The sequence below is a fragment of the Juglans regia genome, chromosome 10, assembly GCF_001411555.2.
Source record: "Juglans regia cultivar Chandler chromosome 10, Walnut 2.0, whole genome shotgun sequence".
Taxonomy (NCBI): domain Eukaryota; kingdom Viridiplantae; phylum Streptophyta; class Magnoliopsida; order Fagales; family Juglandaceae; genus Juglans; species Juglans regia.
This window is the reverse complement of record NC_049910.1, coordinates 31,126,914-31,199,002: the sequence shown is the minus strand read 5'-3', so window position 1 is coordinate 31,199,002 and position 72,089 is coordinate 31,126,914. Positions and strand designations below refer to the sequence as shown.

The window sequence follows — 72,089 nt, the reverse complement described above, 5'->3', positions numbered from 1 at the left end:
TGCATGATCTCGTGCCCTTGAAGGGGGTAAGCCCCTTGGTTCGTCAAACACATCAGCAAAGGGCTCGAGTAAGAGTTGTATTTCAAGTGATGGTTCCTCTTTGCCATTCATTTCATTTAGTTCTACCCCTAGTAATAGTTATAGTAGTATGCCCATTTTTTCCAACTTATTCCCTTAATGCAATGAGCCTTCTTCAATGAGCTGAGTAGCGGCTAGTCCTTTTAGCTCCATAGGCCTTCCTTCAAAGGTAAACTTCATTGAAAACACCTTGAAGTTCCACAGTATTGGTCCTAGGTCCCTTAGCCATTAAACCCCCATGACCATATCACAACCTGCAAGGGTCAGCACATGTACATCCAACGAGAACTTCATGCTCTATATCCAGAGCTCCAGTTCTTCAATTTTGCCCTTACTAGGCAACAATGCTCCATTGGGCACCTTCACTTTGACAGTTTCATCTATGTTCACAGGTAATTGATTTCTTTTGGCTATTGCTGGATCTAGAAAGTTATGGGTTGACCTCGTGTCAATCAAGATGGTAATCCAGGTATTTCTTATTTTTCCTTTAACTCTCATGATTTTGGGGCTTTGTGAACCTATGAGAGCATTTAGTGAAATTTCTAGATTGTCTTGTGTGATGTCTATCTGCAGCACCTTCATGTCCCCCTCCTTCTCGAGTGGACCCATGTTCTGACCCGTATCAATCTCAAGCTCTTGCAAAGCCTTTTCGAGGATGTACAACTTAGGGTTCAACCTATGGCTTGGGCTCCACTTAGCATCATAGTGGTAGCATAGTCCCCCCCTCCCTCCTCTTTTTCATTTGGTTCTGGTTTATTTTGTGGATGGGTTATGATGACTTATGTTGGGTTGAGGTCTTTTCTGGTGGTGGACGGCTGGTATGTGGGTTAGGATTGACTTATTGGGTTTTTTTGGACAGATTGAGGTTTTATTCTTGTAACTTGGATAAGCTATAGGCAGTAGTTAGGTTTGAGGGATTGAACATTCTCACTGGAAGCCTGATTTCATCTTTTAATCACTGGAAACTTAGTTAAAGCTTCCATTGGGTCGTCATACACATTAGGGCCGCATCTGACTAATAATACTCTCACAAAAACATCACAATCTGTTAATTGGCCAGATTCTTCCAACCCTTGAAACCAGACCAAGGCTTGCCCCTCCATATGAAAAGAGACCAATATAATATGATGGTGGGGGTAGTGTGTTGTGGAAAGCAAAAAATTGGTTTACCTTATATAAGCATCCAGCTGGGTCCTCGCCGTAAAAGGTGGGAAAATCCAAGCAGACAAATCTGGTTTGCACTTTACCTAGTGAGTTGTTGTTATCGTCTCGGTGGTGGAGCCCCGATGAGTACTCTCCTTGATATAGGCTATGATTTTTTTTTTATTTTTTTTTGCATTTCTAGGGTTAAAGTTGCTAACTGTTTCATGATAGTGTCTCATTGCCTTTTCAGGGTTATCATTTCACTTTCTAAATGGTGATACTAAGTCTCCAACCCGTGATACTGGTTTTCCACCTTGTTGTATTGCACATCTGGGGATTTCTTTGAAGCTGCCAAGCCTTCCTGTAACTCTTTCAGCCTTGTCCCATCCGCCATTGTAGAAGAAAAGATTTGTATTTGCACAGAGATCATATCTCTCTGATACCAAATTTGTAACAGATATGATAAATAAATTAGTAGAAATTGAAAATCTCACTTCGAGGGTGAGTACCTCTAGAAGAAAATGAGAGGGAAAAACAAAAGTTTTTAGTCTTTTTCAAAGATCTGATAATTGAGCAACATTGCTCTTACATACTGAGGTTCCCAAATTGGGCCTAACTAAAGTCTGAATTAAATAAGGGCTAAAATAAATAACAGGTTATGGCCCAATATTCATTATAGACGTAAACACTAAAGAAGACACTACATGCAAAGGAAATTAAAAAGGTCGATCCCATCAGGAGCCCATTGGTCAAAGCCCTCAACTAGCAGAACTCCCTTTCGTAAAACACCTTCCAATAGCAAGTATAGCCTCTCACGATCTAAGTACTTCCTTCCCAGAATCTCTTTCTTCATTCTCCATGCACGAACCCTTCTTAGATCTGCTCTTGGTCTTCGCTGGTCAACTGGTTACACATTGATAAAGTATTAAAAGAAAAAGCATTGGGAAAGAAACGTGGTAGCCTGGATTTCTTCATAGTCATTTGTCTGACAACGATGGCTTCACTTTTCCATACCATCACCACAAATTTTCACATTGAGAATGCACTCACGCAGACATATTTATGTAAGCTAAAGACAAACATATAGGCATATGTGTATCTCTTGTGCATATATATGTATAAAGAAGAAAATTTAAAATGCACAGCGCTCGCAATTCCTACTACGATAAAGAATAGTAGAAAACAATTAAATTTCAACTTGAGAAACCCCAAATCCAATTTGAAAGTGATTCACGTAAATGCAGTGCGAAAATGCAGGGAATATTTTTTGGGCTCCGAATACAAAACGAAGCGCACATAAGTTTTACCACAAGATGCAAGAGAAAAAGATGGCGAGAGGGATAGTGGGAGTAAAGAGGAAAGCGCAGAGGAGGCAGTTTTAGGGACAAAATAGAAAGCCGAGTTGTGGATGCCATGAGAATTGTTATGGACGTGTTTAACAGCTCTACACACGCAATCATCTGCAACCAAAGAGAGATAGGGCTTGGAGGGTTTGTGAGAATGCCTCTGGTGCCTAAGTCAATAAAATAATAGAGATTTCTTAGGGAGTAGAAGATGACCCTCGTTGTCATACATGGGTGGTCTAAATAGAACCCTTAGTGTCTTCTGTTTGATGTGATAACTGTCTAACCCATCATTTGAAATTCAAGTTACGGGATAGTTATACGAGCTTCACTTGCTTTTGATAAACTAATCACCACTCTCCCTAGATTCTTGACTAGCTATCACTATATCCTTTCGATGGGCCAAGTCCTCGACTCAGGGCTTATTGAGTTAAGCTTGGGCTTAGGCCCATGATATAGTTCAGTAGGCCCTTGAAAGGGGAAAGGATTAAACCCCTTCTAGTTATCCTGCAAAGTCTCATCACGCGTAGATGAATTTGTGAACCAAGAGTTTCCCATCAGGACTTCAAAGAGCCTGGTTCCCGATAAGCGTGGCTTCGAGATCATCATTTTTGATCAGGAAGAGGCGCACATTTGTTTGGTACAAACTTGGATAGATAAGAACAACAATTCTACCTGGTCACATACTATACTAACCCCCTCCAATATTGAGAGATTTGTGATGATGCCTAGTAGGGCACATGTTTTTGGTTGCCAATTTCTGGGTGCTCTGTCATTGGCCTGTGGTCTAAAAAGAGGTTTGTCGCCAGTGGCGAGAGGTAAAAAGAAGAAGGCTTTCTTAGGAGCATCATCCTCCACAAAAACCACAGCAAAACCTTCGGATGAATCTAGCTGCCCTTGGCGAGTGGTAGAAAAGACTCTAGCTGCCCCCAAGTGCTTGTGACCAACTATTTTGATGAATTATGGCCTAGGCTAAGGCCGATCTAGAATTGGTGATAGAGGTTGAATATGCCCTATTGCCTAGTGCTACCCCCGAGATTGCTCCGCAGACTTTCCCTCACACAACAACCCAGGAGGATGACGTTAATTTGGACAAGGATAAGGTCATTGCGACCTTAAACCCATATTTCCTAGGAGCCCCACCTGCTACATTGAGCGGCTTCCCCTGTTCTTTTGATGCCTATGGGGAGTATTTTCTAATTGAAGACACTAAGGGCTTGTCGGCGGGGACCACTCTTGTTGCATCTGGCTCAACAGTCACCTCGACAGTTTTAGGCAGGATCTCCCTTGAGATACCTTGCATCTTTCCTCCTCCTTCTCCCGTAGGATCCTTGGGGGTCGATGCGAGTGGAAGTAGGGTGTGAATTCCTTCCTCGCCTTTTAGCATTTCCCCTATTGGAGGTGGCGGTCTCTCTCCAACTTTCCCAGTTGACCATCCTCTTGCCGAGTCTCCTCGAGCATCACCCAACCGAGAAGATACATTGGTCTCTCCTGGTCACCCACCATCCCTCGATGATAGGGGTGGGCAGCGGGGGCCTGCACCCCGCTGCCCTGCCCCCCGCATGGCGGGGCAGGCAACCTCGCTTCACCCATGCAAGTGCGGGGCCCCCTCGCCCAACCCAGGGGGCGGGTGGAGGGGAGGGCCCAACCCCACCCAACATTTCCCCCGCCCCGCCCCTACTTACATTTATATATATATATATATTATATAAACATAAATATATTTATATTATATATAAACATAAATATATATTATAATTTGTTAGACTTGTTCACAAAATATGCTCTAACAAATTTAAAAACTACATAGTTTTTAATTATAGTCATATTTACAAAATTTAAATTTATAATTTGGGTCTAAAAATGTATTTTTAATTAGTTTTAGATTTAAAAATAATTTTTAAATCAAGTAAAATGTAGTATTTTTTTTAAGTAGACAAAGACGGGATGGATTGGGAATCCGGCCCGCACCCCGCCCACTAGGGCGGGGGAGTGGGGTGAAAACCCCACCCCCTGCCCCATGGGGGCCGAGGTGTTGGGAAGGGGTGGCCCCACCCCGTAGGGGCGGGTAGCACCCCTACTTGATGAGGCGGGGAGGTATGCTCAGGGCCCCTCGCCTCCAGAAAGCTTTGTTGGTGTGTCCTTCAGGTCCCTTGATTTTCACGATTAGTCAAGCTCTCGGCCAGATGACTCCTCTCGGCCTTTGAACGCTTGTCGGGAAGAGGCCTTACGTGCTACTATTTGCAACCTTCGCAACATCCTTTCTTAGGTAAGTTCCTCTTGCCTTGTGTTTGAGTTCTCTATTGTCTTTACCCTGTTGCTCCTGATCTGGTTGGGTTTTTAGGGGTGGATCGTTTGGTGGTAACATTGGTTGAGAACCGTTTGGACTTTAGAGGAAGAAAACCAGTCCATGTGCGCTTTTATCGGTTGTGCTCACAATGTCATTCTCTTGCACGGGCCGAGAAAGAAGAGATGGCCAAGGGATTATATTAAATGGAGTCCTACTCTCATTAGCTTGACAATCATGTTGCATCCTTGCATGGGCAGGTTGATTTGCTAAATCAAAAATGGCGAGCTCCCTAGAAGAAGCCAGCTAGTGCCGAAGCAAAGCAAAGTCCAGGGGAGCAGAATGGGACAATCTATTCGCTCGTCTTAACCAAATGGAAAAATAGGCTGAGGAGATTAGGGCTTGTTTGGATTCGCAAGTCATCTCAGCTCATTTCAACTCATCTTAACTCATCTCAACTCATCTCACTACTATTCATTACTATTCAGCAACTTTAACTCACAAATCTCATTACTATTCACAACTCATCTCATTACTATTCACAATCCATCTCAACTCATCTCAAGTCATCTCAAGAAGAGACATCCGGAGGCAAATATTCGACTATGTGTGGCTGAGGGCGAGAAGGTTAAGGTGGACTAAGATCTGGCGGCGACGAAGAAAGAGCTCAAGGAACATGATCGCCATTATTTGTAGCTGAGTGAGATTCTGGAGTCACAAAAAGCAGTTGTTAGAGTCAGAGTCAAAGAGTTGAACATCAAGTTAGCTTGCTCTCAAGGTGAGATTGCTCACATTCTTCCTCAACTGACAGCTGCCTACTTCGTTCAGGGCTGAGCCTCAGGTCTTGGATTCAAGCTTGGAATCAAACAACTGAGGGAATTCCGGCTCGCCCATTCGGAGATAGATCTTTGCACCCAGAACTGAAAGTTGATTTGAGCCAGTTCCTCTGCTTATCACATTTTTTATTCCCTTGGGTGAGATATGATGCCAGACTCCTTTCCTCCTCCTCACCATTCCTGAAAACCCTTTTTACTTTTTATATTTAGATTAGGAATGGAATATTGCGAATGTACATGATGATGTGTTTATGTTTCAAGGACTATTTTCATCATAATGAAACGATGTTGTGGCTATTACGATGTTGTTACTTGTGTGTGGATTGTGCCAATGTGATGCGTTTGTGATTTTTCCTTTACATTGTTCCCACGCAACTTAAGCGAGTGAAACTCTTGGCAACGAGAGTATAGCGAGAGGGTGCTTCGTTCGCGTAACTCTAGCAATAAAAGTGTAGCGGGAGGATGTCTTGACCGCATAACCCTAGTGATAAGAGTGTAGCGGGAGGATCCCTCAACTACGTAACTCTGGTAATGAGAGTGTAGCGGGAGGATGCCTCGACCACATAACTCTAGTTATAAGAGTGGAGTGGGAGGATGCATTGACTACGTAACTCTGGCAAAACTCTAGTGAAACTCTAGCAATAAGTGTTAAACAATGAGACGAGAATTTTCGCAATAAAAGGCAAGTTTATTTATTGTATCGATATCAATACAGCATGAACTAAGTAAAATATTTTCTTAAATGCTCAGCATTCGAAGGATGGGGTAGCTTGCACCCTACGGTGTTCTTGAGATGATAACTTCCAGGCAATGACTAGCCACCACGACGTATGGTCCTTCCCATCGTGGTCTAAGCTTTCATTCCTCTATTGTGGTTACTTCGGTCTCCTTAAAGACTAGGTCGCCCACCTTGAAGGACCTTGGTCTTACCCTCTTATTGAAGTATTGCTCCATCTTCCTTTTGTAGGTTGTTACCCTGGCTTCAGCGTTTGTTCTTACCTCCTCCAACAGATTTAGACTTTCTTCCAGCTTCTTGTTGTTTGCCTTGACTTCGATATTTCTCCTTATGTGGCTCAGCAACCTGATCTCGACTGGTGTCACAGCTTCACTTCCATATGCTAAGGCGACGGGTGTTTTGCCAGTTGAAGTTTTTATTGTCGTTCTGTATGCCCACAATATCCTAGGGAGTTCGTCTGCCTAGTTCCCATTTTTCTTGCCCACATTCTTCTTCAATATTCCCACAATAGTCTTGTTTGTTGCTTCGACATGTCCATTCACCTGTGGGTGCCTTGGGGATGTATATTTTACCTTGATCCTGAGTTCGGTGCACCACCCGTGATAGTGTTCGAAACCAATTTGTTTGTTGTTGTCATAGATAATGCTTTGTGGTCTCCTGGACCTGCATATTATTGCATTCCACAGGTATTTAGTAACACTTTGGGTGGTCACAGTTGCCATTGCTTTGGCTTCTGCCCACTTCATGAAACAGTCGATGGTGATGATGATGAATTTAGTCCCTCCCTTGCTTGGAGGCATTGGGTTGACCAGGTCTATGCCCCAATGAGCAAACGGCTAAGGGGAGGTTATAGACTTCAGCTCTTCGGGCAAACTACTAGGGATTGGCGTATGCAGTTGGCACTGGACGCATCTTTTGACCTTTGTGGCCAATAATACCCCACTCTCATGAGATTTGGGATGAGGTCTCTCCTCTTGAGTGGTTTCCACATATTCCTTCATGCACTTCTTCCATAACGTAGTTAGCCTCTTCTTTGAGATGCACCTTAATAGTGGTGATGAGAACACTCGTTTGTATAATATCTTGTCCATCATGGTGAAACGGGTGGCCTTGTTCCTGATCTTCCTCACCTCTTCTTAGTGGTGGGGTGGATCCCAATCTCTATGTATTTGACTATGTCATCCGCCCACTCCGGTGTACCTATTACCTACCTCTAGCATCTCAACCCCTATAGTTGGTGTGTCGACGACCTGGGTGTTGACTTCCCACGGTAGAGTTTCTACTTGCTTTGCTGAGGCTGCTCGTGCTAACCAATCAGCTTTCCAGTTTGCAGATCGAGGGATACGTTCAATTCGAAAATACCGAAGGCAGCTACGATCCTTATGCACTTGATGGAGATATTTTATTAATTTTTCATCCTTTGTCAAATACTTCCCTGTTACCTGGCCAATGATGACTTGTGAGTTTGTCTTCATTTTGATTTCTTTTCCTCCCAAGGTCTCTGTTATGGCTAGCCCGGCGAGCACTTCTTCATATTCAGCCTCGTTATTTGCTACCTTGGAGTTTAGCCGTATTGCACGGTGTGTTTCAACCCCATCGCCTATTACCATGTGCACTCCTATTCCTCCTCCTATTCGACAAGACCTTGTCCACGTACATTTGCCATGGTTTCCCAATAGGATTTTTTGGTGTCTCTTCTTGAAAGTTCGTGAATTCTGCAATAAAATCAGCCAGGATTTGTCCCTTTACAGCAGTTCTAGGAATATAACTAATGTCATACTCGCTCAATTCGATGAACCACTTAACCAATCGGCCTGAGGTGTCGGGCCTTTGCAACACCCTCTACAAGGGCTCTGATGTAACGACTTTTAGGGGGTGTGCCTAAAAGTAGGGTCACAACCGACGTGCGGCTGTCACAACTGTGAAGATGATCAATTCTATCTTTGGGTATTGTGTTTCAACTCCCCTTAAGGCTCTGCTTACGTAATACACAGGCTTCTGCCCCCTTCCTTCCTCCCTTACCAATGCGGCATACACGACGTCTGGGGTCACAGCTAGATACAACAGCAAATGCTCATCTTGCTTGGCCTGGCTGAGTAACGGAGAATGGCCAAGTACTCCTTCAATTGTGCAAAGGCTTCCTTACATTTGGAGACCCAGTCACAGGCTTTCTTCAAGACCTGGAAAAAGGGGAGATACTTGTCCGTTGATCGGGACACAAACCTATTGAGTGCCGCTATCTTTCTCACCAGCTTCTGTACCTCATTCAGATTTGTGGGTGACTTTATTTCAATGATCGCCCGTAGCTTTTTAGGGTTTGTCTCGATACCCTTTTCTGACACCATGAATCCCATAAATTTTCCTAACTACACCTTGAATGCACATTTTGTCGAGTTAAGCTTTATCCCGTATTGGCATAATACTTTGAAAGCTTCCCTCAAGTTATTCACATGTTGCTCGAACTTCATGCTTTTCACTAGCAGATCTTCCACGTAAACTTCAATGTCTCAGTCTATTTGATGTTTAAACATCCTGTTCACCAGTATTTGGTATGTTGCTCAAACGTTTTTCAAGCTAAAAGGCATGATTTGTAGCAGTATAATCCTCGATCGGTTATAGAAGTCGTCTTCTCCTGGTCAGTCTGGCCCATCCAGATTTGATTGTATCCAGAGTAGATGTCTATGAAACTTAACATCCTGTGTCCTGTAGGAACATCAATGATCAAGCATATTCGTGGAAGGCGAAATCTATCCTTCGGGCAAGCCTTATTAAGATTTGTAAAGTCTACACACATGTGCCACTTCCCGTTGGATTTCTTTATCAATACCACATTCGACAACCACTCAAGATATTGAATTTTTCTGATGAATCCAGCCGCCAGCACTCGGTCTACCTCCTATGCAATCGCCTTATACTTCTTAGAGCTAAAACTCTTTTTCTTTTGCTTGATTGGTTGCGCGCTTGGGCTAACGTTCAACCAATGCTCTATAACCTCCTCGCCAATCCTGGAAATGTCTCCATGACTCCATGCACAGACATCCTTATGCTTGGTGAGGAGCTGTTTCAGCTGTTGCCTTTCTTAGCTCGCCATCTTGGTCCCATTCTTCACAGTGTTCTCCGGTTTGGCTAGTCGAGAAAGATGAGCTCCAAAGGCTCATCAACTTCTCCCTGCTTCAGAGCAATCTCATCCCTCATCTACTCATAAGTGCTTTTGCCAGCGGCCGAGGGTGGGGGGGGGGGGGGCGGATTATCGCACTGCTTCTCTCGAATGGGGCTTAACATTCTTCACCTATCTTTTTCCTTATCTGAGTTCTTGTACATAACACTCTCGAGCGAGTATCTACTCACCACGAACTTCTTGTATCCCTATTTTTTATAAGGAAGGTGGAGGTGATCGCCCTCATGGCTTTTCGTGTAGGCCGACCAATGATAGCATTGAAAGCTGATCGTGTTCTCACAATGAGAAACTCCGTCATGGTGGTGGTAATGTGAGGGTTTGCCCCTACCGATACTGGCAATGTGATAGACCCCATAGGCTGCACTGCCTCCCTAGTGAACCCTTTCAAGGTAGTCGGCGCTGGACGCTGTTGATCTAAACTTATTCATACGAACTTCTATTGTTAATTAGTATCCTCTGTGTAGTATAATTTGCTACTAACATTGTCACGACCAATACATCGTCATGTGGGTAGACTACCCCTGTAGTCGTCTTCATCAAAGGTGATAGCGGGTGAAACCTGTATCTATGGTTGTTTGATTGGTCTCCCTACAATGTAGACTTCTTCCTTCCTTGCCCACCTGGCGTACGATTTTCATCCTGAGGAAGTGGGACCACCCTTGTGATCGTGTGTATCTCGCCTAAAGGCAAGTTCCATCGGTCTGCGTCCCACCTAGGGGGTTGGTCTCATGATTCTTGGGACCTCTTCCCATTTCTCGGTGAGCCTTTTCTTTTTGGGCTTTCACTTTGTTGGCGTCTGCACTCTTGCCTCCTGTCGCCTAGACGCCGTGGTGGAGTAGCATTCGAGGCGACAATGCGCTCAAGCTCGTCATTGCCCCTTATTTCTTCACTTTTTTTTTTTTTTTATGGAAATCCTCAGTCCTGTGGCCGTTTGCATTGTGATATGTACAGAACTTCGAGGATTGGCGGCCCTACTTTTCACCACATTGGGCTTCTTTGGCTTTGTCTTGGACATGCACACTGGAGTAGTGCACATGAGGGCCATTGTGGCGCCTTGTGTGAGTCGAAGCTTTTCACCTTCCTTCGTGTTGGCCTCTCCTCGCTTTCGGGCGTCCCTCTCGATCTCACTTTGACCCCCCTTTTACTGCCCGTTCCTCCTTCCATTCTTGTCGTTAGGGCTAGCAGTGTATCTTCAGCATTGACAAAATTGTCTAATGAACTCTCGCCCGAGCAAAGCTGCCATCATGATTTTCTCATCTTGGTCGTTAGCTGTTATCCTTTCCCTATTGAATTGCACCAAATACGCTTTCAAACTTTCGTCTTCCCTTTGTTTCATGGTCAGTAGGTAGGCTGTATACCTCTTTCGCCTGCGGCTTGTCATAAATTGAGTTAGGAATTGTCGACCTAATTCCTCAAAACTGTCAATGGAACTCAACTGCAGCGCTCCAAACCATCCTCGGGCCATTCCCTTCAAGGTCAAAGGGAAAGCCCTACATGAGCTTTATAGGTCTCCAGATGTTCCACGGGGTCATTGGACCCGTCATACATGTCTTGTGACGCCCCGTACCCGGAAGGGTCGGAGAATTACTACCTGTCACTTACAAACCTGTCTCTCCAAGCACCTAAAACTCCAAAGACTTCATAAATAATACAATCTCATATTTCCAAATAACCATAATACAAACTCCATAACTCATCATTACAAAATAACATAAACCAAAGGGGTCCACAATTTTTCAAACATCTCAACAAAATAAAATGATACATCTTTAAATCTCAATAGGTCCAAACAACTCAAAGTACTTCAAATACTCAAGTTATACCCTTCTACTAACAATGGGACTCGACCTTCTATCTATGTCTAGTCAAGCTCCAATTTCTAATCCAGACCCCCAATTGGAAAATCAATGTCATATGAAAATATATGAAGATAAGGAGGTGAGTTATCCACAACTCAGTAAGTAGATAACATATACTAGTATGTAAACATTAGCAATTTTTAGAAAGTTTGGTATGCAGAAATAAAACATTTCATTTTCATATGCACATCTCAAAACGTGTTATCAGAAAAATTAGAGCGACTATTAAATCTTTTTATACTCATAAACCATTTTCATATTCAAAAACCACTTTGGCATAACATAACTGAACATCTTCATCTTATCATATCATATTATATCATATACCATGTTTAACCCTCATGGTAGGGTTGTGCTATCCCCGGTGGCCAAACCAGACAGTGTCATATGGTGAACTTCTCATTTTTCAATCTCGGAGCCCCGAGTGTGCACACAGGAAAGAACACGTAAAAAGACTACTTTGTTTCCAAAGTGGGTGCACTCATATCATATCATATTATGTTGGTACCAACCATATCACGTGAACCAGTATCATCATATCAGAACCATATTCAGAATCAGATTCAGAACAGATAAGTATGCCAAAGTTTTATCATATCCATATCATATCAAAACACGTGTGAAACATATTCATATCATTTCTATTTGATAAAAAAAAACAGATCCAAATCATTTCATATCACATGCATAAAAATCTCAATGATATCATATTCACTCTTTTGCATATTTTTGAAACATGTCAAATATTGCTCGTCTACACTATTCATATCAAAAAAATTTATTTTCTCTTTCATACATATCTCATGAGTGAATGCAAAACATATACTGAGATTGTTTTTCACATTTTCTTTTTAAAACAACATGCACATTTTTTTTTTACAAACCAACCTTAGCTCATTTCTTTTTATGCAAATCTAGCATAGGAACCCCGCTTACCTGGACTCTTAGCTTTTCGAAAATTTCCTCAACAATGTCGAACCAGATTAATCGTCACCTATAAGGTAATCACGTAAATTTCCAATCAATCTTGTATTTCGATATTCAAGCCTAAACTTCTAAAATAATCTATTTTTAATTCCTCAAAATTTGAAATTCACATTATTCCTAAAATACCAACATCACTTTCTAAACTCAGTAATATCCAACTTACTAACTCCAATTAAAACATTAAATTCTAACTTATTTACGATTGAAGTCTTACTGTAATTTATAAAACCAAATAACATAACTATATTGAAATCTTCATAAATAGAAAATCATACTTTTGTTTAAATCAAAAATATTCTTTTAAAATGATTCAAAATGGGATTCGTACTTACCGATCACTTCAAGAATTCATCAGTATTTCCGTAAAAATATTCCGCTAAAAAAAATATCAGTCTCTTACAAAAACTAACTTAACAATATATATACACACGCCTACATTCAAATAAATAAATAAAAACATACTCTGTCACCCACGTAATAAACTCATGATTTCAAACCCAAAGTACATAATATAAACTCTTTAAACTAAATACCCAAAACAAATAAATCTGGAGCCATACTTTAAGGGGTAAAAAGGTAAAAATCGAAACACCCTCTTCATCCTACTGGGTTCACCGATACATATATATATATATATATATATATATATATATATACCATCTGTTTTCTATTTAAACCACTAACAACAACTAACAAAAATAAACACACAGAGGCTCAATGGGAGTGGCGACAAAAACTCACCCATGAAGGATCGACGCAGTGGCACCGTGGAAGTGCGACGGAAGCTGGGCTGAGGTGGTGGTGATGTCTTCGATGGCGTCGCACAGAGAGAGAGAGAGAGAGAGAGAGAGAGACGGTGAGTGAATGAGAGAGAGACCGAAAGGAAAGGACCATCAACCTGAAGTGGCGTGAGCTTACCGTGGGAAAACTGAGGCAGCGTGCGGCTGACCGGGGTGATGGGAAGTCCTCGTCGGTAGTTTCTGTGGAGGCACAGCGCGGTGAAGCTCTCTGTAACGCCCCAAACCCGGGTGGCTTGGAGAATTATTACTAAAACTCAAAGAGATTAAAACTAAGAACACCAGAAGTCCTTCTTCTACCAACATCTCCTCAGCTTAAACACAAACAGCAATCTAATCCAGGTCCTCATTTGGACTCTCCACATCATCTGAAAAATATTATAATGATAGGGGGTGAGTTATCAACAACTCAGTAAGCAGAAATCATATGCTAGCGTGCAAACATGAGCATTTACAAAGTAGAACATGCAGAACAAAATATTTTCCAGAGTTAACATGCAGAACATAACATATTTTCAAAAGTAACAGAGCGATGGTTTTAAGACAAGTAAAACCCTTAGTGCTTTGGCATAACATAAACTGAGTATCATCATCAGATCAAAACAGAGCATCAAACAGAGCAGAGACCATGTTTCACCCCCGTGGTAGGGTTGTGCTAACCCCGGTGGCCAAACCAGGCAGAGACAGAGGTGAAATCTTTCCTTTATTCTTCTCGGAGCCCCGAGTGTGCACACAGGAAAGACCACAATAAAACCACTTTGTTTCCAAAGTGGGTGCACTCAGAGACAGAGAAGTTGGTACCAACCCAAACAGAGCAGAGCATAACAGAGCAGAGCAGAGCAAAGCAGAGACAGAGTCAGATACCAAAACCAGTACACCATGCCAAAGGTTTTCAGATATTATATCAAAAATTTACAGAGTACCAAAACAGAATCAGAACAGTTTACACACGCTGAACACAAAAGTCAGAACAAATAAATGCACAACTTTTCATATTCCCAATATCGCTCTTTTTCCAGATTTCAGAAACCACATGACAAAATTTAGCTCATGTCTACACAATGCATGTCAGAATATAATTTTCCTTTTTCACACGGATTTCATGAATAATGCAGATAAGTGACCGAGGTTGATCTTTGTTTTCATAAGTTCCCAACACAACACAAATTATGCAAGTTTTCATAAAATCAACCTCAGTCTTATTAGCTTGTATAAAACCCAGCATAGGAACCCCGCTTACCTGACTCCTGCAGCGCATTATCTATGACTTGAATACAGTCTCTATCCATCTCGTTACCTATTCATAAAAATAATATAAACTAAATATTAAAGTCCAACAACACAAAATTGATCTTAGATAACTCAAGACCCAAACTCTAGATAATAATTCAGCAAGTTTAATCAAACTCCAACAGCCAAATAACAATCCAGACAGCCCTCACTTCGACCCAAAATATTCTATACCAATCTCAGTATTGTCCAATACAAGCATCAAGACCAATGCCAATTCAAATTCCAATAACTCACACTTATTCCAACAGTTCGCAGTCCCAAACAATTACTAACAATTTAACCAACACTAAACAAAGCACACTTCTTCCCATTCACAACTCCATAACAGAAAATATAAACTAATACCTCCAAAAATTAAACTGCACTCGACAAAGAAAATTAATTCCCCTCTAAATATTCTCTCAACCATCAATCCAATTGACCCCCCCTTACTCCTCAGACTCAGTCCGGCACAACCAAAAACTTCACAGTAAATATGAATTAGCGCAGAAATACATTTAAATCTCAAAAGTTCTTTGGAAAAAAAAATACTTACAATGCTATAATATAATTTTTGAAAGATCACGGAGGTGCTAGAAGCGGCAACGCAGCAACAAAACAGTGCCAAATGCACTGTGGCCGTGGGTCTCAAAAACCCACTTTTGAACGGGTGCAAACGAAGACCCGAGATTGATAGGGTAGGGCTAAGAGATGGCGGTGAGGCTAGTGGTGGTGGTGGTTGGCCGTGGGTGGCGGCGAAAAAGGCGGTTGAAGTGCAAAAACACCCAAAACGGAAATGTTGATGGTGGGGCTTCACCGGTGACAGATCGGAGGTGGGGTTGGGTCCATTGGGTTGCTAGGAGGTCGAGGATGATGTGGTGAGAAGATGGTGGCCGGAGGTGGCGCGACGGCGGCGCAGCGGTGCAAGGAATGCCGCGGCTTCGTGTGGTGCGTGGAGGCTAACAGTGGCGCGGCTGGGGCTGGAAATCGGAGGGGGAGGTCGCCGGTGGGTGGGGGTGCTGGGAAGCCGGGCGGTGACGACCACTGCCGGCGCACGGCGGCGCTAGGGGCGAAGGAAGAATCAGACGGAGAGAGGGAGGGGGTTTGCGGCGCGCGGGAACCAGCCAGGAGAAGGAAAAAAAAAAAAGAAAAAGGAAGAAAAAGAAAAGAGGAAAGAGAAAAATGTAGAGAAAGAAATGATATCCAATCTTCACATTTTGGGTCACAAAAATGATCCAACGGAAATGATTTTAAAACAGCAAGTGAAATAAAATAATTCAAACGCAGTGATTAAAATAAAAAAATAAATAATTAAACCCAACAACAAGTTAATTTAATTCGAGAAGAAATTTAAACACATAATAATAATTAATTTAAAGAAAGCACTTCAAAAATAATTTTTTTTTTTTTAAAAACAAGAGAATAAATTTTAAATTAATAACAAATAATCTTTCAATTAAAAAAAAATACACTAAAATACGGGGTGTTAAATTTCTTTTTTGAAGATTTGAGAAGATTTGAGATTGATTTCATTTAGACAGAGGTGAAATCTTTCCTTTATTCTTCTCGGAGCCCCGAGTGTGCACACAGGAAAGACCACAATAAAACCACTTTGTTTCCAAAGTGGGTGCACTCAGAGACAGAGAAGTTGGTACCAACCCAAACAGAGCAGAGCATAACAGAGCAGAGCAGAGCAAAGCAGAGACAGAGTCAGATACGAAAACCAGTACACCATGCCAAAGGTTTTCAGATGTTATATCAAAATAATACAGAGTATCAAAACATAATCAGACAGTTTACACACACTGAACACGAAAGCCAGAATATCTTTTCAAATAAATGCAAAACTTTTCATATTCTCAATATCGCTCATTTTTCAGATGATGTGGAGAGTCCAAATGAGGACCTGGATTAGATTGCTGTTTGTGTTTAAGCTGAGGAGATGTTGGTAGAAGAAGGACTTCTGGTGTTCTTAGTTTTAATCTCTTTGAGTTTTAGTAATATCTTGGGTTTCAGTGAGATTTATGAAATTATTGGTTGGGTTGTTATGACTACCGGGAGGTTATAGACCCCTTTGATTTATTATTATTGTATTAAAGATTGTGTGGAGTTTGTAATGAGATCATTGAGAAGATTTGAGATTGATTTCATTTATGAAGTTTTTGGAGATTATTCTTCGAATGTGTTGGGAGACATAATTATGAGTGACAAGTAGTAATTCTCCAAGCCACCCGGGTTTGGGGCGTTACACTCTCGGTGGGGGGTGATTACAGCGGCTGAAGGTTGCTCTGTTTTGGACAGTTAAAATAGGGGATTTTTGGGGTTTGTAATGGAGGCTACGGAGGTGTTGAGAGGTGGCTTCGTGTGGCTGAGGTTCCGCATGGACTGGGTCCGGGGGAGTAGCGACTTGTTGGCTGGGTTGGTGCTCTGTTTTTTGATGGTGCAACAAAGGTGGTGTTTACACAGAGAGGGTGGTGGTGCACATCTTGAGTGCTGGACTTTGAGAGGCGAAGGTACTGGCACGAACTGTGTTTGGTGGAGTTACAGCAAGTGGATTGGCTTTAGGTGCGGCGGTTTACTGGATGCAAACCGAGCCCTTCGGTTGGTGTTTTATGGAGAAGGTGGTGGCTGGTTGTGGTCTGTACTGAGGTTCACGATGGGGGTGGAGACTCAGATAAGTTTAGATGGCTGAAAGTGTGAAGAGAGGGCAGCGGCACTGAATCTAAGTTGAGGATGCTTAACACATTTATATAAGATATTTATGGTAAAGAGAAAAAAACCTAGAGGAAAGATGGATGAACGGCATGCATGAAAATGGAAGGTAGGTGTGAACACTGCACGACGTTAAAATCTGGAGTTGTCTCATGGGCTTGGGCTTGACAGTGGGCTGGGTCTTACATGTCTCACAGGAACTTTGAATTTTGGCAGGAGTGACACTACCATGATCTCTACATTATACGGCAAATTGGTGCTGGTCAGCAATTGGTCGACCGAGGAAGATGCCTCTATTTTCTTGGCCATTTTTTTGTATTTATCCACCAGGCTACGCAGGCCATGATGTATTTTACTTGTCTCCTCCTTTTCATGGGGATGTTTTCCTGCTCTCTGTGCTTCCGTCTCGACCCTGTCAGCTTGGCTAGGCGTTGTATCCTCCCTCGACGGTCTATTCCTTGCCTTGAAGTTTTCCCTTCGAAGCAATTCGACTTCAATAGTGAGCTTTTTCACAATTGCCTCCATCTCTGCAAGTCTTCCTTCCATGTTTTAGGATGATGCCTCTTGATCCTTGGTCGTTTGGGATGGGGTGGTAAAGGACATGTGAAAAACACGCTGGTTGTAGAATAAGGATTCCACAGACGGTGCCAACTATTATGGATGTGTTTCACAGCTCTATACACGCAATCACCTACAACCAAAGAGAGATAGGGCTTGTGGAGTTCGTGGGAATGACTCTAATGCCTAAGTCAGTAAAATAATAGAGATTACTTAGGGAGCAGAATATGGCTCTCGTGGTCATACCTAAGTGGTATAAATAGAATTCATAGTGTCTTCTGTTTGATGTGGTAACCGTCTAACTCATAATTTGAAATTCAAGTTACGGGAGTTTCACTTGCTTTTGATAAACTGATAACCACTCTCCCGAGATTCTTGGGTAGTTATCACTGTATCCTTTTAGGTCTCGTTTAGATGTTGAGATGAGTTGAGTTCTTTATGAATAGTAGTGAGTTGATATGTTGGAGTGAATTTTGTGGGGCTAACCTAAGATGAGTTTAGATGTGTTTGGATGTTAAGATGAATTTAGATATTTTTTTTTGGAAAGTTGAAAAAGGTTGTGGGTTCTGCATGTAAAGAGGTGTTGAGTTGAAAAAATTTATAGGTCCCACGTGTAAAGAAGTTTTGAGTTGAGATTAGTTTAGTAATTTGAGATTTGAGTGTTTAGATGTTAGACTCAATTTAAAATTAGACTGAACTGAATTGATTTCAATTCATTCTAAGTTCCAAACAGGATCTTAGTGAGCCAACTCCTCGACTCAGGACTTATTGAGTTAAGCTTGGGCTTAAGCCCATGATATGGTCCAGCGGCCCCGAAAGGGGAAATGATTAAACTCCTTCCAGGAATAATTCTCACCATCTCCAAACATCGGTAGTTTCTCTCTCTCTTCACACACCCTCCCTCTCTCTCTCTCTCTCTCTCTTCCCCCCCCCCACCCACCTGCGAGTGTGGACTTTTGAGGTTCCATGGGTGAGAGGACATACTTGGGCCCACGTATACCAGTTAGCTTATGCCACGTCAACAACTAAAAAAAAGACATTTTTTACTGGCCTTATTTGTATTGAGATAGCATCTTATCTAATCTCATCTAATTTAATTATTATAACTTTTTTAAATTTCCACGTAAAATATAATAAATAAATTTAATTTTTTAAATGTTAAAATAAAAATAATATAAAAATAATATTTATTCAACTTTTAACTTTAATCTATACATCTTCGTCTACAAACCTCCTCTCAAAATCCAAAAACGAAGCCCTCCCACCCAAAATTCCTCCATTCTCTCCCGCTCACCAAGTCCTAAATTTCCTTCCTCAAATCACGTCGCCTCCTTTCTCTTGATAATTCTACAAGCACTACTCAAATAGCCTTCTACAAGCACCGGACGGCGGACGCCGTTTGAAGTTCTTCCGCTATCTCGGTAAACTCTCTCTCTCTCTCTCTCTCTCTCTCTCTCTCTCTCTATGATCTTTGTTTGTGAATCTTGTTGGTGGGTTGGCTGGGAAACAAACTTGAGAGTTCCAAGACTTCTTTGTGTAGGTGTAAGCAAAATACCCAGTAAAATAAGGTCAATTTAAGCTTTCCTGAAATCATTCGGATTCCCGGCGTCATATATCCATATATTTGTTGTGATAACTATGATGTGAAAACTCTTAATACAGACTTACAATTCAAATATTCATCTCAAGCGAGATGAATCAGTGGATGTTTTTCTTATTCTCTACTCACAAAATGACAATGATAACTTTACCAAAGTATTGACACCTTGATATATCGTTAAAGCAAGTGATTGCATCTGCAGTTACAGTAAAGAAACCTACTTGCCTTCTAATAAAATATTACCATGAGGTGCTTAGCAATCAATGCCCCCATATAAGCCTCTGTTATTTCTTTCTTTGGCGATCTAGGTGAGGAACTTGAAGCTTAAATTGCTATCCATATTATATAACAAATTTATAGAGAATCAAGGCACCAACCCGTTTTGGCTCCCATTTTTAAAATTTTTGAGGCAATTTGAGGAGAGCAACCCTATTGTTATCTAACTCAGCATTGAAGTTGCATAGAATGGTTACAAATGCTCTAAAGGTAAACCACACGAAACTATGTGGGTTCAGCCATATGAGCCACTCTCCATTTCAATTTCTAATTGCAATTTTTGCTCTTGTGCTTCAAAAGTTAGTTGATGTTCATTAAGTTGACCAAGATTCAGGGCATAAAGGTACAAGTGCAAAGCAACAACAAATTTGTAGGAAACTAGTATATATGTGAACATTATAAAGATTGTTTATGTATCCAAGTAAATTATTAGTGAGTTGTCACTATGAGTCGATTTATACAGTTTTAAAATGATAAAGATCTATTTTGTTTGAACCCTTTGGATGAACCTCTAGTTCATAGTTAAATTTTCTTAAACTTTTGCTTAATTCGAAGTTCACTGGGATATCTGTTAAAGTTCTTCACCATGCCTCAAAGCATTCGATATTTTTACCACCAGTATGATTTGCTGTCTCCGTTGTCTATCGAGATGTTTTCTCCACTTGTTTAGAAGCGATATTTTTTTATGGTTGAGCCCCTATAAGGACCTGGAGGGATTTCATGAAACAATAAGATGGGGAAAGGGAAAGAAAGCAGACCTCCTAAGCCTTCTAAACCAGCTTCTTGCATTCAGGTATCCTCGTCTTCCTGCTTCCCACTTAATAATTTTTATTCTTTTTATTCATTTCATTTTTTGTTTTTAAACATTCTTATCTGTGTTCACTGGAAATACCAACGATATCTTGTCCCCATTGGTCAAGCTGGTTAAGCTCTATGCAGGTTTGTGATGGCAATGCTTATTTTTTCGATTGTGGATATTCATGTTAGAAGCGTATTGATGAGCTCTCATGTAGGCGTATTATGGAGCTATGCCGCCTTCATTTTTTCCACCATTCGTTGCTTCTCCAACTCCCCATCCCTATCTATGGGGAAGCCAGTTGAATATATTCCTATTGTAGGTTATGTAGCACGATACATTTTCTACATGGTAAAGTCTTTTATTATCTTTCTTGTTGGCAAATTTGCAGCATCCGTTGATCCCACCACATGGGACATCAACTTCATACTCTACTTTATATAATCATGGAAGTTCAAGCAATGCCAAACAAATTGCTAATACAAAAGCTGCTTCCTCCCCTTTTTCCCCTTCTCATTTTCTTATCAGTGCTAAAAGTGGTACTGAGGGTACATCAGATGCAAGGAATGAAAATAATGACCAACAAGTACACCATATCTATGTTAATACTTTTTGCAGTATTACTTGACCATGTTGGATGTTTTATAAAATTGATGCCAAACACTGTAGGATTTTACTGGAAGTAGAGAGGATGATTTCCAGGAGATGGTTGCAGATGGTATATTTTTCATCCTCAACCTAATTGTTCCTCCATATGTTACTTTGACTATCGATAATTTTGTACTCATTACAACTTTTGCAGGAGCCAATGCTCAGAGTACCACTATTGGTGGCACTACTGAAGCTTCAGTTTACTGGAAGCCCATCTCTATTCCTAAAACTAATTGCCCTCTTCCCACATTGGTCCCTCCAATTGGTTAGTTAGGTTTTGCAGACTTCATTTACTTAACATTAGCTTAATGACTTTTGTTAAACTATGCTTTATTCTTTTTTATATAGACGAAAATGAAATTGTATGTGATTTAGAGTTGGACGAGAAAGGCGACAATGACATGGAGGAACATGAAAATGTTGAAGAGCCCAAGTAAGGTATGAAGTTTAGTTCCGACAAGAACTTTGCGTATATTACAAGCAATATGCCAAGAAGGTTTTGGACTGATACATTAAAGATCTAAAAAGAAACCAGGTGGGAAAGTTAAATACCTCACCCTTTCATGTGCTCGTTTTGGCAAGGCAAGACCTAGCACAAGTAATGTTTCAAAGCCATGTCCAACAACAAAAACAAAGTGTAAGGCTAAGATTAATGCAATGTTTGTTTTTGGCTACTAGCTTGTAACTACTGTTGAGCTTGCCCACAATCATGCATTGAACCCGGGCAAATCAATTCTTTTTAGATGCTATAGGAAGCTAGATCCTATCATGAAAAGAAAGATTGAACTTAAAGATAGAGCTGAAAGACATATGACCAAGAGCTTTAACCCGCTTGTTGAAGGAGAGGGGGTTGAGAATCTTTCATCTATAGTGAAAGATCACCCCAATTTTATTGATGAGGAAAGATAACTTCAGCTTGGCAAAAGAGGTGCTACAACACTTTGTGAGTATTTCCAGAGAATGCGAGAAAAGAGTAATGCCTTTTATTCTGTAGTGAATTTTAATGATGATGATAGGTTGAGAAATGTGTTTTGGGCTGATCCGCGAAGTAGGGCAGCATATAAAAGTTTTGGGGATGTCGTTACATTTGACACAACATATTTGACTAATAGAGACAAAATACCATTTGTTCTTTTCATGGGTGTGAATCATCATGGTCAATCAATATTTTTTTGAGCAGGCTTAATATCAAGTGAGGATGCAGACACATTCATATGGTTATTTCAAACATTTTTGAAAATGAATGGTCAAACACTGAGTGCAATTGTGACAAATCAAGATAAGGCTATAAAAAGTGCAATTGCAATAGTTTTTCCAAGAACCCGACATAGATTTTGTCTATGGCACTTTATGAGAAAACTCCCTGAAAAGCTTGGATCGCATGCACAATACACTTGTGGCTTAAAAAGTGTCATACATAACTGTCTATATGATTCACAAACTTGTGATGAATTTGAGAAGAGTTGGCAAACACTACTTGATACTTGTAATCTTCATGACAATGCATGGTTACGTGGGTTATATAGTGAACGGACTTATTGGGTACCGTCATATTTGAAGGATGTATTTTGGGCTGGAATGAGTATTACACGAAGGAGTGAAAGTGTGAATACATATTTTGATGGTTTTCTGCACTTGAAGACCACATTGAATGATTTTTTTGGCCAATTTGATAGAGTTTTGAGAAAAATAATTGATAATGAGGGTATAGCTGATTTCAATTCTTTTGATAGCATGATTCCATGTATATCTCATTCTCTTATTGAGAAAACATTTCAAGAGACGTACACCATTGCAAAGTTCAAAGAAGTCCAACAAGAGTTTGTGGGATTGATATCTTGCAATTGTTCTCCTATCAAAATTGAAGGTGTAGTTTAAACCTATCAAGTGTCAGATATGTTACATGTTGATGACAGCATTAAACAAGTAACGTTTTGGGTTTACTTCAATGAAGAAGAATGTGAAAGGAAATGCATTTGTGGATTGTTTGGAATTAGGGAAATTTTATGTAGACATGCTCTTGCTGTGTTCTCCATGAGACGCATTAGATCATTGCCATCAAAATATATTCTTGATCGATGGAGGAAAGACTTGTATCGAAGATATACTTTTATCAATATTTATGATGATCTGAGAGTAAAAAGATACAACGCTCTGGTGGAAAAAATTAGTGAATTAGCAATGATTGCAGCATCAAATGAGGATTGTTACATAGCTTTGATGCACCTGTTAGAAATGTCAAAGGAGAAATATTGTGGCTTAAGATAACTGGTACTTGGCATGGCTATATAATTGGAAGTGAAGATGGGTAATTACTCAGGTATTCAAATTGCCAAGTGAAGTTTCCTTTTCCTCCCTGTTTTTATAACGGAGATATGCATGTTTATATAGCTGAATTATGAATTTGTTTGTGACAGGATATGGGTTCTGCCTCTTTGACTAAGCGATTGAGGTTGCTGGTGATATTGTCTGTAACTTGTTTTAAAGCATTTAGCCCAAGAGGACAATCTACTGTATCCATTTTGGATAAGTCGTGTATTTAACTGGTGATATTTAGTGCCATGTACCCGGTTTAAGCTTTCTGTTTCTATTCTGGAGTTATAGAAAGATTTTTGTTCTGTAGTAAGCTTTCTGTTTTTGTAGAAAACTTTTTGTACTTGAATTATGATCCTTGTTTTTAAATAGCGAGCTTGTTCACGTTGTGTTCTATTCGTATTGCTTACTTTCCAATTCTTTTGTTGGTTTTTGAAGTTGGATGGGTTGAGGAAATTTCATAAAAGAGTACATCTAATGTGTTTATGTGTGTGTTTTGTAATGTGATGCAGGCTCTTGATGACATTGGATTGGATAGAAAAGGGATTGTCTTCCGTTACTGTCGATGAGAGAGTATTGTCATTGTCTAAGCTAGATGACAATGCGAATATAGAATTTATTATCTTCAATAAATAAATTTAATTGATTTTTTTATATTGTAGTTTTTTAAATAGTTTTTTGTTATTTTTGAAAATAGTTTCGATTTCTTAAAGTATGTTTCGATTTCTTCTCAAACAAAATTTAAATATAAATATTTTTAAATTAATCATTACAGTTTTCCAAACTTTCAAACAAAAAATAAGATGATATAATGAGATTCATAGATGAGAATTTTGGGATGAAATCTATTTTCAAGAAAAATTTTATACATAAGCCTCACATACTTGCACACAATTTAAAAATATGTAACTTTATTCTTTTACACTCATAATTCATGAAATATGAAATATGAAACATGAAGATAAAATAGTAAAATCATATATTTTTTAAATGGTGTGCAGAGTGTGAGACTTCTGTATAGCACAACTCCTATTTTCAAACAAGCCTCTAGTTTAAAACTATCAATCAGTACTCAATAATATTAGGAAAATGTTAGTTGAACCGATAAAATTGATCTATTAAATTTTTAATTATTGATTTTTGTATTTAATGATTAAGAAAATGAATATTAGTGAATTGATATTTAAAAAATAATAATAAAACTGTGTAAAAAATAATTAAAGAAAAAAGAGAAAAAAAAAAAGCATTTATACTTATAGGTCCACTTCGTCTTTATCAAGTTCCATAATATTAATTGCCAAGAATGTTAGTTGGCGGGAGTGCTTACCTAACTATGGCTACCAGTCAGACTTAGGTTTAAAGCTACCATTCAGTACTAAGTAATATTAATTGCCGACAGTTAAGAAGAGTTTGGAATGTATTATGCTATTAATACCAATTACACTAATATTATCTGGTATCAAGAAGCAAATCAAGCCAAGAAAAATGAGTCAAAGCTCAGGAAAAAATCAGCATGTTGCAGTTTTGGCATTTCCATTTGGCTGCCATCCCTGGCTTTTACTCAACCTAGCTTCCAAATTAGCATCGGCCGCCCCTGACGTGCGGTTCTCCTTCCTCAATACTGCCAAATCCAATCAAAAGCTCTCTGCCACCTCAGGAGCTCACCTCCCACACAACCTTAAATTCTACGATGTTGCGGATGGCGTGCCGGAGGGACATGTCCTCACTCCCGGGAATCCCCTCGAGGAACTGGAGCTGTTCCTTGAGGCTACACCTGAGAGCTTCCGCAAAGGCATGGATATGGCAGTGGCTGAGACTGGGCAGCAAAAGATCACCTGCATCTTGAGCGATGCTTTCTTGGTCTTTGGCTGCGATTTGGCTGCGGACATGCATGTAAAGTGGGTCCCTTTATACGTTCCCGCACCCCACGAACTCTCTGCCCACATTTACAGTGCTCTCATCCATGAGACTTATGCTAAAGCTTGCGGTGGCGGTGAAGCTCATGGTAATGGCGGTGCAGTGGGGGATCTAGACACTATTGAAAAAACACTGGATGCCATTCCAGGACTCTCCGTAATGCGCTTCGGGGACTTACCCCCAGAAATACTTCAAGAAATACTTCAAGGTAATCAGTCAAATTGTTCTCCAATTTTCGCACGCACACTGCGCAGAATTAGGGAAGTCCTGCCACGAGCAAATGCTGTTGTGATGAACTCTTTCCAAGAACTAAACTCAACCATACTTACCGATGATCTCAAGTCCAAGCTCCAAGACATTCTGTACGTGGGATTTCTCACATTAATAGTCCCAACTCCACCCCTACCACCATCGCATTCAGACGCCACAGGCTGCCTCCCATGGTTGGACGAGCAAAAGCCAACATCGGTAGCATATATAAGCTTTGGAACACTGGCGGCGGTGCCACCCCACGAGTTTGCAGCTTTAGCAGAGGCGCTGGAAGCGAGTTGCGTTCCTTTTCTTTGGTCTCTTAGGGAAAACTTCAAAGCATTTCTGCCGAATGGGTTCCTCGAGAGGACAAGGAAACAAGGAAAAATAGTTCCCTGGGCACCCCAGGCTTATGTCTTGTCACATAAAGCAGTAGGCGTGTACATTACACACTGTGGATACAACTCTGTGTTTGAGAGCATTGTCGGAGAGGTTCCAATGATCTGCCGGCCGGTCTTAGGGGACAATAAGATGAACGGACGGATGGTAGAGGACGTGTGGGAGATAGGGCTTAGGGTTGAGGGAGGGGTGTTTACAAAGAAGGGAATGGTCAAGAGCTTGGAGCTCGTTCTGGGACATGATCAACATGGAAGGAGGATGAGGGAGAAGATCAGAGATCTTAAAGAGCTTATAGTGAAAGCTGCCGGACCTGATGGTATTGCTTCCAAAGATTTCAAAACTTTGCTTGAGTTAATCTCTCAATAAATTATCCGTACCTGCAGATAGAATCTGCAGAAAGATCACGATCTCCAAATAACTCCAAATTTATGTAAATGATTAATAATGTATTTTTCATTTTTTTTTCTTTTAATCCCTGTACGTACGTTTGGGGCATTCGTTTGATTAGGATCGTGCTACGCTGAGGGCTGTAGGCTATGTGTTTTTTTTAAAGTTATTTTTTATATAATATTTCTTAATATTTTTTTAAAAATAAAATAAATTTAGAATATCATTAAAAACACTTTCTTAATTAAGAAGTAAAAAAAAAGTTATTAAAAAATACTTCCTTAATCACGAAGTAAAATAAAAAATTATAAAAAAATATTTTATATTTTACTTCGTGATTAAGCAAGTATTATTTAATAATATATAAATTTTTTTATTTTTAAAAATATTTAAAATCATTAAAAATATTTATATAAAAAAAAATTAAAAAATACACATGATAAAATACACTAGAGCTTCAGCAGGAGCTCCCAGCGGGAGCCCCCAGCGGGAGCTCCAGCATTATCCTTGATTGATTGTCTGTGGGTTTTGCAATAAAAATCTACATAACTTTTTACTATTTATACAATTTGATCCACACTATACTTTTTTTAATTTTTAATATTTGTTTTATCAAATATTTAATATATGAATAATGAATAGAATAATTAAATTAATTTTAAAAAAATAAACTAAAAAAAAAATTAAAAATAATAACAAATTTTAAAAAAATATAATGTGTAGAAGTTGGAGAGGTTGTATAATATTACTTTTTGCGATCTGCTTTTTTAAAGAGAATAATGAAGTTGGTAGTCATGTATAAAGTGTGCAATGTGAAGACAATAATAACCATAATAAAGGGTTATATAGTGAACGGACTTATTGGATATCGGTATATTTAAAAGATATCTTTTGGACTAGAATGAGTATCACACGATGGAGTGAAAGTGTGAATACAGATTTTGATGGTTTTCTACACTTGAAGACCACATTGAATGATTTTTTTGGTCAATTTGACAGAGTTTTGAGAAAAAATATTGATAATGAGGATACAATTGATTTCAATTCTTTTTATAGCATGATTCCATGTATATCTCATTCTCTTATTGTGAAAAAATTTCAAGAGACGTACACCATTGCAAAGTTCAAAGAAGTCCAACAAGAGTTTGTGGGATTGATATCTTGCAATTGTTCTCTTATCAAAATTGAAGTTGCAGTTTCAACCTATCAAGTGTCAGATATGTTACATGTTGATAACATCATTAAACAAGTAACGTTTTGAGTTTACTTCAATGAAGAAGAATTTGAAATGAAATGCATTTGTGGATTGTTTGAAATTAGGGGAATTTTATGTAGAGATGCTCTTGCTGTGTTCTCCATGAGACGCATTAGATCATTGCCATCAAAATATATATATTTTTTTTTATATATTTCTAGTTTTTTAATAGTTTTTTGTTATTTTTGAAAATAGTTTCGATTTCTTAAAGTATTTTTCCTTTTCTAATGAGGTAGATCGATCACATTCTACTTTCGTATCATGTGTAGACTTTTGTTTAGATCACATTAGAATTTTAACATTTTTTTATAAGGTAAGATATTATTGAAAATTTTGAAAGATTTTATAAGTATTGGGTGTAACTTCAAAATCCAAACAAAAGTTTTTTTTTGCAAACTGGCGAATATGTAGGATTAATTGTCCATTTAACAAAAAGAAAAAGATAAAATAAAGTGAGACCAGACAAAAAAAAAGACAAAAAAACGAAAATAACTTTTTGTTCTTTGGAGAATGTTTAATTAAGTTTTTCTAATTTAATTGTTTTTAAAATTTTGGTTTAATTTAAAATTTTAATTTCTTTTAGTTTTAGTTTTTATATATTTTTTCTAAAATTTTAATTTCTTTATTTAAGTTAGGTTATTAGTATTTAGGGAAATTCGTATATATACATTATCTAAAGAAATTAGTTTTTCGACCATCCTAATATTAAAATCAGTTAGAAAAGATAAGTAATAGGACAAATAGGGATGAAAACAAAAACCGGTGAACCGGTTTGGTTTAAACCGGTTTGATCCGATATCCGTTTTATTTTTTCTCAGCACCGGTCGAAACTTGCCCGTGTGTGGTTTTTATTTTTTTGACACCGAACTGAACTTGTGCATGTATATCATATAAAATATTTTTTATATTATATATAATTTGTATAATTATATGTAAAATAATTTTATATTATATGTTAAATTGTTAATTAATATAAAATTAAATTTTAAAATCTTATTATTCATGTATAATAATAATCTAATAACATAAAATTAATTTTATAGATTTTAATATAACATTTTATATAACATTAACATTAAAAATTTTATAACATAAAATTAATATAACATAAAATTTTAATTTTAAACATAAACATTACACAAATTTAAAATTTTATAGAAAAGAATGATGGTACGAATTTGTATAATTCGATTAATTTCAGTTGGATAATAAATTATAAACTTTTGAGAGAGGATGGATAAGTACTAATAGAAATTATAGAATAAAGAGTACTTATCCCACGTATTTGCTCGGGATATAAGTACATAAATATAACTATATAAATAGTTTAAAAAGTAAATAACATGTATGATGCAGCCATAAGTTATAACAGTCTCATTTATAACGTAATAACAATATGACTCAGTCTTGAAATATAACTACATAAAAATTAAACACGGGTTTCACTCAAACCCCAATGTTCCATTGGTCACGCCTGAAATGAAGATAGAAAGTAGCAATCAATAGATGAAAAAAAATTGATAATAAAAAATTATATACGGTAAAAGAATAATTTGATTCTTACCAAGAAAGGAGGTTCTCTCAACTCCATCCCAACTCTCAAGTAGCGTCCGTTCCAAACTCTCAATCATCGGTAATTATGTTAGGGTTCACAATTAGATCTATAAAATCATAAAAAGTAGAAGTTAGAAACATTAAAAATAATTAAATCATCATTTAAAAGCATATAAACTTACCCGATTCAAGCCTATAGCTCTCGGCATCAACGCCAACGGTATCTAGTCCAATGGGCGTTTCACTTATCCAATTCTGTGTGCAAACGAGGGCCTCCACGGTTGACGGTGACAATGAACTCCGATAAGCATCCAACACGCGACCTCCAGTGCTAAATGCCGACTCTGAGGCAACCGTAGTGACAGGAATGGCTAGCACATCTCGGGCCACACGGGAAAGGACTGGATACTTGGTGGAATTAACTTTCCACCAAGTTAATAACTGAAATACATCACTAGGTGCCTCGACAGCTTCCATAAAATATCGTTCAACCTCAGATGTACAATGCATAATATTCCTTGTTGACATGAGTTGATGATACTGCCGTATAACACGATTGCCTCTAACCCCTACAGATGGGTCAGTATCACCTGAGGAAACTGTCGATCCTGTCGGCCTCGAATGTGAGGAGCTACCAACTGCGGATGAAGGCTGAGCACTAGTACTGTAGTGATGATATAAGTCATCAACATCACTTTTTAGCAATCTAATAAACTCTCCAGCCTTCACTGCCCCGAGGACGGAATTTACCCAAAATTCTAGAACGGCCAACTTAACTCGGGGGTCAAGGATCACAACCACAAATAGCAATCTATTTATCTTCTCAATATTCCCCCAATATTTATCATATTTGATCTTCATCCTCGTAGCCATATCAGATAACAATCCAGCAGAGTCAGTACAACTATTTTCCAACTGGAAGTGAAGCTCTGAGAGCTCACTGAAAAATGAGTTCGCAGTCGTATATTTGGATCCAGATAGTCGCATGGTTATCTCATAAAAAGTTCTTAAAAATTCAACAAAATAACTCACACTGGTCCAATCATGTGCGTCTGGCGCACCGAGCCCCTGTCCTGCTGGCTCCAACAAAGCATACCTCAGGCCCCCATCCTCAACCTCCATCCGCTCGAATGCTTTTTGGTACTTCTGTGCCACATCCAACATCATGTATGTAGAATTCCATCGAGTTGGAACGTCCAAGCACAGCATAATAGAACATTCAATCTTCAAATCTTTTGCTATTGCCTTAAACTTGGCAAGCCTTTGAGGGGAACCCTTCACATATCGTACAATGTTGCGGACTCGGGTTATGGAATCATGAACCTCTTTTAATCCCTCAACAACTATGAGGTTAATGATATGAGCACAGCATCGAACGTGAATAAACTCGTGGGCCCGAATGACATCATCTCTCACCGTCGTGTTCCGCTTAAACCAATCAATTGCTGTTTCATTCGCACTGGCATTGTCAACTGTAATACACAGCACTTTTCGAATTCCCCAGTCCTTTAAACAATCATCCATCTTCGCCCCAATGGATGCACCTTTATGATCCACAATTTCTTTAAAACCAATAATTTTTTTATGCAAAATCCACTCACTGTCAATGTAGTGTGCTGTGATACACATGTAGCAGACGTTCTGTATGGAAGTCCATGTGTCAGTCGTAAAAGACACTCTCTGGCCAGTGGTAATAAACATCTTCCTCATCTCCTCCTTGTCCTTCGCATGCCTCTTCATACAATCTCGCATCACTGTATACCGTGATGGAATGGGAAATCGTGGCTCAACAAAATTTAGAAACTTTCGAAAGCCTCTTTTCTCGACTGTGGTAAATGGCATCTCATCAGTAATTATCATCTCTGCAAGCATGTCCCTCAACATCTTCTCACTGTATTGAGGGATGACCAATTTCTTAGTCTGTGTACCATCAGTGGCTGTAGAAGTTTGGTAACTGAGGTTGGTCTGATCAGTGGCTTGCAATCCCTTCGCTATCTTATATCGTTGGCAATCATTTATATGTGCTATTGACACACTGGTACCTTGCTTCTTCGAATGGCATCCACAAAGTGATCCACAGTAATGTCATCTTGCCACTGGGTTCGCAATTTCACCAGGAATTTTGGTGAAATGCTCCCATGTCCACGACCTCTTTTTAGAAGGTCGTGGTGGTTGATCTTGCTCAATGGGCATCTCCTCTTCCTCGTTGAACATATCTTCATCCTCTATATCAACTGGGAGTGGGAGTCGACTACTCGCACAAGATGTAGCTGCTAGATGTAGCTGCCCTAGATGTAGCTGCCCTAGATGTGGCTCTAGGGGTGGAAGTACCCACCGGTGTAGGAGTTGTAGCATTGGCATCCGCCACATCCCCTTGTGGACGATCATCTCCACTATGTCTAGGATCCATATCACAATCAATGAAGCTGAAAAAATTAAATTAGAAGCAAAAAATTAGTTTAAAAATAAACTAGGCTATTGTATTATACAATAGGACATGTATTATTGTATCATAATAATACATGTATCGATGTATTATTACATTGAGGTTCGGTTGATGTGCGCTTGACTCAGACGAACCCATCCAGATGGGCGCTCGCTCGACGTGCGCTCGAGCAGAAGCCATACAGAGAGGTTCGCTCGACGTGCGTTAGCGCTCGAAAGGTTCGCGATGTGCGCTCGAAGTGGCGCTCGAGCAGAACTCATACAGAGAGGTTCGCTCGATGTGCGCTCGACGTGGAGCTCGAGCAGAATCCATCCAGAGAGGTTCGCTCGACGTGCGCTCAACGTGGCGCTCGAGCATAATCCATACAGAGAGGATCGCTCGACCTGCGCTCGACGTCGCGCTCGAGCAGAATCCATACAGAGAGTTTCGCTCGATGAGCGCTCGACGTAGCGCTCGAACAGAACTCTTCCAGAGAGGTTTGCTTGACTTCTGCTCGACATATCGCTCGAGCCAATGTTCAATACAACGTGCGCTCGACTTGCGCTCGACACCTCGCTCAAGCGCAAGTCTTCAAAACAATGTAAAATTCATGTTTTTGAGCGCCGTGTTGGGGACTATATTGAATATTCAATACACAAGAATCACAAGAATCACAACTGCTGGCTCCAATTCATAAGAGACGTGCTTGAATTAAATTTAGGGCTCACCGTAGGTGGAAGGCTAGAAGCTGAACAGAGGGACGGCGGCAGGGAGGAGCAACGACGAACGGTGTTCTGAACTTCACTGGTTCACTGGTTCAGTCACTGGGACTGGAGACGCGAGAGAGAAGTGAAGGAGGAAGAAGAAGTGAAGAAGGAAGAAGGAAGAAGAAGAAGTGAAAAGGAAGAGGAAGTGAGGAACGAGCGAACGACGTTCTGAAACGTGAAGAAGAAGCCCCTTCAAGAAGGAACTTCCGAACGACGCCGTTCCATATTAAGTGGAACGGTGTCGTTCAATAATTTTTTTTTTAAACCCAGCTCCAAAACGACGTCGTTTTGGAGCTGGGTTTAAAAAAAAATTCAGAGTCGGAGTTGGAGCTCCTTCGAGCTCCGACTCCGACTCCGACTCCGACTCCGAATAATTATTCGGAGCTACTCCGAATTCCGACTCCTAATTCCGACAACTCCGACTCCGTCGGAGTCGGAGTTCTCGAAATTCTGCACACCCCTAGTCAGACCTAACGATTTTTACATCGTCCTAATATTTTTACATAAAATTTTAAAACTATTTTTTGCAGCAACTTTTCTAATTTTTGCGACTAACATATTTGTTGCAAATACTAAATTGGTCATTTTCAGTATTTTTTATTTTTGAAAAATTATTTACATCAGTCTGTAGTCGCAGCACATTTAATGTACTAAGTTTAAAAAAAAATATATCATGTGAGGTGTGCTACGGCTACAAGCTGATGTATAACCATTCTCTTTATTTTTTGTGATGAAAAAATTCGTGGATATATTAAAAAATTTGTTACAATGGTTTGTTAATCGCTGCAATTGTAGTTTATTGCAGCGATTTTTTTAACTTTGTCGCTGAAAAAAGTTATTTTACGGCGACAATAGGTCGTATCGAACTAGGGCTCGGTCTCCTTCATTTTTCCCTCCCGCCCGATATCTGCCTCTATCATTTCCCCTCTCACTCAGGATGTCGGCATCTTTCCTCCGTGCCTTTCCCTCTCTCTGTTTCTCTCTCTGCTACATCTTTCCTTTGTGCTCGGCGCCATGGAGCCTCTAAAGTCTTGGTGTGAGTACACAACGCCGACGGGCTGGAGTGGTTCTGCCCCGCGACCTCTACGCCTTCTGGGTCCTGCTCCGCCACCACAACCACCATGCGCTTCGTCCTCGTTGGTAGGTCATCTCTCCTCCACCGTCTCTCTCTCTCTCTCTCTCTCTCTCTCTCTCTCTCTTATCTCTCTATTTTGTGCCGCAAGAGTGCGTAATAAACAAGATTATTGTGTGCCTTTGTTGGTGGCTTAGAGTTGTGAGGTGCTTTTTGATGGAGGTAATTAGAATTGGATTGCTACTTTAATGGATCTGGGTTATGAACATGAAGTTAGGATTTTGTTTCAATTTTTGTGTGAATGATGTTGGTGTTATACTGGCAGGTCTAGGGTTTTGTTTGCTTATGGATTTTTTTGGGTTTGAGAAGATTTTACTTTGCAATTGTCCTATTCAGTTTTTCTTTAGTTTAGCGTATTGGGTTTGGAAAATTTGCATATTGTCGTGGAATAGGGATTTATATCTTTTAATTAGATTTTGGCGTTGGGTATTAGATCAATAGGGATTTATATGTTTCAATTTAACAGCAGCTTGCATTAATTATCCCCAAAAGTACTTATCAAAAAAAAAAAATTTATGGGAAATCAGATCATATTTGCCCATATATATATGCATGATATACACACACACACACACACACACAATATCTAATCATTCTCATGTGTGTGTGTAAAGTTATGAATGCCTTATCATCAACATTATATGTGTTTCTATTTTGCATAATTGTATAGATAAAGCTTATGATTATAAGCATTTAAATACTATTTAAGAGATTCACACCAGAAGTACTATTAAATTATGTAAAATTCAGGTTGTGTATTTATCTCTTTAATTTGCACACTAAGCTTCTTAAAAAATTTAGTCTGATCAATTCAATCTAATTCAAGAAATGATAAAATTCCTTGGCACAACATGTAGTACTCATATTTTAGTACTAGATCTCTTTTTCTCTTATCTAGGGAATCTAATTTATTTCCTGCCCTTCTTTCTAGGCCTCACTTACTCTCATGTTTTGTCTTTCTTTTCCCTTCCTTTCCATCATCCCTACAAATGTATATTTGTTATCGATTTATGGGGTAGCCCTGCTAACTCGAACTTTGTATTTGGAATGATAACATGCTAATGTACATGAGGGCATCTTTGGCCGAAATGTGTCAAATGTAAATTAAAACTGATTACCTATATATATATATTCATATATATCTCCATCATAATTCTACTGCTTGCACAAGTATAATACTCTTCATACAAAGCCAACATCAACAGTGACATGCATGCATGCATATGGACCCCATTGAGTTCCACCTTAAGCTTTTTGACAAAGTTAGGCACTGTTGATCTGTAGGTGTACATTAATACTTTACAAAATTATATTAAAGCGGATGATCCAGACCCATCACCTGGTTAGTTTACGAATCACTTATATTCTAACTATCTAGATACATCTATAATATATAAATCCCCACATGAACGCCAATAATTTATAGTTAAACTTCATCTTTGCAATGTAATGTGGACATTCATTAAAATTTCGATCAAATTGAGAGTGACCTGTTTTGCCAAGCCCAATATTGCAAAACTTCTACTTCCCGCTGCCTTGAATTCTTCCAAGGCAAGTAAATATGGGTTGATGTGGTGTAGTTTGTTTGATTGCACATCCTCCAAATTCAAATTCAATTTCTAAGAGTGTTCATTTTTTTTTTTTTTGATAAGTAAATAAGTAGCTTTATTGAATAGAATGAAACTAGGCAAAGCCCAAGTACACAGGAAGTATACAAAGTGAGACACCTAATTACATTCTAGTGAGCTGAAAAGAAGATAGAAACTCATGAACATTCCCACTCTTCAATACAATAGCAGAAAACCACTGTAAAAGAGAGAATACAAAAAAATTCCAGATTTCCCCCACTGTACGCTCCTTGTTACTAAAACACCTATCATTCCTTTCTAACCATAAACACCACATTAAGCACAAAGGTATCATACGCCACGCTGTTGCCAATTGTGCACTAATATGCCTCCTGTTCCAGCACACTAGTAGTTCCAACACACTCTTAGGCATTATCCAACTCAGTCCTGCTCTATCAAGAATACCATCCCATAATTTCCTCACCACCTCACAATGTAAAAGTAAATGATCTATCGATTATCCATTCGTTTTGCACATGTAGCACCACTCCATGACCACCATACCCCGCTTCCTTAAATTATCAACCGTCAAAATCTTTCCAAGCACAGCTGTCCAAGTAAAAAACGCAACTTTAGAGGGAGCTTGTGCTTTCCAAATACTCTTCCACGGAAAAAAGGTGGGTTGTTGTAATGTCAAAACCTTGTAAAAAGATTGAACAGTAAACTGGTTTCTCCCCGTGTGAATCCACAACATACGGTCACCCCCATTTCCTCCTACCTTTGCTGAGTACAAGTGTCTAAAAAGGGCTGCCATCTCATCAAGTTCCCAGTCCTGAGCATTTCTAGTAAAAGTGACATTCCAACTTACCGTCCCATTGGCACAACACAGCAAATCTGAGACTGCCGCTTGCTGATTTCCATGAGCTTATATTAATGTGATGCAGGATTATTTCTTCTTGAATTCTTGTTATTATTATTATCTTTAATCTTTTTTTGGTTTTATTATCACATTATTTGGGTGTTTTATTATCATGTTTGATGCCATTTGGCTAAACTAGCTTATGACATGGAATTGGGTGAGCGTATTTTGATTCCACTACTCATTTAGACTGATTCAGATGTGTTTCCTAGTTTACCTACTGTGATCCTCATTTACATCTATATATAGTTGGGAATGTAGTTGTGGAGGTTTTGCTGTATATTGATGTCTACAGCTTTTCCTTAATGTAAGGAAGGAAAGAGCCCTAATGAAAAAAGCGTAGTAAGACGTTCTTGATGTAAGGAAAGTTTTTGAATGGGTTCCTCTTTATCATACCATCCATAAAAGGGAAGACTTTCTTCCTTGCCCTTCGTGGCCTTGCTGCTCACTAGTTCCTTACAATTTCCAGGATATCTTCTGGCGAATATGGTTGAGACTAGAAGAGAACTTTGGATAAATGTTATTATTAGTTCTGTATAGGTTATTCAAACTTTTCAGCTGGCCAACCTGTCCATGGATTTGGATTCTTTGGCTTCTGATGTTGGAAGTTTCAGATTATGAGATAACCTTTCAGATTTTTTGCAAATTTAAGGCCCCTATTGTGAATTTATTATTTTCTCAAATAAGCGTGTAAGGGTTAGATGTTTGAGCTCCATGGTGGTTGGCAGGACTCAACTTGACCATTAAGAATGTGGAGTCAGTTTCTTATTTTATCAGTCAAAAAAAAAGAAGCATGAATATGAACGGCGAAAATGCCATGGTTTTAATTTTGAGAAAAGTACATATGCCTATGTCTTTAGTTTACACGTATAACCAATCAATATGAGTTTGTGGTTCTTTCTGTAGAAATTCTCAAATGCCCATATAGCTTATATATTGCCTTGTACTTCTCATCTAGCTTTCTTTCCCATCAATATATTGTAGTCTGATTTAATCATACCTATCATTCCCCTCATTAAACTTATCATCATTTGTTTATGATGCTTGATACAGGGTCTCATCTCTTCTGGATAGCAATCATTCCTATTGCTGTAAGTTCTCTTTCTTCCTTGACTAGTTTGGCATTTTAATTGGGGTGCTGGAGATGACTTTTCAACACTTAACTGATCATCTCATATTGTCTTGGAAATTTACTTCTACTCCCTCTCTCTCTCTCTCTCTCTCTCTCTCCTGTTTCTGCTTTTTGGCATCCTGAATGCCTCCGGTGCCATGCTTGCAACCTACCGATATCTGATTATGAGGTAAAAAAAACACCCAAGAAAACTTTCATAGCACTCTACGTCTGGGAATAAACCATACTTCTGTTTTTGTGGATTTTTTTTTCTTTTTTTTTTTATTTTTATTTTGTGAAAATAAGATATCATAAGGATAATGATACTAGTGAAACGTTTCACTAGTAATTTTTATTTTTTTGGTAACAAATTATTTGCGGCAAATTAAAGTTGCTGCAAAAGTTCAATTTGTCGTCGAAAAGACTTATTTGTGATGAAACACATTCGTTAGAAAATGTTATTTGCGGCAATTTTATACTACTTTTCGCCGCAGAATTTTTTTCTCAACAATTTCCTTTGATAATGGAATACACATTTTCGAAAATTTTTTAACTATTTGCAATTAACTTAATCGCCGGAAATAACATACTATTTGCAATGATTTTTTCAATTTGCTGATTTTATGCAAAAAAAAAAAAAAAAAGAAGCAAACAATTTCAACGAACATGCGTGATTGAAAAATCGATGAGAATGGGTATTTCTAGCGATTTTTCATGGTATTAGTGACAAAATGTTTCTTGAATTGCTATACTGAAATCGGTAAAATCAAAAATACTAGTTTAGGGGTATAATCGGTATATATTGGTTTGGTTATAAAATGTTTGGTTATACCCCAAGGACAAACTTGTCAATGTGGAATATATCTACTATATATTCTATCCAATTAAGAAACATATATGGTCATTAATATGATCAGAATTCAGAAAAAGTTAGAATCTATGTACGGGAAAAGGGCCCGATATTTAGCCTGAATATCATTAGAATCGAAAAAGGCTGCTTCATAGCATATTGTTGTAGGCATGCAAAAAGTACATTGAATGTGTTATACTATCCTACAGACCGCGTTAATTGTTGTGAACATGTTTTGCATTCTTGCTAATGGTCTCAACAACTTGCACTAAGAAAATAAAAAGGGGGCCTCGGTGTGGTATGGGATACCTCCGATGCCCAAATCAAAATCAAGACAAAGTGTGTAGAGAATTTTGATTGTGGGTGTAACAGTATGGTTTTGAAATTTTTTTAGAATCGAATTTGTATACATTGATTTTAAAAATTTAAGAATCGATATCGGACCAATTTACCACTGAAACTAAACTTTTGATTTTTTTTTTTTCAGTCTCGGTCCGGTCCGATTTTTCCGACTTTACGGATATATGCCAACAAAATTTTAACAAGTGGTTGACCCATATCCTCCAGTTTATATTATATTAATTTTATGTCATAAAATTAAAATTTATATGTTATATCAAAATTCAAATGTTATATTAAAAATTATTAGACTAATTTATTCTATATTATAATCAAATATTATATTAAGATTTATAAGATTAATAGACGTAAATAATAAGATTCTAACATATTATATAAACTCACATTAAATTAACATGTTATATATATATATATATATAATATTGGGTTCCACATTCCACATGCAATAATTTTTGGACAATGTTAAGGGATCGAGAAAGGTGCACCATGCATTGTACCAATATGTGCAAATGCATTTTTCTTGTTTTTTTTTTTTTTTAATTTTTTTAAACACCTCTAAACATTTAAAAAAAATTAACAAACTCACTAAAAATCACTTGTTTAACCATTAAGTAAGGGTGGTGCCAGAGAATTCGGTACTGACAGTGTATTTTTTTTTCTTTTTAAAGTATTTTTTATTTATTTTAAAATAATAATAATAATAATAATAAAATGCAATATTAAAATATAAACAATCACAAATATTAAAAAAAAAAAAAAAGTATCGGTCAATTTGAGAGCGTCGCATTCTCCATTCCCCAAACATTTTTCATATTTTATAAAATAAGGTTTACATAATATATGTATTTCTATATGAATTATAAAAATGTATTTAGATAAAAATGAACAATTTAAGGAAATTTCTAATTAAGGTAGGAGTTGCTGTAATATGGTATAAAAATTTTGTGAGTAATAATAAGGTAATTTCAGATAGTTTGAAATGAGTATATTTTGAGTTTTGGAAAAGGAGAGAGAAAAAGTTGAATAAAAATATTATAAAATTAAAATATTGTTATAATATAGTTTTATAATATTATTTTTGTTAGTTGATTTGAAAAAGTTGAATTATTTTTTATTTTTTGTTTGAAAGTTTGGAAAAGTTGTAATGATTAGTTTGAAAATGTTTGTATTTAAATTTTGTTTGGGAAGGAGATGTAATAAGATGAGATGATGAAATGCATATATGAGAATTTTGAAATGAGATCTATTTCCAAACAATCCAGTTTAAAGCTACCATTCAGTATTCAATAATATTAGGAAAATGTTAGTTGAATCGATAACCGATTAAGTTTTTAATTTTTAATTCTTTTATTTAATGATTAAGGAAGTGAATATTAATAAATTAATATTTTTTTTATTTTTTAAAAATATTTAAAATTGTATAAAAAGTAATTAAAGAAAAAAGAGATAAAAAAAGCTTTTGTACTTATAGGTCCACTTGGTCTATCAAATTCCATAATATTAATTGCCAAGAGTGTTAGTTGGCGGGAGTGCTTACCTAACTATGGCTACCAGTCAAACTTAGGTTTAAAGCAACCATTCAGTATTAAATAATATTAATTGCCGACAGTAGCGAAGAAAGTTTGGAATGCATGATGCTATTAATATATATAATAGATCGTCTCTCTCCGTTCTTGAATACACGCACACATGCAGTACAAATTACACTAATATTATATATCTAGTATCTAGAAGCAGATCAAGCCAAGAAAAATGAGTCAAAGCTCCGGAAAAAATCATGTTGCAGTTTTGGCATTTCCATTTGGCTGCCATCCCTGGCCTTTACTCAACCTAGCTTCCAAATTAGCATCGGCCGCCCCTGACGTGCGGTTCTCCTTCCTCAACACTGCCAAATCCAACCAAAAGCTCTCTGCCACCTCAGGAGCTCACCTCCCACACAACCTTAAATCCTACGATGTTGTGGATGGCGTGCCGGAGGGACATGTCCTTACTCCCGGGAATCCCCTCGAGGAAGTGGAGCTGTTCCTTGAGGCTGCACCTGAGAGCTTCCGGAAAGGCATGGATATGGTAGTGGCCGAGACTGGGCAGCAAAAGATCACCTGCATCTTGAACGATGCTTTCTTGGTCTTTGGCTGCGATTTGGCTGCGGACATGCATGTAAAGTGGGTCCCTTTATACGTTCCCGCACCCTACGACCTCTCTGCCCACATTTACAGTGCTCTCCTCCATGAGACTTATGCTAAAGCTTGCGGTGGCGGTGAAGCTCATGGTAATGGCGGTGCAGTGGGAGATCTAAACCCTATTGACAAAACCCTAGATGCCATTCCAGGACTCTCCGTAATGCGCTTCGGGGACTTACCCCCAGAAATACTTCAAGGTAATCACTCAAATTCTTCATCAATTTTCGCACGCACACTGCGCGGAATTAGCGATGTCCTGCCACGAGCAAATGCTGTTGTGATGAACTCTTTCCAAGAACTAAACTCAACCATACTCACCGATGATCTCAAGTCCAAGTTCCAAGACATTCTGTACGTGGGATTTCTCACATTAATAGTCCCAACTCCACCCCTACCACCATCGCATTCAGACGCCACAGGCTGCCTCCCATGGTTGGACGAGCAAAAGCTAACATCGGTAGCATATATAAGCTTTGGAACAGTGGCGGCGGTGCCACCCCACGAGTTTGCAGCTTTGGCAGAGGCGCTGGAAGCGAGTTGCGTTCCTTTTCTTTGGTCTCTTAGGGAAAACTTCAAAGCATTTCTGCCGAATGGGTTCCTCGAGAGGACAAGGAAACAAGGAAAAATAGTTCCCTGGGCACCCCAGGCTCATGTCTTGTCACATAAAGCAGTAGGCGTGTACATTACACACTGTGGATACAACTCTGTGTTTGAGAGCATTGTCGGAGAGGTTCCGATGATCTGCCGGCCGATCTTAGGCGACAATAAGATGAACGGACGGATGGTAGAGGACGTGTGGGAGATAGGGGTTAGGGTTGAGGGAGGGGTGTTTACAAAGAAGGGAATGGTCAAGAGCTTGGAGCTCGTTCTGGGACATGATCAACATGGAAGAAGGATGAGGGAGAAGATCAGAGATCTTAAAAGGCTTGTAGTGAAAGCTGCCGGACCTGATGGGATTGCTTCCAAAGATGTCAAAACTTTGCTTGAGCTAATCTCTCAATAAATTAGCGGTACCTGCAGATCACGATCTCCAAATAACTCGAAATTTATTCGAACGATTAATAATTTATCTTTTTCATTTTATCTTATTTTCTTTTAATCCCTGTACGTACGTTTGGGGCATTCCTTGGATTGATTGTCTGTGATTTTACGATCTGATTTTTCGAAGAATTTTATTATATTTAAGTAAGATTGGGTATCATTCTGCTTATTAATATTGTTGTTTTCATATTTTAAATTTAAATTAATATTATTTTTAATAAAATTTACTTTCTGACTAATCATATTAAATGGATGCACGTATTAGTTTGTAAAATTATTTATAATTAATTTTTTTTTATAGAAAGAGAATAATGAAATGGTTAGTCATGTATAAAGTGTGCAGTGTGAGGACAATAATAATAATAACGACAACAATAATAATGATAATAAATTCATGAGATCATGCATGGTTAAATTGGAAACAGTACTATTTTAAGTTTGAGGAATCTAGAGTAATGTAACATACAGTCGTGGAATGCGTAAATATCGTGCAGTCGTTTTGAAAAAGAGTGAGGTTTACTATTAAAAAATTAATTTCTTTTCAGGTGGGTTTCTTATTTATTCATTTTTTTCAAAGCGACTGTACGACGACTGCACGCTCACGACTGTAAGTATCATTTCTCTATTTATTATATGTCCATATATATATATGTGGACCCCGTTGCGGTTGCTTACGTAGCGTGGTTCAGGGTGCAACGTAGCTATATTTTCTAAGATCTGGCCCACAAAATTAATACGGAGTTGGGACCAATACAGAGAACGGAGATGTTCAAGTGACGGGAAATGGTACGGATGACAAAAATTAATTTGGACAAGACATTGGAACAATCCATAAAGAATAATCACATAGAACTACTTCCTTGATTATAACAGGTGAGAGGAGATATTTTTAGATTTAAAAAATTGAATAAATTTAAAATTTATATAAAAAATTATTTTTTTAATAATAAATTTTAATTTTTAAAAAATTACGTTATATTTAATACAAAAAATAATATTTACAATTATGAAGTGGGTAAGTACATATTTATTTTAAAAAAAGTGAATAAATATGATATTCACATAAAAAATTAATTTTTTAATAATAAATTTTTTTTTTTTTCAAAGAGTGCGATATTTGTATAATTCATGATTGTATTTAACATTATTCATTTATATACTTTAAGATTATATAATAATATTAGATATAATTATGAATTGTACAAATACCGTACTACATTTCTTTTGAAAGAAAATATAGTTTATTATTAAAAAAATTAAATCTTTTTATACGAGAAACATATATATATATATATATATATATATAATAAATGAGGAGTTCACGCTCACCAACCAACAAAAGAAATCACAAAAAGATTTATTAATAGTTACATTTACATTCTTTACAAAAACATATATAAAGTACCAACATAAATATCCTTAAACCACCAGAACTAGACCAACGAGTCAACGACTGTTGTTGAGCTCGTTCTGCCCTCAATCCAATTAACTGCCAGTTTTAACATTATGGGAAAGACGGCCGGGCCTATCTAATTTTCAGGCCAAATTTATTGAAAAGTTTGGACAGATCAAGAATTCTCAAGATTCTCAAAACTTCTTATAATTTTATCCTCAAACTTTATTTATATACGAAATATTTTTTAATTTTCAATTTTTAAAATTTTTATCTAATCATTATATAAATACAAAAATTAATACATCTTTTACAAACCTCAAAACAACAAATAAAAATCAATAAAAATCTTACAAACATAAAAATAAAAATTATATTAAAAAATTATATCCAAACAAGTTTTTAATTTTGTAAAATTTTTATTCAATTTTTTTCTCTCAATTTTCAATACCAATAAAACATCTAAATGTCTAAAACTTGAATAATTTCACTACTATTCATAAAATTAGATACTCCATATCCAAACATGCATAATGTCCAAAACTCGAAAACTAGAGTTATTTTTTTTAATCATTTTATATAATAGAGTTGTGCTATGCAGAAGTCTCACACCCCAACACACTATTTAAAAATATGTAATTTTACTTTTTTATCCTTATATTTCATATTTCAATTCAATATAAAATATGAGGGTAAAAAAATAAAATCACATATTTTTAAGTAGTGTATAGAGTGTGTAGCTTATGTTTAGAATTTTTCTATATAATAAGACGTCGTGATTCCTCATTGGTTGTGGATGCATGGTACCTCTAGCCTTCGGCCCAATGGCACTTATCCGTTTCTATTTGTTACAAAAAAAGGTGTGGATGCATGGTAGCATATTTGACACACTGAACAGGCCCAAGAAATGGATATACATGGGCTTTATGTTATGGCCCGTTTATAATTAAGGCCCATTTTGCTTTTGACACTTTTTGGAACTGAATTTCCTCGGCCGTATTGGCATAAGAAATGGTTATTCTCTCAGCTTGTAGTCCACAGATTGCATCGGTTTTCAATAAATCAAGAAAAATAAATCAAGGAAAAAAAGTGCATTTTGCTTTTACTATCTCCCTTTTGTTGTTTTAAGCATTAATACTCTCCTTGGATGAATTCATAATTTTATAATTCATTTAAATCTGACTCTATAATTTGACTAAGGAAAAAAAACCAGAAATACAAGATTGTGCACCTAGAAAGAAAATCCCTAGAAAAAGCGGTGAAGAAGAAAGAGTCGCGAGCTTAGTTATTTTGGGGAATGGAAAATGACATTGACACAACTTGTAAATTTTTACTTTTATTTTTATTGACAAGGGGTGGCCAATCTCGAGAAGAAATAAGCATTCGGTAAGGAGTTTCCACAAGTGCATTTCAAATAATTCAAGAAGAAGTCATTGAATCCAATGATCCCTAGCTAGAAATTGTTGCACCTAAATGTTCGAACCTTATATGTGGAGGGAGCTTACTATCCAAAACTCTTACAAAAGAACCAATCCCTAGCTAGGAGTTACAAATTGTAAAAAGTGTGGACCTAATAATAATAAGAGCGAGAGCCGCATGTTATTTCTATGACTTTATATCGCTATAAATTAGAAAAAGTGTTAAGGCAAAAAGAAACTGAGAATTCCAAACTTTGTATGAAATAATAACTATGTATGATTTTAGTGATTTGTGTACATTTTAGGGGTTTGTTTACATAGAGAGGCCCCTTGAGAGTGACATTGGATGATGACATGTGAATGACTTACAATATTGTACTTTCAATTCTTCTAGGTACAAGCAGAATTGCGTACCAATTGCGTGCCAAAAGGTGACCTGGCAGGTAGTAGGGGTATTTATGTAATTATTGAAAGTAAAAAAGCAAAAGCAATTAAAACAAAACAACGTCTCCCTCCCCAAATTGAAAGCTCACTTCCCTCCCTCCCCGGATCGAATTGCCGCTTCCCTCCGTCTCCCCAAATCTCTTCCTCAACGAAGCCTCCTCAAAATCTCTTCCTCTGCGCGCAACGACAAGGTTGATGTGAAGTAAGTGTACAAGAACACATTTATTTATTTATTTATTCTGTTTTTGTAACTAAAACTTCTAAGAGGGAAAAATGTGAACCATTTGAATGTACAAAAAGAAGCATGCTTCAATGTTAAAATCCCCGTAAGAAGGGGTTAAATATCAGCCATGAGGAGCGAAAAAGATGGGAGCTTTTGCTCTAAAAGAGTCGCCCACTTTCTAGGATTAATTAGGATTTATGCTTTTTTTTTTCTCTTTTTTTGATTAAGGCAGTGGGCACTACTTTACTCTTTGTTCTTGCTTTTGAGGGAAAATTAGTTTTAAGTTCAGCTTTGGTCTTCTTCATAATCTGTGTCAAATCTGTGTTTTATGCCCAGCACTTATGAAGACAGCATGTGCGCCTATATTTTAACCAACATGGATGTATTGAAGTACATTTTGTTTTATTTGGTATTTCATGACTTATACACAGGTGTTGTTTGCAAATAAAAATATATCCATATATTATTGAAATGTTAGAACTAAGTATTTGCATTTCCTCCCTTTCTCATGGAGGCTCTTTAGTTTACTTTAGGAGTTTTAGACTATTATTGCTAACTAATTTTTATTTAGAGTCCTTTGGAACGTATGTTTACTATGAACCCGAAGGAATCACTGAACTCAAACTCTTCTCCCACATTTACTGCATTTTCTGTTAAAATATGACAGTAGGCTAAAAGTGGGTTCCTTTCATTCGCTTTATTTGTTTTTAGGAAAGATCTTTTGGGTGCTGAAAAGGACAAATGTAGTGATCGAGAAAGGAAAAATTCTGAGTAACTCTTGTAAAAAAAAAAAAAAATCACCTTGACTTTGTGTTAGAGGAAAAGTGCGTTTTAGTGATGGCAATCTGGGACTTTTTGGGACTTTTTTGTTTGTTTATGCTTTTAAGATAAGGATTATTTAAGTTTCAATAATTTATTTGAAGATTTTTCAGATTTTTAGTAAAATCTGCCAATTTGAATGAGTTTATGCCAATTTGTGTGAATTAAATTACTTGTAATCATCAGTCTCTCACTTCTCTTGGTCTATCAATGGTCCAGTTTCTAAAACAATGATCCAGTCTCTTGGTCTCAATGTTTGGGTGCTGCATGCAGTGGTGTTTGTTGCTATGCGATGGTTCTTATTGAAAATTATGTTACTTGCTGTTGGGGTTTGGTGTTTACTATTTTTGAGTTGATGAGGTTTTGGTTCCTCATATTCACTTCCAGACTTTTTAGAACTCAATTTATGCCAATAAATACCGATGTATATACAATGGCAATGTTAAATATGGATTTTTTAGCGTGTGAATTTTATCCATATTTTGCCTAGATTTAACATATGGATTTTTATTGTTGTATCATGCATGAAAATCTTTTCTCAAGACTTCAATCATCAGTTAGCTCTATGATGACTTTAAACTCTGCAAGCTCAAGCCTATATGCATGTGGGTTCATTTTTAACTTTTCTATTTGTGTTCACAGATGCAACTTGGGGTGGATGGAGCCCAGCCAGATGGCTTGCTTGGAGCACAACCCCCGCTATAAGTCAATGGAGTTGGGGAAAATCTGGTTAATGAGTAAAAATAGAGCGTAGTGGCTACCATCTTTTAATTCCATATTTAATGTCTACCTTACATTACACTTTGTAAGCCTGCTTCTGTATTTTAATAGTAGTTTACTTGTAGTTGGAGGAACAATTTCATATTTTTGACACTTTATAGACCGAATATGTATAATCATGTTTTGCTAACTGTGGGAATTGAAAAAACTACTATATATTGTTCTGATGAGTGTAAATAAGAGTTAATGGGAAGCATCCGTTTATCAGTGTTTTCATCCGAGTACAGATTTTGTGAGCAAGCAAATGGTCCTAGTTATGGGATTGAACCCCCCCGTGCTCTTATATCCAAGTTGTGAATGAAAGTTTCTTTTTACAGTATCATTTTTTGATAAGTAAGACATGAAGATTTATATGAAGATTGACAGAATCACATAATTATATGAAGATTTATATAAACATAAAACATTGACTATTTTCAATGCAGGTAAACAAGAAAAAAGGCTTTCATGATCATTTCCAGGAGAAGCTGAAAATTATCCAAACATTGAAATCTATATATACAGCAACTCAAAATAGTTGTGACTACATTACAACAACGTGAGCAATAAGTTGGTTGAGATTACAAAGTTCCCGTTCAAGGGGTATTCACTGTGATTGTATTAAGTACAGTGAAATTAATATCGAGATAACTCAATAAATACGAAAAAGTGTGTGTTCACACCGGATATCTGCTTGTTGCCTTTGAAAATTGACTCAGTTGTTGTGGACTCCCGAACTCTCTCTTTACAATCTCTTCTTCTCTTTTTCGAAGCTCTTTCTCCTTCCTTATCAACTCAATTTCTATCTTCAAAATTTTTTTTTTTTCACTTTCCTCATTGCTATTTGCCTATTTGAAATAGTTGCAATGAGTCACTAGAAGGAGTGCAACCAAATGTGCAAAAGCATTCAATTTCTTGTCATGACTTATTTCTAATCATAAAACTAGAAAATCTAAAAAATACTCAACGTGTCTTTGAATTCAGATCAATTTGAGATCAACAATCCCTCGAGCCTATTTTGAAAGCACAATGAAGATAATAGTAGAGAAATAATCGATGGCAAAAAGGCTGTATATAGGGATATTTTTACTAAAAATCTCTAAACAAATCCACTCAACAAATCAACCTAAATTTACTGAAAATCACACAGAGAGAGAGAGAGAGATAGAGATATATACCGGTGATTGAGAAAAATAACATTGGCTTCGATGAAAAATCACGGTGAAGAAGTGAATAGGGTTCGGAAGCTTTAATGGGGGTTAAACACATATGGGGGTTCCAAAACGTTAATGGAGACGACGGGGCACGAGACGACAGAGAAGAGGAGAGAAGGCCATCGTCTGAGAATGGAGGAGAGAGAATGCATTTAAAGTTGCAGATAATGGAGAGAGAGAGAGAGAGAGAGAGAGAGAGACAACAAAAAAGGGCTCACAAAACTCATCGTTTCAAGTTTCAGAAGTGTACATCCGAATGAAACACACAGTTTAATTAAAGCCTTCTAAATTCCATTCGTCTTCATTTACATTCCATCCCTTCCCACGCACAACACAACCCGCGTTTCATTTAATTAAAACTCACCGTTTTACTAACTGACGTGGATCTTGGTGTGCGATCGGTACACGAAGTCTGCTGCATTCAGACTTTTCCTTGTACTTTACAGTGCAATAATTTTTGTTCACTCGAATCTCAACGTCATATATTGGTCCTCAACATTTAAATATCTTCAAACAAATAATAATAAAAAAATTTGTCACCACGTCGAGCCTACACAATGAATTATTAAACTGACGGTAATTATCAATAATCATCTTAAATTATAAATGAATAAGAAGACAATGATGTGAATTCAAAGCTGATTACTTATTTAATTTTATTTGCATTTAATAAATATTTATATTTCATATGAACATGAAGGTTTTTCCCCATATATATATATTATATATATATATGGAAAATGCTACTAATTTGTTTCATGATTTTGCTTCTTTATTTGGACTGCTCGTATATATTTTTTTATTTAATGGTTAAGAAAATGATTATTAATAGGGATAATATTATGAAAATATGATAAGCTCATAGTGGATAATATGTTAAAAAGGTCACTATATATCATATTCTCATCCTACTTTAATATAGTGAAAAATCTAGCTATTTATCATTCATTTTCTCATCATCCACTCATCATCCTATGATATTACACTAGATGATTGGAGACTATTTAATATCTCACTTATAAACCTATCATCTAATTAGATATGACATTACATATCTACTTTTGAATTTCTTTAAAAAGTCACGTGATAATCCAATGATAATAAAATCGTCACATTTTATATAGTATGATAAAAGTGAGATGAACATATGGAATGAAACATTAATCTATGCTAAAATAGTAGCACGAACAAGTCAAGCTTCAAAGCAAAAGAAAATTTGAATAAAACAAATTAAGGAAAAACATGTATGTGGCTAGGAATACTACAAGGGGTTTGGTCATTGATGGGTGTATAGTACTTTAATATTCTCTGACTCTAGGAATATAATAATTTCTAAAGACAACCCACTCAAGGGTCTATTTTAAAAACACATACAAAGAGAGATGAAAGGAAAAAAAAAAAAAAAAAGGAGAAAAAAAGAAAAGAAAAGAATAGGAAGATAGAAAATGAAGCATGTGTTCCTTACTTCCAGCTTGTTTATGTGAACATGAAGCATTTGGAGGTGAAATCAAACATCTTTGCAAGAATCAGAGTTTGTCCATCTAGGTTAAATATGATTGTCATTGTTGGAGTAATTTTTATTTGAGATAAATACAAAACTTCATTTGGACGTCTGCAAAATCCTTGAATCTCAGGTTGTGTTTGGGTAGTGCGATGAGTTGAAAAAAGTTATGAATAGTAGTGAGTTAAGATGGAATGAGTTTGTGGGTCCCATTGAAATGAGTTTAAGGTGTTTGGATGTATGAAGTATATTGAGTTATGTTTAATTTTTAATGAGAAGTTGAAAAAGTTGTGAGTCCCATCAATAGTTAGTTTTATTAGTAATGATGGTGAAATAATTATTTTATTTATATGTTGTAGTAATAAACTGAAACGTATACAAAAAAATTTTCTCAATGATTTCCTTTGATAATGTAATACACATTTTCAGAGAATTTTTAACTATTTGTGACTAACTTAATAGCCGGAAATAACATACAATTTGCGACGATTTTTTCGATTCACTGATTTTAAGCCAAAAAAAAAAAAAAAAAGCAATCAATTCTGACGAACATGCGGCAATTGAAAAATTGACGAGAATAGGTATTTTCGACAATTTTCCACAATATTAGTGACAAAATGTGGCGCCGAAACAAGTCATTTTTCTTGTAGTGTCAGATTGAAATAGGTAAAAATGAAAGTACCAGTTTATGGGTGCAATCGATGTATACCGATTCGGTTATAAAATATGTCTAAAACCGGATCAAACCGGACCGGTTACACTCCTAAGGACAAACTTGTTATTGTGGATTATCATCTAAAATACTGTAGGACATATTCTATCAAATTAAGAAACATATATGGTCATTAATAATCATAATTCAGAAAAAGCCAAAATCTATGTACGGGAAAAGGGCTCGATATGTAGCCTGAATATGATTAGGATTGAAAAACTCTACTTCATAACGTATTGTTATAGGCATACAAAAAATACGTTAAATGTGTTATACTATCCTATAGACTGCATTAATTGTTGTGAACATATTTTGCATTCTTGCTAATGGTCTCCAACAACTTGCACTAAGAAAATGAAATGGGGGGCTCAGGTATGGGATACCTCCGATGCCCAAATCAAGACGAAGTGTGTAGAGTATTTTGATTATAGGTGTAACAGTACGGTTTTGAATTTTTTTTGATCGAACCGGTATACATTGATTTTGAAAATTTAAGAATCGATACCGGATCTATTTATCATTGAAACCGAACTTTCAATTTTTTCAGTCTTGGTGCAGTTCCATTTTTCCGGTTTTATTGATAAACAAAAATATATTTCAACAAAAGTTTAACAAGTGGTTGACCCATATCTCTCAGTTTATATTTTATTAATTTTATGTTATAAAATTAAAATTTATATATTATATCAAAATTCAAATGTTATATTAAAAATTAGAAGACTAATTTTATTAAGATTTATAAGATTAATTTTATGTTATAAGATTAATAGACATGAATAATAAGATTCCAATATATTATATAAACTCAAATTAAATTAACATGTTATATATATATATATATATATATATTAGAATTCCAGTTGTATTTTTTTCTTCTTTTTTTAAAGTATTTTTTTATGTATTTTAGAATAATAATAAAAATAAAATACAATATTAAAATATAAACAAACACAAATCCTAAAAAAACAAACGTATCGGCCAATTTCAGAGTGTCATTCTCGATTCCCCGAGCATTTTTCATATTTTATACAATAAGGTTTACATAATAAATGTATTTCTATTTGAATTATAAAAAAGTATTTAGATAAAAATGAACAATTTAAGGAAATTTCTAATTAAGGTAGGAGTTGCTCCTTTGGGGAGTATTAATATGATATCAGAGTTTTGTGAATAATACTAAGATAGTTTGTGAATAGTAGTGATATAGTTCGAGTTGAGTATTCTTTTAGTTTTGAAAAATGAGAGAAAAAAAGTTGAATAAAAAATATTATAAAATTAAAATATTTTTAGTATATAGTTTTATAATATTATTTTTGTTTGGAGATTTGAAAAAGTTAAATTATTTTTTATTAGAAAGTTTGGAAAAGTTATAATGATTAGTTTGAAAATGTTTGTATTAAATTTTGTTTGGGAATGAGATGTAATAAGATGATATGATGAGATGCAGAGATGAAATCTATTTCCAAACAAGTCAAGTTTAAAGCTACCATTCAGTACTCTATAATATTAGGAAAATGCTAGTTGAATCGATAAAAGTGACCGATTGAATTTTTAATTTTTAATTCTTTTACTTAATGATTAAGGAAGTGAAAATTAATGAATTGAAATTTTTTTTATTTTTTAAAAATATTTAAAACTATATAAAAAAAGTAAAGAAAAAATAGATAAAAAAAAATACATTTGTACTTATAGGTCCACTTCGTCGATCAAATTTTATAATATTAATGAGTTTTGTTATGTACAATTAAGTTTTCATACCAATCTGCATATTAATGTTGTTGCATTCATATTTTAAATTCAAATTAACATTATTTTTAATAAAATCTACTTTTTGACCAATCATATTGAATGAATACGTGAATATACTAATTCGTTTACATTTAAAAAAATTGTAATGATGAGTTGAGATGAGTTGAGAGATGTTTATCATCCAAACGAAGCCTTAGTTGGCGGGGAGTGCATACCTAACCATGGCTACCAGTCAGACTTATGTTTAAAGCTACCAGTCAGACTTAGGTTTGAAGCTACCATTCAGTAGTAAATAATATCAATTGCCGACAGTAAAGAAGAGTTTGGAATGTATGATGCTATTAATATATATATATATATCTTATAAATCTCTCTCGGTTCTTGAATGCATACCCACATGCAATACCAATTACACTAATATTATCTAGTATCTAGAAGCAAATCAAGCCAAGAAAAATGAGTCAAAGCTCAGGAAAAAATCAGCATGTTGCTGTTTTGGCATTTCCATTTGGCTCCCATCCCTGGCCTTTACTCAACCTAGCTTCCAAATTAGCATCGGCCGCCCCTGACGTGCGGTTCTCCTTCCTCAACACTGCCAAATCCAACCAAAAGCTCTCTGCCACCTCAGGAGCTCACCTCCCACACAACCTTAAATCCTACGATGTTGCGGATGGCGTGCCTGAGGGTCATGTCCTCACTCCCGGGAATCCCCTCGAGGAAGTGGAGCTGTTCCTTGAGGCTGCACCTGAGAGCTTCCGGAAAGGCATGGATATGGCAGTGGCCGAGACTGGGCAGCAAAAGATCACCTGCATCTTGAACGATGCTTTCTTGGTCTTTGGCTGCGATATGGCTGCGGACATGCATGTAAAGTGGGTCCCTTTATACGTTCCCGCACCCTACGACCTCTCGGCCCACATTTACAGTGCTCTCATCCATGAGACTTATGCTAAAGCTTGCGGTGGCGGTGAAGCTCATGGTAATGGCGGTGCAGTGGGAGATCTAAACCCTATTGACAAAACCCTAGATGCCATTCCAGGACTCTCCGTAATGCGCTTCGGGGACTTACCCCCAGAAATACTTCAAGGTAATCAGTCAAATTGTTCTCCAATTTTCGCACGCACACTGCGCAGAATTAGCGAAGTCCTGCCACGAGCAAATGCTGTTGTGATGAACTCTTTCCGAGAACTAAACTCAACCATACTCACCGATGATCTCAAGTCCAAGTTCCAAGACATTCTGTACGTGGGATTTCCCACATTAATAGTCCCAACTCCACCCCTACCACCATCGCATTCAGACGCCACAGGCTGCCTCCCATGGTTGGACGAGCAAAAGCCAACATCGGTAGCATATATAAGCTTTGGAACAGTGGCGGCGGTGCCACCCCACGAGTTTGCTGCTTTAGCAGAGGCGCTGGAAGCGAGTTGCGTTCCTTTTCTTTGGTCTCTTAGGGAAAACTTCAAAGCATTTCTGCCGAATGGGTTCCTCGAGAGGACAAGGAAACAAGGAAAAATAGTTCCCTGGGCACCCCAGGCTTATGTCTTGTCACATAAAGCAGTAGGCGTGTACATTACACACTGTGGATACCACTCTGTGTTTGAGAGCATTGTCGGAGAGGTTCCGATGATCTGCCGGCCGATCTTAGGCGACGGTAAGATGAACGGACGGATGGTAGAGGACGTGTGGGAGATAGGGGTTAGGGTTGAGGGAGGGGTGTTTACAAAGAAGGGAATGGTCAAGAGCTTGGAGCTCGTTCTGGGACATGATGATCAACATCGAAGGAGGATGAAGGAGAAGATCAGAGATCTTAAAGAGCTTGTAGTGAAAGCTGCCGGACCTGATGGGATTGATAAGGATAAGGCTCAAACCGTAACAACCAAAATTCAAAATAATTAGCTTGCCGAAAGGAAAGGAAGTCTGGTGCTGGACGCGAGAATTTTGTTTTCCTCTGTTTTCTCTTTACGTTGTTCTTCCGTATTATTCTGCACACTTGTATTTAAATTCTTGTAAATCCTATCTCTTGTAACAAACTTCAGCTATATATATGAGAAGAAAACACACGACTCTGGCATTAAATTCCAGAGCTGTTTCGGTTCTTTCATGGTATCAGAAAATCCTATAGCTAACGCTTCTAACGATCCTATGGCTGCTGTTGCAGATTCCTCAATTCCTTCCGCTGCATTTCATCTTCCAGCTCAAGTTATTTCCATCAAACTTGATGGAACTAACTTCCTTGCCTGGAGTGCTCAATTAATTCCCTTGTTTCGGAGCTATGGACTCATGGGAATTGTTGATGGTTCCGACTTATGTCCTTCTCAATTTTCCAGTGAAGAAAACAAGGCCCAAGGTATCCTTAATGCTGCCTATATGGCTTGGCAGTATAAGGACCAAACGGTCCTTGGCTGGATTATTTCTTCTTTGTCTCCTACGGTGGTCTCCACCATATATGGTCTTGAGACTTCCAAGCTTGCTTGGCAAGCTCTTGGCGCACGTTTTGCTGCGCCCTCATCCTCTCGTGTGTCTCTTATCAAACGAAAGTTGCAGTGTTTACAGCAAGGGTCATTATCTTGCTAAAATTTTTTGGATCAAGTTAAGGCTCTTGCTGATGAACTTTCTGCTGTTGGGAAATCTGTTGATGATTCGGATTTAATTTTATCTGTTCTCAATGGTCTCAATTCTTCATTTCATTCCTTTATCACTACGTATATGCTCCTATCTAAGGAAAAATCTATGTCTTTCTCGGATTTTCATGCAGAATTGTTGAACTATGATCTTATGCAAAAATTTCATAGTCAGTCCCTTCATTCTGAGGCAGGTTCCTATGCTCTCTACTCCCATAAACCTGGCTCTAAATCAAGTTCTCGACACACCCATAATAAATCTCGCTTCTCAGGGGTCTCTAAAGGTGCGGGTAGTGCGTCTTCTCAATTTAGACAGCCTCTACCTCACCTACCGCTCACATCTTCAGCTGTGCCTGCGTCGTCCGAGTCTCGCTCTCGTTCCCCATGTCAAATTTGCAAACGAGAGGGGCATCAAGCTTTGGACTGTTTTAATCGAATGAATTATTCATTTCAAGGACGTCATCCTCCTACTGAATTAGCCGCTATGGTGGCTGAGGCTAACACGACTTATCTAAATCAACACCAATGGTATGCGGATAGTGGGGCTAATCTTCATGTTACCTCAAATATTGCTAATCTTGCAACTTCTCAACCTTATGAAGGCGATGACACCGTGGGTGTAGGTAACGGGACAGGTTTGATCATATCTCGCACTGGCAATGCTTCTATTAAAACTTTGTCTTCTACTCTTGCTTTAACTGATGTTGCCTATTGTCCTCAAGCCTCTGCCCATCTTCTTTCTATCAATAAATTCTGTAAAGATAATAATGTTCTTTTTGAACTCACTGGCTCTGATTTTTCTGTGAAGGACATCCTGACGGGGGACACACTCTTGACGGGACCAAGTGACAATGGATTGTACCCAATCAACCTTCGTCAACTATCTTCATCGCCGTATCATGCTCTCACAATGACGGTTGGCGTCATGGCTTCTACTTCTACTTGGCATTGTCGTTTGGGACATCCTTCCACCGAAATTCTTCGTCGTGTCATTTCCAATTTTTCTCTTCCAATTAGTGATTCAATAAATAAAGCGTCAGTTTGTGCGTCGTGTCAACTAGGTAAGGCTAAGCAATTACCGTTCTCTGACTCTTCACGAGAATCAACTGCTCCCCTTGAAATAATTCATTCTGATGTCTGGTCCACTTCCACTCATTCTTTGAGTGGTTGTCGTTATTATGTAATTTTTATTGATGACTTTACTCGTTTTTCTTGGATGTTTCCTATTTCACATAAATCTGATGTTTATTCTACATTTGTTAAATTCAAGCTTTTAGTGGAAAAACAATTTAAATCTACCATTAGACAATTCCAAAGTGATAATGGTGGTGAATTTTGTTCTACCATGTTTAAGCAGTTTTTGAGTGACAATGGAATTTTTCATCGTATGTCTTGTCCTCATACGTCTCAACAAAATGGCCTTGCTGAGAGGAAACATCGTCATATTATGGACATGGGTCTTACTCTTCTCGCTCAATCCGGCTTGTCTAAGAAATTTTGGGTTGATGCTTTCCTAACCGCTATCTTCATAATTAATCGACTACCTACCAAAGTTCTTGATTATTTATCACCCTTTGAACGTCTTTTCCATCTTCCTCCTGATTTTACATATTTTCGAGCTTTTGGATGTCAATGTTTTCCATGTCTCCGTCCTTATACAAATGATAAATTATCATATCGTAGCACACCATGTATTTTTCTTGGTTATTGTTCTAATCATAAAGGCTTTCGGTGCTTCGATCCTTCCTCCAGACGTGTTTACATCTCTCGGAACGTGGTTTTTGACGAAGAGAAATTTCCTGCACAATCCATTCTCACCGAGCCCGTCAACTGCGTCTCCTCCTCAGGTAATTCCCAAGGTTTGAATTTTCTTCCTTCCTCTCATATTTTGACCCCGTCCTCTATTGTTTCTACCCTTCCAGAAATGTCTTCAAATATTAATCCCACTCTTATTTCACCAGAAAACCCCCTCTCCTCGTCTGTCCCGTCCCTCAATTCTGCCCAGCCCGTGACTCCTGTAACTGTTCCCTCCTCGCCTACACCTGCTCCTGATCTTCTATCTCCCGAAACCCATCTTCATTCCTCTTTCCTACCTCTCAATTCTGACCAACCCGAGAACTCTGTCCTCTGTCCCGAAACCCATCTTCACTCCTCTATATCACCTCTCAACTCTGGCCAACCCGAGACTTCTGTACTCTGTCCCGAAAATCATGAACCTGTTATTAGTCCATCCTTTCCCGAAACCCATCCCCACTCCTCTATCCCAGCCCTCAATTCTAGCCAACCCGAGATCTTTGTGACCCCTCCAGCGTCCTCTACACCTGCTCTTAGTCGTCCCTCTGCTCATCAAGATAGTGCACCCCTTGACAGAGTCACCTCTACTCATATGCCTTCCACTCAGATAATTACTAGATCACAGACCGGTAATCTTAAGCCCCGTAGGTTACCTGGCTTTCACTTATATTCCACTCGTCATCCTCTTCGAGCATTGCATGCAGGTGTGGTTAGTTCTGAGCCTCGAACCTATGCTCAAGCGGCATCTCTACCTGAGTGGCATGCAGCAATGGAAAGTGAATTTCAGGCACTATTAAAGAATGAAACCTGGTCACTATGTTCTCGTCCTCTTGGTAAAAACGTGGTGCCGTGTAAATGGGTTTTTAAACTCAAGCGACGACCTGACGGTAGTGTTGAGCGTCACAAGGATAGATTAGTAGCTGTCGGTTATCTACAGCGAAGTGGTATTGATTTTCATGACACATTCAGCCCGGTCATAAAACCTTCTACAGTTCGTATGGTTCTTGCACTTGCCATTTCTTTTAACTGGGATATTCGTCAACTTGATGTTTCTAATGCTTTTCTTCATCGTATTTTAGAAGAGGAAGTTTATATGACACAACCAAAAGGTTTTGAGGATCCGTTACACCCACAATATGTTTGTAAGCTTCATAAGTCTCTCTATGGTTTAAAACAAGCTCCTCGAGCTTGGTTTAATCGGCTATCCACAGTGCTTTTGGCTCTTGGTTTTCAAAGCTCACAAGTTGACCCCTCGTTATTTACCTATCATCTTGAGAATATCCATGTATTTTTATTAGTGTATGTGGATGATATTCTTGTTACCTCAAATGATCGGGATTTTATAACCTCTCTGATTTCTAAACTACAACTTGAGTTTGCTATGAAGGATCTTGGCCAATTGACATACTTTTTGGGCATTGAGGCCACACGGAATTCTTCCGGATTACATCTTCGGCAAACCAGGTATATTATTGATCTTTTGGATCGTGTGCAACTACTTGGTATTCGACCATATCGTGCTCCTTGTGTCTCGGGTTCCAAGCTATCCAAATTTGATGGAGAAATTCTTCAAGATCCATCTGAATATAGGCAAACGGTGGGTGCCTTACAATATGTTACTCTCACACGCCCCGACATTGCTTACTCAGTAAATCAACTCTGTCAACACATGCAAGCACCAACCACGGCTCATTGGACAGCAGCCAAACGTGTGCTACGCTACTTAAAGCATACACTTGATTATGGTCTTTTCTACAAATCTAGTTCTTTTGCCATTAATGCCTATTGTGACTCTGATTGGGCTGGTGATCCTGACGACAGACGCTCAACGTGTGGTTATGGTGTTTATGTTGGATCCAATCTAATATCTTGGTCGGCTAAGAAACAACCTGTCGTGTCTAAATCAAGCACTGAAGCTGAATACCGGTGTTTGGCTCTAGTTACGGCTGAGGTGTATTGGTTGCGCATGCTGTTGCGCGAGCTCAAGGTCTCCCTTCCATCTGCTCCAGTTGCTTGGTGTGATAACATAAGTGCCTTAGCTCTTGCCTAAAATCCCATTTTCCATGCACGGTCAAAACATATAGAAGTGGATTACCACTTTGTCCGTGAAAAGGTGGCCAATAAAGACATAATTCTTCAGCATGTTCCTACTTCTCTCCAACCTGCAGATATATTCACAAAGGGACACACAGCTGATCGGTTTTGCTTCCTTCGAGATAAGCTTTCTGTGATAGATCTCCCTGCCAGTTTACGGGGGAATGATAAGGATAAGGCTCAAACCGTAACAACCAAAATTCAAAATAATTAGCTTGCCGAAAGGAAAGGAAGTCTGGTGCTGGACACGAGAATTCTGTTTTCCTCTGTTTTCTCTTTACGTTGTTCTTCCATATTATTCTGCACACTTGTATTTAAATTCTTGTAAATCCTATCTCTTGTAACAAACTTCAGCTATATATATGAGAAGAAAACACACGACTCTGGCATTAAATTCCAGAGCTGTTTCGGTTCTTTCAGGGATTGCCTCCAAAGATTTCAAAACTTTGCTTGAGCTAATCTCTCAATAAAGTATCAGTATCTGCAGAAAGAGAGATCACGATTTCTAAATAACTCCAACTTATTTGGACGATTAATAATGTCTTTTTCATTTTATCTCATTTTTTTTAATCCTTGTACGTACGTTTGGGGCATTCGTTTGATTGATTGTCTGTTTGATTTTGCGATCTGATTTTTTGAAGAGTTTTGTTATGTACAAGTAAGTTTCGTATCAATCTGCGTATTAATGTTATTACCTTTATATTCTAAATTCAAATTAGAATTGTTTTCAATAAAATCTATTTTCTAACCAATCATATTGAATTGGTGCACATATTAATAAGCAGAATTGTTTACGATTATATTTTTTCTTTTTCAAAAGAGAATAATGAAGTGGTTAGTCATGTATAAAGTGTGTAGTGTGAAGACAGTAATAACAATAACGATGACAACAACAATAATAATAATTTCACGAGATCATGCTTGGTTAAATTAGAAATAGTACTATTTTAAGTTTTAAGAATCTAATTTTAGAGATCTAAGTTTGGATATTATATAGGTCGACCTTGACAAATAGCAGTAGTAGGTGCCATTATTTATTATATGTCCATAGATTATATATATATATATATAATATGGACACCATTGCGGTTGCGTACGTAGCGTGGTTTAGGGTGCAACGTAGCTATATTTTCTAAGATCTGGCCCACATAATTAAGACGGAGTTGGGACCAATATTGAGAACGGAGATGCTTAATTGACGGGAAATGGTACGGATGAAAAATTAATTTGGATAAGACATTGGAACAATCCATAAAGAATAATCACATGGTACTACTTCCTTGATTATAATAGGAGAGAGGAGATATTTTTAGATTTAAAAAATTGAATAAATTTAAGATTTATATAAAAAATTATTTTTTTAATAATAAATTCTATTTTTTTTAAAATATATATTATATTTAATACGAGAAATGATATTTATAATTATAAAATGTATAAATGCACACTCACTCTAAAAATAGTGAATAACTATGATATTCACATAAAAAATTAATTTTTTAATAATAAATTTTTTTTTTTTTAAAAGAGTGCGATATTTGTACAACTCATGACTGTATTTAACATTATTCATTTATATACTTTAAGAATATATAGTAATGCTAGATACAATTATAGATTGTATAAGTACTGTACATTTCTTTTGAAAGAGAATATAATTTATTATTAAAAAATTAATTTTTTTATATGAGATTCATATATATATATATATATATATAATAAATTAGGAGTTCACGCTCACCAACCAACAAAAGAAATCACAAAAGGCCAAATTTATTGAAAAGTTTGGACAGATCAAGAATTCTCAAAATTATCAAAAACTTCTCATAATTTTATCTCCAAACTTCGCTAAACACGAAATATTTTTTAATTTTAGGTTTTCAAAATTTTTTTCTAATCATTATATAAAAACAAAACTAATACATCTTTTACAAACTTCAAAACAAGAAATAAAAATCAATAAAAATCTTACAAACATAAAAATAAAAATTGTATTAAAAAATTGTATCCAAACAAGTTTTAATTTTGTAAAATTTTAATTCAATTTTTTTCTCTCAATTTTCAATACCAATAAAACATCTAAATGTCCAAAACTTAAATAATTTTACTACTATTCACAAAATTAGATACTCCATGTCCAAACATGCATAATGTCCAAAACTAGAGTTATTTTTTTTAATCATATTATATAATAAGATGTCATGATTCTGCATTGGTTGTGGATGCATGGTAGCATATTTGACACACCGAATAGGCCCAAGAAATGGATATACATGGGCTTTATGTTATGTCCAGTTTATAATTAAGGCCCATTTTGCTTTTGACACTTTTATTGGAACTGAATTTCCTTGGCCGTATTGGCATAAGAAATGGTTATTCTCTCAGCTTGTAGTCCACAGATTGCATCGGTTTTCAATAAATCAAGCCAAAAAAAAGAAAAAGTGCATATTGCTTTTACTCTCTCCCTTTTGTTATTGTTTTAAGCATTAATACTCTCCTTCGATAAATTCATAATTTTATAATTTATTTAAATCTGACTATAATTTGACTAAGGAAAAAACAACCGGAGAGAAAATCTCTAGAAAAATCGGTGAAGAAGAAAGAGTCACGAGTTTAGTTATTTTGGGGAATGGAAAATGACATTGACACAAATTGTAAATTTTTACTTTTCCTGGAACAAAAGTCCTGGTCAATCTCGAGAGTGCATAAGCATTCAGCAAGAAGTTTCTGCAATTATATATCAAATAATTCAAGAAGTTCTTAAATCCAATGATTCCTCACTAGAAATTGTTGCACCTAAATGTTTGAACCTTATATGTGGAGGGAGCTTACTTTCCAAAAACTCTTACAACAGAACCAATCCCTAGCTAGGGGTTACAAATTGTAAAAAGTGTGGACCTAATAATAATTAGAGCGATGACTTTATATCCCTATCAATTAGAAAAAAGTGTTTAGGTAAAAAGAGATTGAGAATTCTAAATTTTATTTGAAATAATAGCTATGTATGATTTTAGTGATTTGTATATATTTTATAAAGAAGATATTTTTATTTTTAATTTTTAATAGAATGCGCTACTCCCGTGCACCCATTCAACTCATCGGCACCACTAGCAAACACCCCCACTAGCTTGGTGGGTTTCCCCTAAAAAACTTATTTAATATCGTGTGGTTGTGGCTTGGAGCACCTGTAAGATATGAGTAATGTTATATATAATTGTGGAATGCGTAAGTGTTGTGTAGTCACTTTAAAAAAAAGTGAGATTCATTATTAAACAATTAATTTTTTTCATGTAGATCCCATATTTATTCTTAGACGACAATAAGATGAACGGACGGATGGTAGAGGACATGTGGGAGATAGGGATTAGGGTTGAGGGAAGGGTGTTTAAAAAGAAGAGAATGGTCAAGAGCTTGGAGCTCGTTCTGGGACATGATCAACATGGAAGGAGGATGAGGGAGAAGATCAGAGATCTTAAAGAGCTTGTAGTGAAAGCTGCCGGACCTGATGGGATTGCTTCCAAAGATTTCAAAACTTTGCTTGAGCTAATCTCTCAATAAATGATCAGTACCTACAGAAAGAAAGATCACAATCTCTAAATAACTCGAAACTTATTTGAACGATTAATAATGTTTTTTTCATTTTATCTTAGTTTCTTTTAATCCCTGTAAGTATATATGTTTGGGGCATTCGTTTGATTGATTGTCTGTGTGGTTTTGTGATCTGCTTTTTCGAAGAGAATAATTTAGTGGGTAGCCATGTATAAAGTGTGAGGACAGTAATAACCATAATAATCATAATAATAAATACTTGAGATCATGCTTGGTTAAATTAGAAACAGTACTATTTTAAATTTTAAAAATCTAATTTTAGAGATCTAAACTTGGATATTATATAGGTTGAATTTAATTTAGAATTTATACCGCATGCATGAAGTCGATCTTAACAAATAGCAGTAGTAGGTGCCATTATTTATTATATGTCCATAAATATATATACATATGGACACCATTGCCGTTGCGTACGTAGCGTGGTTTTGGGTGCAACGTTGCTATATTTTCTAAGATCTTGCCCACATAATCAATACGGTGTTGGGACCAATATTGAGAACGGAAATGATTTTGTCGCGGGAAATGGTACGGATGACAAACATTCATTTGGATAAGACGTTTGAACAACCAATAAAAAATAATCACATAGTTCCACTTCAAGTGTATTTAGAAGTGTATTTAGAGATTAAAGTGGGTTGAATTAAATTGAGATAATAAAATATTATTAGAATATTATTTTTTAATATTAATATTATTTTTAAATTTAAAAAAATTAAATTATTTATTATATTTTATGTTTAGATTTAAAAAATTGAATAAATTTAAGATTTATATAAAAAAAAGAAATTATTTTTTTATTAATAAATTCTATTATTTTTTTAAAATACGCTATATTTAATATTGAGAAATGATATTTAAAGTTATTAAATGCACAAGCGCTGTACACTTACTTTTAAAAAAATAAATAAGTATGGTATCTATATAAAAAATTAATTTTTTAATAGTAATTCTACTCTTTTTTTTAAAAAGTGTGCGACGCTTGCACAATTCCTGACTGTATTTAACGTTACTTATTTATACACTTTAAGATTATATAGTAATACTAAATACAATTATGAGTTGTACAAATATCGTACATTCTTCTTGAAAAATAGTATGATTAATTATTAAAAAATTAATTTTTTTATACGAATCTCATATATAAATATATACATATATATATATAATAAATTAGGATTTCACGCTCACCAACCAACAAAAGAAATCACTAAAAGATTTATTAATGGTTACATTTACATTCTTAACAAAAACATATATAAACTACCAACATAAACATCCTTAAACCACCAGAACTAGACCAACGAGTCAACGACTGTTGTTGAGCTAGTTCTGCCCTCAATCCAATTAACTTCCAGTTTTAACATTATGGGAAAGATGGCCGGGCCTATTTAATTTTCAGGCCAAATTTATGAAAAGTTTGGACAGACCAAGAATTCTCAAAATTATCACAACTTCTCGTAATTTTTATTCTAACTTTTTTCTCTCAATTTTCAATACCAATAAAACATCAAAATGTCTAAAACTTAAATAATTTCACTATTATTTATAAAATTAGATACTCCACATCCAAACATGCATAATGTCCAAAACTCAAAAATTAGAGTTATTTTTTTTAATCATATTATATAATAGAGTTGTGCTACGCAGAAGCCTCACACCCCTACATACCATTTAAAAATATGTAATTTTATTTTTTTATCTTTATATTTCATATTTCAATTCAATATAAAATATGAAATATGAGAGTAAAAAAATAAAATTATATATTTTTAAGTGGTGTATAGGATATGGAGCTTATATTTCAAATTTTTCTATATAATAAGATGCCGTGATTCCTCATTGGTTGTGGATGCATGGTACCTCTAGCCTTCGGCCCAATGGCACTGATCCGTTTCCATTTGTTAAAAAAAGGGTGTGGATGCATGGTAGCATATTTGACACACTGAACAGGCACAAGAAATGGATATACATGGGCTTTATGTTATGGCCCGTTTATAATTAAGGCCCATTTTGCTTTTGAAACTTTTTGGAACTGAATTTCCTAGGCCATATTGGCATAAGAAATGGTTATTCTCTCAGCTTGTAGTCCACAGATTGCATCGGTTTTCAATAAATCAAGAAAAATAAATCAAGGAAAAAAAAAGAGCATTTTGCTTTTACTATCTCCCTTTTGTTGTTTTAAGCATTAATACTCTCCTTGGATGAATTCATAATTTTATAATATATTTAAATCTGACTCTATAATTTGACCAAGGAAAAAAAAAATCAGAAATACAAGATTGTGCACCTGGAAAGAAAATCCCTAGAAAAAGCGGTAAAGAAGAAAGAGTCGCAAGCTTAGTTATTTTGGGGAATGAAAAATGACATTGACACAACTTGTAAATTTTTACTTTTATTTTTATTGACAACGGGTTGCCAAGAACAAAAGTTTTGGCCAATCTCGAGAGTGTATAAGCATTCGGTAAGGAATTTTCGTAAGTGCATTTCAAATAATTCAAGAAGAAGTCCTTGAATCCAATGATCCCTAACTAGAAATTGTTGCACCTAAATGTTCGATCCTTATATGTGGAGGGAGCTTACTATCCAAAACTCTTACAACAGAACCAATCCCTAGCTAGGAGTTACAAATTGTAAAAAGTGTGAACCTAATAATAATTAGAGCAAGAGCCACATGTTAATTCTATGACTTTATATCGCTATAAATTAGAAAAAGTGTTAAGGCAAAATGAAACTGAGAATTCCAAACTTTGTATGAAATAATAGCTATGTATGATTTTAGTGATTTGTGTACATTTTAGGGGTTTGTTTACATAGAGAGTCCCCTTGAGAGTGCCATTGGATGATGACATGTGAATGACTTACAATATTGTACTTTCAATTCTTCAACGTACAAGCAGAACTGCGTACCAATTGCTTGCCAAAAGGTGACCTGGCAAGCAGTAGGGGTATTTATGTAATTATTGAAAGTAAAAAAGCAAAAGCAATTAAAACAAAACAACGTCTTCCTCCCTAAATCGAAAGCTCACTTCCCTCACTCCTCAGATCGAATAGCCGCTTCCCTCCGTCTCCCCAAATCTCTTCCTCAACGAGGCCTCCTCAAAATCTCTTCATCTGCGTGCGACAACAAGGTTGATGTGAAGTAAGTGTACAAGAACACATTTATTTATTTTATTTTTGCAACTAAAACTTCTAAGAGGGAAAACTGTGAACCATCTGAATGTACAAAAAGAAGTATGCTTCAATGTTAAAATCCCTGTAAGAAGGGGTTAAATATATACCATAAGGAGTGAAAAAGAAAGGAGCTTTTGCTCTAAAAGAGTTGCCCACTTTCTAGGATTAATTAGGATTCATGTTTTTTTTTTTTTTTCTCTTTTTCTGATGTAGGCAGTGGGCACTACTTTACTCTTTGTTCCTGCTTTTGAGGGAAAATTAGTTTTAAGTTCAGCTTTGGTCTTCTTCATAATCTATGTCAAATCTGTGTTTTATGCCCAGCACTTATGAAGATAGCATGTGCACCTATATTTTAACCAACATGGATGTATTGAAGTACATTTTGTTTTATTTGGTATTTCATAACTTCTACAGGTGTTGTTTGCTAATAAAAAGATATCCGTATATTATTGAAACGTTAGAACAAAATATTTGCATTTGCTCCCTTTCTCATGGACGTTCTTTAGCCTGACTTAGGAGTTTTAGACTATTATTGCTAACTAATTTTTATTTAGAGTCATTTGGAACCCGTATGTTTAATATGAACCCGAAGGAATCACTGAACTAAAACTCTTCTCCCACATTTCCTGTATTTTTTGTTAAAATATGATGATAGGCTAAAAGTAGGTTCCTTTCATTCGCTTTATGTTTTTTTTAGGAAAGATCTTTCGGGTGTTGAAAAAGGACAAATGCAGTGATAGAGAAAGGGAAAATTCCTAGTAACTCTTGTAAAAAAAAAAAAAAAATCATCCTGACTTTGTGTTAGAGGAAAAGTGTGTTTTAGTGATGGCAATCTTGGACTTTTTGGGAGTTTTTTGTTTGTTTATGCTTTTAAGATAAGGATTATTTAAGTTTCAATAGTTTATTTGAAGATTTTTCAGGTTTTTAGTAAAATCTGCCAATTTGAATGAGTTTATGCCAATTTGTGTGAATTAAATTACTTGTAGTCATCAGCCTCTCACTTCTCTTGGTCTGTCAATGGTCCAGTTTCTAAAACAATGGTCCAGTCTCTTGGTCTCAATGTTTGGGTGCTGCATGTAGTGGTGTTCGTTGCTATGAGATGGTTCTTATTGAAAATTATGTTACTTGCTGTTGGGGTTTGGTGTTTACTATTTTTGAGCTGATGAGGATTTGGTTCCTCATATTCACTTCCAAGCTTTTTAGAACTCAATTTATGCCAACAAATACCAATGTATATACAATGGCTATGTTAAATATGGATTTTTTAGCGTGTGAATTTTATCCATATTTTGCCTAGATTTAACATATGGATTTTTATTGTTGTATCATGCATGAAAATCTTTTCTCAGGATTTCAGTCATCACTTAGCTCTATGATGACTTTAAACTTTGCAAGCTCAAGCCTATATGCATGTGGGTTCATTTTTAACTTTTCTAATTGTATTCACAGATGCAACTTGGAGTGGATGGAATCCAGCCAGATAGCTTGCTTGGAACACAACCCCCGCTATAAGTCAATGGAGTTAGGGAAAATCCGGTTGATGAGTAGAAGTAGAGTGTCGTGGCTACCATCTTTTAATTCCATATTTAATGTCTACCTTACATTACACTTTGTAAGCCCGCCTCTGTATTTTAATAGCAGTTTACTTGCAGTTGGAGGAACAGTTTCATATTTCTGACACTTTATAGACCGAATATGTATAATCATGTTTGGTTGACTGTGGGAATTGAAAAAACTACTATATATTGTTGTGATGAGTGTAAATAAGAGTCAATGGGAAGTATCCATTTATCAATGTTTTCATCCGAGTACAAATTTTGTGAGGAAGCAAATGGTCCTGGTTATGGGATTGAACCCCCGCGTGCTCTTATATCCAAGTTGTGAATGAAAGTTTCTTTTTACAATATCATTTTTTGGTAAGTAAGACATGAAGATTTATATGAAAATTGACAAAATCACATAATTATATGAAGATTTATATAAGCATAAATCATTGATTGTTTTCATTGCAGGTAAACAAGAAAAAAGTCTTTCAAGATCATTTCCAGGAGAAGCTGAAAATTATCCAAACATTGAAATCTATATATACAGCAACTCAAAATAGTTGTGACTACGTTCATTGCAACAACGTGAGCAATAAGTTGGTTGAGATTACAAAGTTTCCGTTCAAGGGGTATTCACTGTGATTGTATTAAGTACAGTGAAATTAATATCGAGATAACTCAATAAATATGAAAAAGTGTGCGTTCATGCCGAATATCTGCCTCTTGCCTTTGAAAATTGACTCAGTCGTTGTGGACTCCCGAACTCCCTCTTTGCAATCTCTTCTTCTCTTTTTCAAAGCTCTCCTCCTTCCTTATCAACTCAATTTCTATCTTCCAATTTTTTTTTCACTTTCCTCATTGCTATCTGCATATTTCAAATAGTTGCAATGTGGTAACCCCTGATATAAACAAACAAATGACATGTATGTAAGGTATCAAAATTTTGTACAAACCCAAATACTTAAAAAAGTATTTAAGATTGTTTCTACCTTCGTATTGTATTTGGACACCCAAAGAATGATCACCCCGGATTTGTTGGCGTATTCGATGTTTTTTTTTTTTTTTGATAAGGCGTATTCGATGTTCTAAGTGAAACGGACTTCCCATAACTGCACATTGGGTTGTTCCTCAAAGTATAATTAACAAGAGAAGATGAAGAAATTGACGATGACATCCTAATCTACAACCCATAAACAATATCAACTCAACAAATCAACTAAAGAATACCAAAAATTTCTCTACTATTATCTTCATAGGCACATAACAAATAAGCCAAATGCAAATTCTGAATGGTATAAAAATGTATTTCTAAACACAAATTTTGACCTCTCATTTGTTCTAAAGCTAATGGGGTGCCAAATGCAAATTTTGGTGAAAATTGCCAAGATTTGATAGGAATAGACTGAACACAGACTAGAATGCAAGGCAAAAAAGAATGAGATATATCGTACTAGTTACTACACCATTCAATAAAAAAATTTGGCCAAAATAACCGAAAAGAACAAATTGCTATGCTCGGTGAGAAGCCCCCAAATTCCGCTTGGGATCGGACGGACATTTGAAGTGTCGAGACATGCAACACAAGGTTACCTGCCCCTATTCATGACATATAAGATTCAATATTCCTAACATGCATCTATCATTATGCAATATTCGCAGTGGATAATTTTTTTTTTTAGCAATACTATGCACCAAACTGAAATATCCCAAATACTTAAAACATACTTCATACTTAACAACATACTAAACAACTAAGATCACAATAATAGTCCATATGGTTGTGATCAAAAGAGTGCTGGAGATTGAACTCCACAAATACAAGTAGTAATGAGGTAACTACTGTACTATCATCTACTTCACACCATTGTTTAGTCGATCATTTCCAGTTGGTCGATTCCCGATTCTCCTTCAGATCCTGTAACAAAATCTACCATTTAGGGGGAATGATAGTTAGGACTACCACAGTGAGATTTGATTACAAATCTCAGCAAGTTAACAGGAAACTTCCACACAGGTTAATGATACATGCATGGCAGTAAAAACATGAATGCATAATCAAATCAAATCATAAGTAATCATAACATATCTTGACATACAACATAACATGACTGACATAACTTAAACTGAAACTGAAACTGAAGCTTAGCATGAACGTGACTTGAAACATAACATGGACTTGAAACATAGCATGAACGTGAACTTGAAACATAATATGTACTTGAAACATAACATGAACCTGAGCATGACATAACATAAATGTGAACTTGAAATATAACGTAAACGTGAACATAACATAACATGAACTTGAAACATATTCTTGTCTCATGGGATTACCATGATTGCATGAACGTAAACTTGAATATAACATAACGTGAAACATGACTTGAACGTGAAATGCATCAACTTGGAATCTTATTCAATAGATTTAATCATTAAAGTGACCATATGGGTGCTACACAGGTCCCCTTGAGCCGTGTGTCCCTGCCGATTATAGAATCACATCACAGGTTTCTATACCAGTTGTGAGTGCGTTAATACGTACTCCACAGTTGTTATGGCCCCACGTATTCTACGTGTCACAATTGCTGTGTCTCACGTAATGTATGCTTTGTTGTGGCCCTATACTTCATGCTCCACAATTGTTGTGGCCCCATGACTTATTTGTTTGTGGCACACTTACTGTGGACATACGTAACACAATGTGTGGCACCATTGGCGTTAGTGCCTGGCGCGCTCCAGTGACTAGCTAATTAGGCTACATTCGCAACCTGTTGACTGTACTTCGTCAAGCTAGAGAATTTCACACCTATTTAGACACTCCAGCGTGAACAAAGGAGTTCCACTAGGATATTAACCAATCCTAGCGCTTAGGGTCGTGATTGACATAAATAACTTAGCTGGTGGCATACATGATATTTCGTAACGTGACGTAATATGAACGTGACATAAAAGACATAAGTCCTGAAGTAGCATAACGTGACATGAACTAAGATGACAGACATGACATACTTCGAGACATAAAAATAATAGAGAACATTTCATAACATGGCATATATATAACATGCAACATTTCGTAACATGGCATACCATATAACAGACAACATTTCTTAACATGGCGTAACATGTGACAGTGAATATTACGTAACATAAAATACATGTAACAGATGATATACTTAACTTAACATGACATACTTGCAATGTATAGCAATACGTGACATAATATCTTATGTAACAGATGAATAATTCATGATAGAATAAATTCTATGTAACAGATAAATATGTAATGTCTTGGCATGGCAGATATGATAACATGCATACATACACTTTAGTTCCCTTATTTATCACTCATACACATTAAACTGATAGTAAGTTAAAAGCTAACTTACCTCGATCTTTGCGCTTCAAGACAAAACTCAAGTGCGATCACGAGAAACTGAAAGTAGTGATTTCTAAAAATTAGAACTTAATCACTAACAATTAGAAATATGGAGAAGTATCAACTTAGAATAAAATTACCATTTTACCCTCTACATGTGGGAAAATGATCATTTTACCCCTAACTTAAGGATTTTGCATCATAACTCCAAAATTCACCAAAATTTACATACCTTATGTAAATTTTGTCCAAAACTCAAATATCAATTCAGAAAAATTTAAAACTAAACACAACCATTAAAACTCTATAGGACCGAAACTTACAAAGGCTATTTCCTTTGATTTTTGTTGTAAATATTTCAAATCTCAAAACTCATGATTAAACCAAAATTTTTCTTCTACTATACTCATAACATATTCCTAAGAATAATCATATTTTTAATAATGAGCAAAAGTGATCAAAATCACTAAAACCATACTTGAACTTTTTTATTTTTCTTCTAAGTTCAAAACAGAATTTTGTTTCTGACTTGTTTTGATCAACCTCTTGATCCATGACTTCTAAAGAAGTGATATTCAAACCAAAACATCACATGGTTTAGAAATGTGTCATAAAATAGACCCAAACATCAAACTCAAGATCACATGGTTAAACATCAACCAAAACATAAATTTAGCCAAGAAGATCATCACTTTGGCCTAACCGAATATCTCATTGTATAAAATTTCATATCTTCGAAACTAACATCAAATATCTTCAAAATAACATTCTAACAAGTATATAAGATGTTTAGAATCTTCCAATAAAAATATCAAAGCCAATGGATTAAGATTAAACCATAAAAGATTTAAACTTTCTCAAAACAGAAACTGTTTTTCCTCTTCTAGTTTCTAAGTTTCTAGACCTAAGAAAATATTTCACAAAAACTTTTAATCATGCAATAAATCCTCAACCAATAATCATATCCACATGTTAACAGTACTCCATAAAAATTTCGGACCAAGAACTATTCATTAGCTTGGTCAAAAACTCTAAAATATAACACACTCTCCAGTTTATTGCCTAGAATGACCTTTCTGGGGTCTAAACCATTTGTGACCAATCAAATGATCTCCAAATGGAACGAATAAGGTATCCACGTAAACTAGACTCTAAAATAAACAACTTTAATGAAGAAAAATTTATGAGAAAATACTCACAAAAGCTTCGAAACAAGCGTTCAAAAGAGGTAAGAAAAACTGTCCGAGAGTATCTTTTGTGTTCTATGGAGGAAAAGTGTAAAGGAGAGTTGCTTTTCGTGGGAAGTGGACTGGACAGCCTCTTACACAAGTTATGGAAAGTGATAGGACTGAAGGAAAGGTTGAGTGTTGGCCTTTTCTTCTCATAAAAATCAGTGCAAGATCTTTTCTCAAGGTGGAGTGTAAGAGTGAAAGAGTGAGGTGGCCCTTTAGGTTTGTATTTCAAGAACCTTCTAGGCCCTTCTTGTACAAATCTGGCCAGCCAAGAGGGGGTACAAAACTTAGCCATGAAGTAATGCTAATGGTGACCAATTTCGTGGGCCTAAACCAAATGGGCCTAAATTTTGGGGTTTAAAGAGGGTTTGGGTTGCTATCAAGCCCAAATCCAATATCACTTGGTCCAATCAATTTTTCAAGGTTAACAAGATTGGATAATGATATTCTAACAAAAATTTGAAAGATTAATAGCATGTGGAAGTGATTTAATCAAGTGATTAAAGACAATGCTAGAAATCGGATTAGAAAATGTTTAGAGGCCAAATTTTGGATTTTGGGGAAACCGTTTAGGGTTCCGATTTCAACAATGTTTTTGGGCTTTCAATTGGATTCCCACCCTTTAGGGTTTCACTAGGATTGAAAACCTCTTTGGTCTGCCATAATTTGATTGATCAGATGAAACAAAGTTTGCTTAGGTGGCATGATCTCACACATTGATTCCTTCAAATCCAACAAACGTTCTTCATGGTGTCAAGTGTCTAATATTATTCACTAAGTGTGGCTAAAATCTTGCTAAGTGTCCAAATAAAATTTTTCTAATATAATTTGGACATTCCACACTGTGATTTTAAAACACTACAATTGGTGCGCTTACTGA

The 72,089-nt window shown here is 36.6% G+C and overlaps 2 protein-coding genes and 1 long non-coding RNA gene across 5 annotated transcripts; all 3 read left to right on the top strand.

Moving 5' to 3' along the window:
* Positions 1-24,850: 24,850 nt before the first annotated feature.
* LOC108990991 (anthocyanidin 3-O-glucosyltransferase 7-like) lies at positions 24,851-26,515 on the top strand. The gene has a single exon (XM_035694424.1). The coding sequence runs from the start codon at positions 24,908-24,910 to the stop codon at positions 26,351-26,353; it is 1,446 nt and encodes a 481-aa protein (XP_035550317.1). The 5' UTR covers positions 24,851-24,907; the 3' UTR covers positions 26,354-26,515.
* A 6,723-nt stretch (positions 26,516-33,238) lies between these two features.
* LOC109015226 lies at positions 33,239-37,650 on the top strand. The gene is made up of 2 exons (XR_001999867.2): positions 33,239-33,515; positions 37,048-37,650. It is a non-coding gene; the product is annotated as an uncharacterized LOC109015226 (long non-coding RNA).
* Positions 37,651-39,928: 2,278 nt separating this feature from the next.
* On the top strand, positions 39,929-58,518 carry LOC108979253 (anthocyanidin 3-O-glucosyltransferase 7-like). 3 transcript variants are annotated; one of them, XM_035694677.1, is made up of 3 exons: positions 39,929-40,692; positions 52,841-53,628; positions 58,456-58,518. In XM_035694677.1, the coding sequence occupies exons 1-3, from the start codon at positions 40,068-40,070 to the stop codon at positions 58,489-58,491; spliced, it is 1,449 nt and encodes a 482-aa protein (XP_035550570.1). In that variant the 5' UTR covers positions 39,929-40,067; the 3' UTR covers positions 58,492-58,518. The 3 variants fall into 3 exon arrangements, with proteins under 3 accessions (XP_035550570.1, XP_035550569.1, XP_035550571.1); XM_035694676.1 differs by lacking the exon at positions 58,456-58,518 and having other exon boundaries at positions 39,930-40,692; positions 52,841-53,856; XM_035694678.1 differs by lacking the exon at positions 58,456-58,518 and having other exon boundaries at positions 39,938-41,370; positions 53,531-53,854.
* The last annotated feature ends 13,571 nt before the right edge of the window (positions 58,519-72,089 follow it).

What these genes read in the sequence shown, in the direction of transcription:
- LOC108990991 (XM_035694424.1), top strand. Translation starts at nt 24,908, where the DNA reads ATGAGTCAAAGCTCAGGAAAAAATCAGCATGTTGCAGTTTTGGCATTT.
- LOC108979253 (XM_035694677.1), top strand. Translation starts at nt 40,068, where the DNA reads ATGAGTCAAAGCTCCGGAAAAAATCATGTTGCAGTTTTGGCATTTCCA. An exon ending in ACCCCCAGAAATACTTCAAG is followed by an intron (nt 40,693 to 52,840) that starts GTAATCACTCAA and finishes ACTTACCCCCAG; the next exon opens with AAATACTTCAAGGTAATCAG. An exon ending in ATGGGATTGATAAGGATAAG is followed by an intron (nt 53,629 to 58,455) that starts GCTCAAACCGTA and finishes GATAAGGATAAG; the next exon opens with GCTCAAACCGTAACAACCAA.